The 70,748-nt window shown below is 45.0% G+C and overlaps 3 protein-coding genes and 1 pseudogene across 3 annotated transcripts; 3 read left to right on the forward strand and 1 right to left on the reverse strand.

The window, feature by feature from the left end:
- Window positions 1-19,882: 19,882 nt before the first annotated feature.
- Window positions 19,883-22,649, forward strand: PRAMEF28P (PRAME family member 28, pseudogene; annotated as a pseudogene).
- A 17,345-nt stretch (window positions 22,650-39,994) lies between these two features.
- On the reverse strand, window positions 39,995-47,094 carry PRAMEF27 (PRAME family member 27). The gene is made up of 4 exons (NM_001300891.2): window positions 46,933-47,094; window positions 43,886-44,194; window positions 42,637-43,218; window positions 39,995-40,888 (listed from the first exon to the last, which is right to left on the reverse strand). The coding sequence occupies exons 2-4, from the start codon at window positions 44,176-44,178 to the stop codon at window positions 40,327-40,329; spliced, it is 1,437 nt and encodes a 478-aa protein (NP_001287820.1). The 5' UTR covers window positions 44,179-44,194; window positions 46,933-47,094; the 3' UTR covers window positions 39,995-40,326.
- A 4,193-nt stretch (window positions 47,095-51,287) lies between these two features.
- Window positions 51,288-53,397, forward strand: HNRNPCL3 (heterogeneous nuclear ribonucleoprotein C like 3). The gene is made up of 2 exons (NM_001382358.1): window positions 51,288-51,449; window positions 51,663-53,397. The coding sequence occupies exon 2, from the start codon at window positions 51,844-51,846 to the stop codon at window positions 52,723-52,725; it is 882 nt and encodes a 293-aa protein (NP_001369287.1). The 5' UTR covers window positions 51,288-51,449; window positions 51,663-51,843; the 3' UTR covers window positions 52,726-53,397.
- A 7,895-nt stretch (window positions 53,398-61,292) lies between these two features.
- Window positions 61,293-68,403, forward strand: PRAMEF25 (PRAME family member 25). The gene is made up of 4 exons (NM_001310134.3): window positions 61,293-61,426; window positions 64,197-64,505; window positions 65,178-65,759; window positions 67,510-68,403. The coding sequence occupies exons 2-4, from the start codon at window positions 64,213-64,215 to the stop codon at window positions 68,069-68,071; spliced, it is 1,437 nt and encodes a 478-aa protein (NP_001297063.1). The 5' UTR covers window positions 61,293-61,426; window positions 64,197-64,212; the 3' UTR covers window positions 68,072-68,403.
- Window positions 68,404-70,748: the final 2,345 nt, after the last annotated feature.

The raw sequence follows: 70,748 nt of genomic DNA on the forward strand, positions 1-70,748 counted from the left end.
ATTTCCAGGGAGGAAGTGATGAGGCAGGAATTTATGCTGAGTGGGTTGGCCAAGTATACACACTCAACAGGTCATGAAATGGGCTATGAGTATTCTTGAAGGGGGCCTAACACATGCATACTGAATAAACATTCATGTGGCTTATGTCCCATGTTCACTTTGGGGTGGAGACTTCACATTTCTTTTTCTTTTTGAGACAGAGTCTTGCTATGTCACCCAGGCTGGACTGCAATGGCACCGTATCAGCTCACTGCATCCTCCACCTCCCAGGTTCAAGCGATTCTCCTGTGTCAGCCAAGTAGCTGAGACTACAGGTACATGCCACCACACCTGGCTACTTTTTTTTTTTTTTTTTTTTTTTGAGATGGAGTCTTGCTCTGTCACCCAGGCTGGAGTGCAGTGGTGCAATCTCTGCTCACTGCAAGCTCCACTTCCCGGGTTCACGCCATTCTCCTGCCTCAGCCTCCCCAGCAGCTCGGACTACAGGCACACGCCGCCACGCCCAGCTAATTTTTGTATTTTTAGTAGAGACGGGGTTTCTCTGTGTTAACCAGGATTGTCTCGATCTCCTGACCTTGTGATCCGCCCTCCTAGGCCTCCCAAAGTGCTGGGATTACAGGCGTGAGCCACCGCGCCTGGCCCACTTTTTCTATTTTTAGTAGCGATAGGGTTTCACTATGTTGGCCAGGCTGGTCTGGAACGCCTGACCTCAGGTGATCTGCCGCCTCGGTCTCCCAGAGTGTTCCAAAGTGCTGGGATTACAGGCGTGAGCCACCGTGCTGCGCCGAGACTTCATGTTTCAATGCATTGCAGCTAGACCCCCCCATATCAAATGGTTCATCAGGGACATGAAGACGCTCGCGTGCTAAGTCTCTTTCAAGTGGCCAGAAGCAGTCAATGCTCAGAGGCCTCTCATCAGCAGAAAGTTACTGGAATCAATCTCTTGTCCAATCAAAGCTGGAGTCATGGCTTGTGGAACAGGGGGTCAGTTAGTCAGAATCTGGGATGGATGAGCTGCAATCATTTCAATATTGCTTATCTTAGGGCCAGTGCTTGTTCAGCTGCTAGAGAGAGAAAAACCCTGTGGCAGTTAGAATATAGTTCATTCAGCTGGGCACAGTGGCTCTTGCCTGTAATCCCAGCACTTTGGGAGGCTGAGGCGGGTGGATAATGAGGTCAGCAGGTCAAGACCAGCCTGGCCAACATGGTGAAACCCTGTCTGTACTAAAAATACAAAAAATTAGCCAGGTGTGGTGGCATGCACCTGTAATCCCAGCTACTCGGGAGGCTGAGGCAGGAGAATTGCTTGAACCTGGGAGGCAGAGGTTGCAGTGAGCCAAGATCATGCCACTGCACTTCAGCCTGGGCTACAAAGCGAGACGCTGCCTCAAAAAAAAAAAAAAAAAAAAGTATATAGTTCATTTTTTAAGGGTAGGGGCCCTTGACTTAACCCTTGCCTGGTAAGACCTTAGGTCCTGTATATAACTTGGTATCTTATTACCCTAAATAGTCAATTCAGTCAGCCTTATAATCTCTATTTTAACATGAATGCTGGTCAGTTTTTGTGTCTCAACCATGAAAGGAAGGAAGTAAAATGAGACGTGTCTATCCTCCCATCCTGCCATGGCCAGGAACTCAGTTTTAAAGATTTCTCTGGGTACACTTGGCCGAGAGGGAATCTGTTCAGTTCATAGGGGGAGCTTAGGATTTTATTTTTAGTTTTCAGAACGAGGGATGAATAATCATGGAGGCTTCTGCTGGGAGGGAAAAAGTAGAAAAAATGCATTAATTTCACTCTTCCTGTATGCCAGGCCCTATGCCAAGCCCTTAAGTTGCCCCATCTCATTCGATTCTACCAGGGTCACACAGGTGGTGGACATCATCATCCTCATTTTTCAGGAAAACTGAGGCTCTCGCCCAAGGTTCCTGCCCAACAACACCAGGCCCTGAGTTCTCAGCATGGTCCTCACTCAGATACTCTTTGTGTAGGGTTTCTTACCTGAGTCCTCAGCAGGGTCCTCACCTGGATGCCGTTTGTGTAGGGTTTCTCATCTGAATCCTCTGCAGGGTCCTCACTCGGATGTCCTTTGTGTAGGGTTTCTCACCTGAGTCCTCAGCAGGGTCCTCACTTGGATGCCCTTTGTGTAGGGTTTCTCATCTGAGTCCTGAGCAGGGTCCTCACTCAGATGTCCTTTGTGTAGGGTTTCTCATCTGAGTCCTGAGCAGGGTCCTCACTCGGATGTCCTTTGTGTAGGGTTTCTCACCTGAGTCCTCAGCAGGGTCCTCACTTGGATGCCCTTTGTGTAGGGTTTCTCATCTGAGTCCTGAGCAGGGTCCTCACTCGGATGCCCTTTTTGTAGGGTTTCTCATCTGAGTCCTGAGCAGGGTCCTCACTCGGATGTCCTTCGTGTAGGATTTCTCACCTGAGTCCCCAGCAGGGTCCTCACTCAGATGCCCTTTGTGTAGGGTTTCTCACCATAGGGAAAGTCACTCATCACCCACAGGCACTTGACTATTATCTGCCCTCGAAGGATGTGCGATTCCAAAACACGCTTGCTCTGAGAAAAACCAGGGCCGTATCATTTTCCCCGCCAAACCGGAAAGGAGCCAAGAGATCAAAGGATGACTCAGATGAGCCCAGCTTGGCAAATAATGAGTTGATTAGGATTCACATGCAGGGCACTCCAGGGCAGCAGCAGCACAGCCCCAAAGATCTGTGCCACCTCCTGTCTCTAAACTGCTTTTAAGTGAATTTTCTGGCTCTTTGTCCACTGATTTTGAGCAATCAGCCTCTTCTGCCTGGTAGGTTCTCAGATACTGTCTGGGATGTTTGGGTTCTCGGGGACACCTGCTTCTTGGCTGGGCACAAGAGACTTGGCTTCCCACCTGGCCTTCAGGGTTCAGGCAGGGGACATGCACCCTTAAGTAACCTGATGGGACATGCCACACCAGAATTCTATACACTTGAAGTGGGGCCAGCCTCTCCACACCTGTGGTTACTTCTCATCAGGTGGGATGAGAGACTGAGGAAAGAAATAAGACACAGAGACAAAGTATAGAGAAAGAAATTGGGCCCAGGGGACCGGCGCTCAGCATACGGAGGACCTGCACTAGCACTGGTCTCTGAGTTCTCTCAGTTTTTATTGATTACTGTTTTCACTATCTCATCAAGGGGAACGTGGCAGGAGAGCAGGGTGATAGAGGGGAGAAGGTCAGCAAGAAAACATGTGAGCAAAGGAATCTGTGTCACAAATAAGTTCAAGGGAAGGTTCTATGCCTGGATGTGCACATAGGCCAGATTTATGCTTTTCTCCACCCAAACATCTCAATGGAGTAAAGAGTAACAAAGCAGCATTGCTCCCAACATGTCCCACCTCCTGCCACAAGGCGGTTTTTCTCCTATCTCAGAATGGAACAAATGTACAGTCGGGTTTTATACCAAGACATTGCATTCCCAGGGGCAGGCAGGAGACAGAGGTCTTCCTCTTATCTCAGCTGCAAGAAGCCTTCCTCTTTTACTAATCCTCCTCAGCACAGACCCTTCACGGGTGTCGGGCTTGGGGACGGTCAGGTCTTTCCCATCCCATGAGGTCATATTTCAGACTATCACATGGGGAGAAACCTTGGACAATACCTGGCTTTCCAGGGCAGAGGTCCCTGCAGCTTTCCACAGTGCATTGTGCCCCTGGTTACTTGAGAATGAAGAACGGCGATGACTTTTATCAAGCACACTGCCTGTAAATATTTTGTAAACAAGGCACATCCTGCACAGCCCTAGATCCCTTAAACCTCGATTCCATACAACACATGTTTCTGTGAGCTCAAGGTTGGGGCTAAAGTTACAAATTAACAGCATCTCAGGGCAAAGCAATTGTTCAGGGTACAGATAAAAATGAAATTTCTTATGTCTTCCTTTTCTACATAGACACAGTAACCGTCTGATCTCTCTTTCTTTTCCCTACATATCCCCCTTTTCTTTTTGAGAAAACCGCCATCATCATCATGGCCCGTTCTCACTGGTCGCTCTCTCTTTGGAGCTGCTGGATACACCTGTAGACTAACAACAGACAAAACAGATATACCAGGATTAATATGAAATTACAACAGTTGAATTTCTGATGGTTTTAACCCAAGTGACAGGGTTAAGATTTGTGAGGCCATCAGCAACTTTCATGATTGCCTCAGTTTCTGGCACCAAATTTAAATGGGCTTTTGATGCCTCAAAAACTTGTTCTTTTAATTTTAAAATATCTAAAGTAAGATTATCTTCTCTTCCTTGTAGTTGGCGTCATGTCCCAGTGATGCTCAGACTCATTATACGCTTGGGGTTTAATACAAAAATCTGACATATTCCAGTCATACTGTAACTGAAAAAGATATTCCAAGCTCATGAGCCTATCTCCCATCCAAATGACAGTTTGTCTAAGATCATTAATTTGGTTTGCCAATTTTTGATCTATTTGGGTCTGAGAATTCCACAATTTTGAGGAATTCTTTTGCCAATTATTTACATATTCTGCAGTTTGAACAGAGAAGTGTAAAGCAATTCCAGCAGCCACAGCAGTAGCTGTGACTGCAATAAGACCCAAAATCACTGCAATCAAAGTAAAAAAGAATCTTTTGGATCTAGTTAGAACTCCTTTCAATACTTCTGTTAAAATATGGACAGATGGGGAAGCCTCCCACTGTCAGTCCATGGACACAGGGATCCCCATGCCCTCTCTTGCCCTCACCAGCAGAATACGGTGCTGCCAATCAAAAGTCGAATCAATGCAAGTAAACAATCTACTGTTTTCACAGGTTATAGTTTGGGAATCTGGTTTAATAACTATGTTTCCTACAACTAGCATATAAGGGGGTTTTACACAACTTTGCAAAGGAATTGTCGGATTGGAATTTAAGTTAATAGTATAATATGGCTTACGATCTCTTGTTCCTATAGCTTGATTTTCAGACCAAATTCTAATGTGGTGTGAGGCCACAGTAAGCTTTCATAATTCTGGATGTTCAGGACCAGTAACAGGACTAACTAACTTTGGTCGAGGTGATGAAATTCGCTTTTCACCCCATTTCCATGGATAGGGTGATTGTAACTTTCTATAAACCTGATCCAGCCTTTCAGTTAAATCACTCTCATAGGCCAGATTAATGGGCCAGATGGATGGGGCTGTGAACATGAGAGAGTCTGGCCTGTACAATTATAATAAAATTGGCCTCGAGGGGCCCGGTCTATAATAGTTCTAAATTCATTGTTTTGTAATACCACCGCAGTATCAGCCACACATTCTTCCCAAACTGAAACTTTTGGACCTTTTGATTCTTTGGGAATTTTCTTGGGGCAAGGCTTCCCCTTAGGCCTAAATTTTAATGATCTTTGATAAGAAGAGTCCTGTAAATTATTTTATCTGTGGCCCGAGTGACATCCCACTTACTATGTGATAAGTAAATCTACTGGTGGCACTGACAGTAGGTACTTCTACCAACCAATTTGGGGTTGTAGGCATTAAATATCCTGGCACCTTCCCTTGGCAAATAGGAGGATAATGATACCCAGTGGAAATATTTATCATCAATTCTTTTTTAGGTTGGGCAGGGCAACGATCATCTGTGAGGCCTGGTACCCATGCACTATTATTAACATATACTTCAATAGGATTATCCATCCATGTGACTGCCTGAATTAAGGGCGGGAAAGGCACACAGTCCCGGTAAGTATGATTAGTTGTGGCTGCTCCTGCAGTCACAGGGAGACTTACCACCGTTGATACAATCATCAAAGCTGCAGGCAGCATGTTCTCTGGAGTTTGTGTTACCCTTTTTGTTCTTCAGGCTTTTTTCAGCTAACTGTGTCAGCTTCTTTAATTGGGCCCAGGTCAGTGGCCCCACTTTCTTGGTGGATGGCAGCTTCATCTGTTCTTCTGATATCACCATTTTGTTCACCCGGTGAGTCGATGATGCTCGATTGCGGGTTTTCCATCTCCGTGGTGGCGCTTCTCTTTGCATCTCCGATGGGTTCATTGTAGAACTTTAAATGTCTAGTGGGTATCCAAACAGGAAGCTGATTTTCTCCTGGTGAAACACAAGCAAAACCTCTCCCCCATGTTATCATTTTCCCTATTTCCCTTGTCTTATTTTTGTTGTCTTTCCACCAAATCAGTTTTCCTTCATGTGGGCTGTTCTTTTTACCAGTAAAATGTTGCTCTGCAGAAGTAGTGGTCTGATTTCTATAAATGTTTAAAAAATTTAAAGTATAGAGTGCTAAATTAAGTTGCATCTGGGGAGTGTTATACTGCTTAATGTCTTTTTCCTTTTTTTGTTTCACCAATTCAGCTTTGAGTGTTCTATTAGTTCTTTCAATTATGGCCTGTCCTTGGGAATTATAGGGGATTCCTGTTGTATGTGTAATTTGTCACTGATTTCACAATTTTTAAAATGTTTTACTACAGTATCCTGGCCCATTACGTGTTTTAATTTTTTTTTGGAACTCCCATGACAGCAAAACAAGATAATAAATGTCTTTTAACATGGGAAGTACTTTCTCCTGTCTGGCAGGTTGCCCATACAACATGCAGATAAGAATCAACTGTCACATGGACAAACGACGATTTTCCAAATGAAGGTACATGTGTGACATCCATTTGCCATAATGCATTAGGACATAGACCTCTGGGATTAACTCCTGCCTCCTGAGTGGGCAGGTGTAGGACTTGACACTGGGTGCAATGTTGTACAATATTTTTTGCCTGTTTCCATGTGATATCAAATTTATTTTTTAGTCCTGTTGCATTTACATGAGTCAAAGCATGAAGTTCTTGTGCTTCTATGAATGCAGATGATACTAGCAAGTCAGCTTGTTCATTTGCTTTAGTTAAAGGCCTTGGTAAATTAGTATGTGCTCATATATGAGTAATATAAAATGGGAGATTTCTTTTTCTTACAATTTGTTGTAACAAATAAAAGGACTGGTTTAACTGATCATCCATACTATATTTGGTTAGGGCTGTCTCAACATCCTTTGTAGCTGTACTACATATGCAGAATCTGATTTTCAATGACTCATTCTTTCGGCCTGGTGTAAACCACTTTTCCATTGCTGGAACCATCAGTAAACACAGTCAGAGCATTTTCTAAAGGTTTATGTCTGGTAATTTTAGGTAAAATTCAAGTAGTCAATTTTAAAAACTGGAAGATTTTTGTTTTTGGGTAATGGTTATCAATAATTCCCACAAAATCAGCAAGAGCAATCTGCCATGCAGCAGAATTGATAAAGCCTTGTCTAAACTCTTCCTTGTTTAAAGGAACAATGATTTTATCTGGGTCACTTCCACACAATTTTATTATTTGTAATCTTGCCTGACCAATTAATGTAGCCATTTGATCCAAGTACAATGTAAAAGTCTTAATCGTACTGTCAGGAAGGAAAGATCACTCCACAAGATCTGTATTTTGAACAATAATGCCTGTTGAGAATATGCAGTAGCAAAAATCAAAAGTTGGAGTGGGGCGAAGTGATCTATTCTATTTACTTGTGCTGACCGAATTTTTTCTTCAATTAATTCAATTTCTTTAGTTGCCTCTGGAGTTAATGTTCTTTTACTATTCAATTCTGGATCCCCACTCAAGATAGAGAACAAATTTGACATGGCATAAGTAAGGATGCCTAGAATTGACCAAATCCAATTAATATCTCCTAGCAATTTATGAAAGTCGTTTAATGTTTTTAATGTCTTTTCTTATTTCTATTTTTTGTTGTTTAAATTTTCTTTCCTCTACCTGCATTCCCAAGTAATGGACAGGAGTAGAGGTTTGAATCTTATCAGATGCTATTGTCAGTCCTGAGTTTGCAACCTCTGTCTGCAGAAATGTGTGACAGTCAATTAATGTGTCTCTCGTTTCTGCAGCACACAAAAGATCATCAACATAATGAAAGACGTAGTCTGAAAACTTGTCTCTAACTGGTTGAAGAGCTTCAGCTACAAAAATCTGACAAATAGTTGGACAATTAAGCATTCCCTGAGGCAACACTTTCCACTGAAACCTGGTGGCTGGTTCTTTATTATTTATGGCTGGTATAGTAAAAGCAAATTTTTCAAAATCCTGTTTTGCTAGAGGAATGGTAAAAAAGCAATCCTTCAGATCAATTATAATTAAAGGCCAATCTTTGGGGATCATGGCCAGAGAGGGCAACCCAGGTTGGAGAGCCCCCATAGGTTGAATTACAGCATTGACGGCTCTTAAGTCGGTTAACATGTGCCATCTGCTGGATTTTTTCTGAGTTACAAACACAGGAGAATTCAAGGCGAAAATGAAGGCTCAATATGTCCCTTTGCTAATTGTTCTTTTGCCCGTAAGTGTAAAGCCTCCAGCTTTTGTTTTGGTAGCAGCCACTGATTTACCCATACAGGTTTTTCTGTTTTCCAAGTTAATGGAATGGGTTTTGGGGGCTCTACAGTGGCCACTCCTAAAAAGGATATCCTATTCCTTTTCTTTCTTGATTTCCCTCAGCCTCAATTGGGATTTTAATGCCATCTCCATTTTTCCCTAGTCCTTTGCCAGGGAGATACCCCATTTTAGTCTGATTTTTTGACTCGTGGGGCTGTATAAGGAGGCTGGGATAGTCATCTCTGCATGCCATTGTTGTAACAAGTCTCGGCCCCATAAATTAATTGGAATAGCAGTAATCATAGGTTGAACTGTACTTTCTTGATTATCAGGTCCTAGACAATGTAAAATCATGGTGCTTTGATACACTTTTGAGGCGCTGCCCACACCGACAAGTCCTGTAACAGGCTTTTGTTTAGGCCAATTTTTTGGCCATTGATTTAAGGCGATAATGGAAACATCAGCATCGGTATCCAATAATCCTATAAACTGCTTTCCCTGAATAGTGACTGTACACACAGGTCTATTCTCTGAGACCTGACGAGCCCAATGAGTGGCTTTTCCGGCAGAGTTGGTACTTCCAAACCCTCCTGTCCTTTCCGTTTTATTTTCCCCAATTTTAATATAAGGCAAAAGCAATAATTGAGCAATTCTATTACCTGGATTGGCACTCCAGGGAACAGTGGAGCTGATCACTAACTGAATTTCCCCTTTATAATCTGAATCAATTACCCCAGTATGAATTTGGACTCCCTTCAAATTTAGACTTCATCTCCCTAAAATGAGGCCTACTGTCCCTCCTGGCAGTGGGCCATATACCCCTGTAGGAATCTTTTGCGGGGTCTCTCCAGGGAGTAAAGAAACCTTTTGAGTGGAACATAAATCTACTGCTGTGCTGCCTGCTGTGGCGGGGGACAGCTGTTGTATTGTTGTAATTGGCTGATTCCCTGAAGTGGTGGTATTTGCTGTGGTGGTTGCTGTCCCTGAAAACCCTGAAGAACAAACGGCTGAATCGGGAATGCCCCAGTTTGTTGTTGGGACTGAGGCTGGCCCCTCACCCCTTTTTCTGACAATAGTTGCCCATTTTTATCATATTTAGAACGACATTGATTAGCCCAATGTTTTCCTTTTCCATGTCTTGGACACAGGCCAGGTGGCTCTTTATTTTTACTCTGTTTATTTAAGACTGGGCAGTTCTTTTTTAGATGACCGATTTGACCACAATTATAACATTTCCCCCCAAATGCTCTAACTATCCTCCTAAAGTGACTCCGGTCATTGCTTGAGCCATTAGCATTGCCTTACGCATAGCTCCTCCAATCCCATCACAAGCTTTCACATATTCCGTAATTACATCAACTCCTGCTGGACCTTTTCCTTTTAATGGCTTTATGGCTGGTTGAAATTCTGGATTTGACTTTTGATAAGCCATTATTTCTACAATAACTTTTTGAGCATTATCATCCGAAACAGATTTTTCAGAGGCATCTTGCAACCTTGCCACGGAGTCTGCATATGGCTCTTTGCAGCCTTGTCTAATTGAATTAGAAGAAGGGCAAGCGGTGCCTGGGCAAGTGATGCCTGGGCAAGTGGTGTGTGGGGCACCCAGGTGCCTGGGTCCTGAATTTTTTCCCAGTCCCTGAGGCAAAGAGCCCTTAGATATTCAATACCCTCATTCTGCATTACTGACTGTTGGCCAATTGTACTCCAATTTGGACCTGTTCCTAGCAATCGATCTGCATCTATATTAACAGCGGGATAAATAGCCTGACTTTTCGTGCCTGTTCTTGTACTCCATCAATCCACCAGGTTTTAAATTGTAGGAACTGAGAGGGTGAAAGGGAAGATTTAGCCAACATTTCCCAATCATAGGGAATAAGTCTATTTCCATGAGCAATGGGATCTAATAAAGTTCTCATATAAGGGGAGTTGGGTCCATATTGTTTAACTCCTTCCTTCATATCTTTTAACATTTTCATGGTGAAAGATTCATATCTAGCCTCAGTTTGGACAGACGCTCCAGCTTGCCCCCCTTTCCCAGCTGGTATTGGTTGTAAAATTACAAGGAACTGCCATGCCTCAAGATCTCCCTGTTTTCTGGCTTTATCAATGATTTCATGCAGTGTACTACCTTGTCCACTAGGTGGTGATGTAGGACTAAACACCGCTGGGTTGCTGGTGAGGTGCCGTGCTATGTGGCACGGGACACACAGCTTGAGGTCTGTATTGAACCTCCGGAGACGGCCCATACTGAAGCTTAGCTGGCGGCCAGTATTGATAAACTACCGGTGGTTGGGTCTTATTTTCTACCAGCTGATATTGTGGATACTGTATCTGAATTGGCATGGCCGGGATAGAGACTCTATCCTTTTCTACATGATATTCTCTTGGGGTTTGCACTTGTCTAACCTGCATTTGAGGTTGTAATGTTACAGGCATCTGAACCACTGGAGGAGGAGTTGATGGCCATTGTGGTTTAGGCTCTGGTAGCCCCAATAATTCTGGACCTCCTTCCACCAGTTTTGATGATTCAGGATATATTACCTCCTGTAACTGATTGTAGTCAACATTTTGCGTTGACTGAGCCATTACAGACTCTGTTACATTTTACAATGTGAACTTTCCATTAATTTCCGGGATTTTGTCTCTGCCTCTTCTTCACAATCTACTACACAGCTTTCAGGGGCATCAGAAATTGAAAGGCTATCTTTTTCTATTTGAAACGGTTCTAAAGTTGTTTTAATAATGGGCCAATCATTCCATACTGTAAGTGGGATGATTTTATCTTCCCTACTTGCTTGTTTTAATTCTTTGCCAATTTTCCCCCAATCTTTTAGATCTAAAGTCCTTGTTTTGGAAACCATGGGCAGAATTGTTCTATTGTTTGAAATAGCATAATTAGATTTTCTGTAGAAGCTCTAACTCCCCATCTTCTTAGAAGAATTTTAATGAAGCTGAGATAAGAGGCATATTTACTTTCAGTTTGTCCCATTGTTACCCTGGGTTCCTCTGAGCACACAAGCTTACCGCATGGCTGACCGTGGAAGTACTTGGGAATCTCTCGTTGACTGTCTTCAATGCTCACGTTTTTAGCGTACCTTCACCCTAGAGAAAGGCCCACGTTGGGCGCCAGGTGAAGGGGGTCAGCCACTCCACACCTGTGGGTATTTCTCATCAGGCAGGACAAGAGACTGAGAAAAGAAATAAGACACAGAGACAAAGTATAGAGAAAGAAAAATGGGCCCAGGGGACTGCTGCTCAGCATACGGAGGACCCACACCGGCACTGGTCTCTGAGTTCCCTCAGTATTTATTGATTACTATTTTCACTAACTCAGTAAGGGAAAAGTGGCAGGAGAGCAGGGTGATAGTGGGGAGAAAGTCAGCAAGAAAACATGTGAGCAGAGGAATCTGTGTCACAAATAAGTTCAAGGGATGGTACTATGCCTGGATGTGCACATAGGCCAGATTTATGCTTTTCTCCACCCAAACATCTCAATGGAGTAAAGAGTAACAAAGCAGCATTGCTGCCAACATGTCTCGCCTCCCACCACAGGCAGTTTTTCTCCTATCTCAGAATAGAACAAATGTATAATCAGGTTTTATACTGAGGCATTCAGTTCCCAGGGGCAGGCAGGAGACAGAAGCCTTCCTCTTATCTCAACTGCAAGAGGCCTTCCTCTTTTACTAATCCTCCTCAGCACAGACCCTTAATGGATGTCAAGCTGGGTGGAAGGTCAGGTCTTTCCCATCCAATGAGGTCATATTTCAGACTATCACATGGGGAGAAACCTTGGACAATACCTGGCTTTCCAGGGCAGGGGTCCCTGAGGTTTTTCACAGTGTATTGCACCCCTGGTTACTTGAGAATGGAGAATGGTGATGACTTTTATCAAGCATACTGCCTGTAAACCTTTTGCTAGCAAAGCACATCCTGCACAGCCCTGGATCCCTTAAACCTTGATTCTATACAACACATGCTGCTGTGAGCTCAAAGTTGGGGCTAAAGTTACAGATTAACAGCATCTCAGGGCAAAGTCAGGGTACAGATCAAAATGAAGTTTCTTATGTCTTCCTTTTCTACATAGACACAGTAACCGTCTGATCTCTCTTTCTTTTCCCTGCATACGCTAGTCTTCTTCTTTAGTCTGCTAGGTATGGGAAGGGTGTTAAGAAAGGATCTCTCATCAATATGACCTGGCCCCCAAAAAGCATGCTTGATTTTTGAATGTGGTAAAGAAATATTTAAACCATGTTTTATGTCTATATGATTATTAGTATTTATATGTTATTTTCTTTTGTTTTGTTTTGTTTTTGAGATGGAGTCTCACTCTGTCATGAGGCTGAAGTGTGGTGGCACAATCTCAGCTCACAGCAACCTACGCCTCCTGGGTTCAAGCAATTCTCCTGCCTCAGCCTCTCTAGTAGCTGGGAGTACAGGCATGTGACAACATGTCCAGCTAATTTTTGTAGTTTTAGTAGAGATGGGGTTTCACCATGTTGGCCAGGATGGTCTCGATCTCTTGATCTTGTGATTCTCCTGCCTCAGCCTCCCAAAGTGCTACTATTATAGGTATGAGCCAACAAACCCAGCCATATTTATATATTGTAGGCAGTATTTTGCTAAAAGGGAATTTTGATATCTTTATAAGACACAACTAGTTTAATTAAGGAAGGAGCACTGCCCACCATGACGACAGGTATGGGTTGGTGATGCCCTGAAGCTCCAGGTAATCAATGATGTGAATGTCCCCTTCCAAAGCAGGGGCCATGCCTTGTGCAGTGAATCTCTGTCCCAGCACAGCTAATGGTCAGAAATGGATTCTTCTCAATCTGCCCATTAGGACTGAACAGGGTCTCAGCATCTGGTTAGCAGGGAGGGACCTGAGAAGGGGCTTTACTTGAGTGACTCACACTCTTTGCCCACATAGAATGTTCCTGGCCCTGTGTGTGCATCTTGTGGGTATTCACCCACTGATCAGCCACAGAACAAAGTCAGGAGGTAACAGATTTGTAAAGAGAAGTAAAGAACAGGAGGGAATTGATAAAAATGAGGAAATTTCATTTGGATGCCTGACTTCCTGGGGCAGGACCTCATTAAAAACACAGCTCGGTGCTTCTGATTTTCTCTTTTTCTTGTCTCTTTTTCCTGAGACGGAGTCTTGCTCTATTTCCCAGGCTGCAGTGTAGTGGCTCTATCTCAGCTCACTTAAACCTCTGCCTCCTGGCTTCAAGTGATTCTCCTACCTCAGCCTCCCAAATAGCTCGGACTACAAGTGCCTGCCACCATGCTCAGCTAATTTTTTTTTTGGCCCCGAGTCTCGCCCTGTCGTCCAGGTTGGAGTGAAGTGGCACGATCTGGAGATCTCAAGTACATGGACCGGGGAGGCTGCAGGAATTTGTTTATCTTGGGCTGGGGGTGCATGGGAAGTAGGTAGGGCTCCTGTGACCACAAACCCAAGGCCTCTGGGATCAGAAGGCAACAACAAGGGCCAGGACCTACCCCGGGGCCTGTGCTTGCAGGGACCCTGGCTCTCATTTGTATGTGGGGTGCCTGAGTGATTTCAGATTCCTCACCCATCCCCATTGGCTCTTCTAGGGGAGATGCAACCATAACACCTGTAGGTGACCCTGTGTAGGAAAAGACTGCAGAACCCACACGGGCCCATGCTGAGTGAGGCTTTCTCCAGGTGGGCACAAAAACCCCTAGCTCCCCAGCCACTGCCAGAGCTTGGGGTTGGGGGCCTTACATGGAGGCAAATGCAGGGAGCATTGGCAGAGGCAGGGCTGAGTGAAAGGAGAAGAAGAGCACATGGAAAAGACACAGGGGTCTCTGACAGTTCCAGGGCCAGAGGCACTTGGGAGTGGGAGAGGCATGACTGGGAGATAGGTCCAGAGCTTTTTCTGAGCCCTGAGGCCCCAGCAGGTTTACTTCCCTTCGAAGATCTCTCTGGGCTATTGTGCCTGGGAGTCAGGGCTGGCTCTGCTGCAGCCCTGTGGGAAGGGCATAGATCCCTCAGGGTCTAAGGTTCAACTTTACTCTTATCCTCAAATGAGGGCTTTTACCCAGGGACCTCTTGTCCGCAGATTCCACGTCTTCTTGCTGGACTCCCAGAGGAAGTTGTCCTACCAGGGACATGGGATGTTATACTTTTCTCTTCCATGGAACCAGCTCTGTCAGGTAGAGTTGTGCCTTTCTAGGTGGCCACACACACACACACATACTTACCATGTGGACATTGCAGTGATGCCCACTGGGCTTCGGGTTCTTCCATAGCACCCAGCTGAAAAAAGCCTCACCTAAGGCTAAGAAGAGACCTGGCTTGGACAAAAAAATACTTAGTGCATTCCAGGTGCATCCTTATCAGCTCTAAGGCTGGGCCAGGGGAACCTGGGAAGGGATGGCCCCTGCGCTGGGACCTGTCCAAGGCTCTGTCATCATCCTGGCAGCCTTGGAAGACCAGAGGGGTCAGGTCTTCCTCTGCAAGCCAGGCAGTGTCACCACCCAGAAGTCCAGGGTGCCTCTTTAGGTCCAGAGCAGCAGCTGTGGAGTTTCCTGCTTTGTGCCTTGCCATGTTCACCAACATCACTCAATATAAACTGGGGAAAATTTCTTAATTACTGCTGGGTCTCTCTGCATTGTGGCCATGTTCTGAAGTCCAGGAGAGATGGGCTGATGGCCTTGGGATGCATAAAGTGACGCCGGCCCCATCAGCTCAGGCTGAGGGAGAAAACAGAGGCTCAGGAATATTCTAGAGAGCCTAAGCAAGGGCCTCATAGGAGCTTTGGAATCCCAGTGTGGATTCTGGGAGTGGAGAATAGGTCAGGTCGTTTCCTGAGATGGGTTTCGAAGGTTGCTCTGAGCTTGGCAGCAGATGAGCACCTCGAGAAGAACTGGTGACAGAACATGGTAGAAAAGACCCCAAGTGCAGGATTCTCACTGGGGTCCTGGGGGTGCTACTGCACCCCTTGAAATGGGCAGGAAGAGGGAGTCAGTTAGCCAGTTCTTTCCAATATTTAGCTTATTGAACACCTTGGGGGTTCCACTGAGCCCCTCACCTGAGGGGTTTGCCAATCATTTGCTGCCAGAACATGGGAAGATTTTTCTCTGGCCAAATCTCAGGTTTATCAGGTTAGAAATGGGGAAAATAGCAACGTGCCTTAGATTCTCCATGAAGAAGAGCTGAGGTCCGGGATGATCAGTACCAGCCGTCTGTTGTGCCTCGTGGATGCTCAGTGAACACAGATTCTCACAACCATTATTGGTGTTGAGCTCACCCTCAGCCTCAGGTTTACAAAGTGGGGCGTGGGAAGTAGAAGCCTCACTGGGCTCAGGTGATCCTCCCACCTCAACTTCTTGGGCAGCTTGGCCTACAGGTGCACACTGCCTCCCCCCAGCTAATATCTTGTATTTTTATTAGAGACAGGGTTTCATCACATTGCCCATATTCCTCACAAACTCCTGAGCTCTAGCACTCTGCCTTTCTTGGCTTCCCAAAGGGCTGGGATTAGAGGCCTGAGGTCTTTCTTTCTTTTCCTTCCTTCCTTCCTTTCTTTCTTTCTTTCTTTCTTTTTTCTTTCTTTCTTTCTTTCTTTCTTTCTTTCTTTCTTTCTTTCTTTCTCTTTCTTTCTTCTTTCTTTCCTTCCTTCCTTCCTTCCTTCCTTCCTTCCTTCCTTCCTTCCTTCCTTCCTTCCTTCTTTCTTTCTTTCTTTCTTTCTTTCTTTCTTTCTTTCTTTCTTTCTTTCTTTCTTTCTTGCATGCTTGCTTGCTTTTTCTTTTGTTCTTTTTTGACAGTGTCATGCCATCACCCAGGATGGAGGGCAGTGGCGCCATCTCAGCTCACTGCAACTTCACATCCTGGGTTTAAGCGATTCTCCTGCCTCAGCCTTCTGAGTAGCTGGGAGTGCAGACATCTGCCACTATGCTCGGCTAATTTTTTGTATTTTTAGTAGAGACGGAGTTTCACCGTGTTAGCTAGAATGGTCTTGATATACTGACCTCATGATCAGCCCACCTTGGCCTCTCAAAGTGCTGATGTTACAGGCATGAGCCACTGTGCCTGGGTCTGAGCTTTCTTTGTAGGCCTAATGTTGATGCTCTGATAAGAATCTCTATGTTCAATATTAGCGACAGGAAAGGACTCTAAGAAGGAGGAAACATGAATTATCAAATTAGAGTAGGAAGGGAGTGGGTGAGATTAAGATTTGGATGAAGGGTCCTGGAAAATGACTGGGGCCAATGGTTGCTGGGAAATGTTCCACTGTGGGAAGATCCCAGAGTCTAAAGGAAAGGTTTCCAGATGATAGAACAATGATGGACATATGGACCCTCGTTCATTTCTCTCTCACATCCTGTAGAGCCCACAGTTTCTACCTGGGTGGCTTCCAGCTTGGGAGAGCCTCCCTTCCCAGGTCTGGCCCCAATCTTCTCTCTGGCCTCTGCTCCAGTTCACATTCTTAGATTCCATCTTTGCAAGCTGGTTTTCTGAGAGGAGCCCATCAGTTTTGTGAGTAAACACCCTTTACCTTCTAGTAGGGCCAAGACTATACCTGCCCCCTGTGTTTTCAAAGTGAATGTTATGGTTTAAGTCTGCCCTATCTCTTTTGATGATTCTCCTTTTAATTTCTGAACTCAATCTAGGGTGGGTGAGATGGCTGATGCATGTTATCCCAGCCTTTTGGGAGGCCAAGGTGAGGAGATCACTTGAGGTCAGGAGTTTGAGACCAGCCGGGCCAACATGGTGAAACCCCATCTCGACTAAAATACAAAAATTAGTAGGGCTTGTTGGAGTGCACCCGTAATTCCCAGCTACTTGGGAGGCAGAAATGAGAGAATCACTTGAACCAGAAGGTTGAGGCTGCAGTGAGCTGAAATCGTGCCACTGCACTCCAGCCTGAGTGACAGATGTAGGCCCAGTCTGAAAATCAAACAAACAATCAATAAATAAACTCAATCTTGACAAAAGACTTTGAGTCCTGACATCTAGATGCCCACAAGATAACCGCCATGTTTTACATTGTCTTGTTTCCTTTGCAGGTTCCCATTAGAACACCTAGTCTCATTCCGCTCAGTCCCCACCTCACTTGGTCACTTTGTCCTGATTTCCTTCAGTGAAGCCTTGACTTAGTCTTGAGATAGATCACACTCTCAGTGGTTCCTTTCTTCTACCTGAATGTGCATATGATCTGCTATGTTAGATAGCATAAAACACAGGTGACCATTCGATATACACAGCTTTTTATTCTGTTTTCTTGGGAATGACATCACTATCTTCTTCAGGCTATTGTAGCTCTGAAACATTTTGACAATTTTGATGTGGCCAAACATCCTCCAATAAGGACACCTTAAGGTTTTTTTTTTTTTGGTCTAATATCAGGAACAGATTAATCCCTTCCCTACATCACTACGAAAGTCGTGTATTAGCCAAACTTCATCAGTATTTGGGGAATAAATGAACGAATGAGTTTTAGACTTTCACCCTATTATTTATTCTTTTACTTCCATAAATGTGTATCTAATTCAATCGATTAGTCAGAAGAAAGCTGAAAACTCAATCAGGATTAACTGGGTGTGACTGCAAGATCTAATCAGGTATCACTTTCTGATTGGAAGCTGGTGATTGAGAAGGGAAGGGTGGGGTTAGAAAGGTCTATAAAAGCTCCTGAGGGTACCCAGAAGAGACCCACAGCACTCATTCCTGGAGCTACTGCTTGGTTCCCTGAGAGGTCCCAGAACTCTGCAAAGTGAGTCCAGCGCTGGTAAGTCACCACCTGCTTAGGGTCATGCCCATCTGATCAGCAGCCAGCCAGTCAGGGACGGTGACACACATCCCAAAGTGGCACACAATATTTTTCTGTCTGTTTCGTGAGATGAACAGATTTAGGCTTTCATTTTTCCTCTAAATGTAGTTTTGTCTTCATCCATCAAATTGTGATTTGTGCTTGGTTTTTGTCATTTTAAAATTCTTATCGAAGCAGGTTTTTAAAAAATATATTAAAAATTTACAGTGACATGAATTTTTATTTCTTGACATTTGAAGTTATCTGTTTTTGTGCCCTTCAATTACAGTTCATAGACTTGGTGTTATTGTGATTCTCCAAGTATGCTTTCATTTTCATAAAATCCTTAAAGGTATCCCACACACCAATCTCAAGAGTGCAGTTTTGCTCAGATCATGGGATTTATCTTTGCCCCTAGGATCCATCAAAAAGTGGGTAATTGTGAGTATGTGGAAGTGATGTCTATAGGAACCTTCATCTCAGAGTTACAGTGCTCTAGAATAGCATGGTAGCACTTTTACAGTTTTTGAGATGGAGTTTCCCTATTGTTGCCCAGGCTGGAGTGCCATGGTGTGGTTTGGTTCACTGAAATTTCTGCCTCCTAGTTACATGCGATTCTCCTGCTTCAGCCTCCTGAGTAGCTTGGATTACAGGCACTCACCACCATGCCCAGCTAATTTTTGTATTTTTAGTAGACACAGGGTTTTGCCATGTTGGCCATGCTGGCCTCAAACTCCTGACCTCAGGAGATCTGCCCCCCTCAGACTCCCAAAGTGCTGGGATTACAGGAGTGAGCCACCGCGCCCAGGTACAGTTAGCATTTCTATACATACCTTCCAAATGCTGTGGAATACCATCACACCACTTTTACAGTTCCAGTGAATTATTTTGTTTTTTTTCTGCGATGTACTCTGAGTGTGTCACCCAGACTGGAGTGCAGGGCCCTGAGCTGGGCTCCCTGGAAACTCTGCCTCTGGGCTTCAAGTGATTCTCCTTCCTCTGCCTCCAGAGTAGCTAGGATTACAGTCATGCATGACCACACCTGGCTAACATTTTAATTAATTAATTTATCAATTTGTTTTTGTTTGAGTCGGAGTCCAACTCTGTCACCCAGGCTGGAGAGCAGTGGTGAGATCTTGGCTCTCTGCAACCTCTGCCTTCTGGAGTCAAATGATTCTTAATTTTTTTGTATTTAGTAGAGACATCGTTTCATTATGTAGGCCAGGCTGTTCTCGAACTCCTGACCTCAAGTGAACTGCCTGCCTTGGTGTCCAGCAGTGTTGGGATTACAGACATGAGCCACAGCACCTGGTCCATTTCTGGTAGAAAATTTTCAAAATAAAAAATAATGGCATCGATTTTAGGGAGTCCCTTTAGTGTTCCCCCAGCATGTTTATGGTGTAAACTGAGAATGGAGGCTGTCTGGGGCCACAGGACACTCTCATTCTCATTGCTTTAGGGTGGTAAGTGACAAGAAATTTTTCCTCAAAGAGGTAGAGCTTGGCTTTCAGGATCCTCAGTGGCACTGTCCGGTGGTTCTGGGATTCAGTGGAGCAATGGATGAAAATTAATAAACCAGTGGTCTCCTTGACCCCTCCCTCCTTGGTGTTTGGAAGACATTCTTCCTGGTACCAGTAGAAGCAGATGATTGTGTTTGCCATGAGAGTGATACATTTTCCCTGGATTTGTCTTCTAGAGATTTTCCTTGCAGATCTATCAGGATGAGCATCCAGGCCCCACCCAGACTCCTGGAGCTGGCGGGGCAGAGCCTGCTGAGAGACCAGGCCTTGTCCATCTCTGCCATGGAGGAGCTGCCCAGGGTGCTCTATCTCCCACTCTTCATGGAGGCCTTCCGCAGGAGACACTTCCAGACTGTGACGGTGATGGTGCAGGCCTGGCCCTTCACCTGCCTCCCTCTGGGATCACTGATGAAGACGCTTCATTTGGAGACCTTAAAAGCATTGCTGGAAGGGCTTCATATGCTGCTTACACAGAAGGATCGCCCCAGGTGAGGTGACCCAGGAGGGCTGGTAGATAGGGCTCAGGTGTCCAGGGAAAGAACAGCAGGGTCAGGCAGAGAAGTAGCCCAAGTGTAGCCCAGAGTCTTCTGATGGTGTTGGCGAGGAAGATCAGGGAGGCTTTGGCCATTGTCCAGATCCTCAGAGAAAGGACTGCTCACCATACAGGGTCCACTGTGGGAACAGAAACCTGCCTTTTCTCAGTGGAAGGTAAAGGGAATAGAAGTGGGGACCACTCAGAATCCAAAGGGAAAAGGGATCAAGAAAAGACAAAGAGAACAGGGAGCACTGAGGACATGAGCAGCTGATTTATGGGATGACAATGAAAGCAAAGGTCAGGGATTTGTCCTTCTAAATTCTGAGCCTCTCCCTTATTTTACCCACAGGAGGTGGAAACTTCAAGTGCTGGATTAGCGGGACGTTGACGGGAATTTCTGGGCCAGATGGCCTGGAGCCTGGGCCCTGTCCTGCTTCCCAGAGACCATGAGTAAGAGGCAGACAGCAGAGGACCGTCCAAGGATGGGAGAGCACCAGCCCTTAAAGGTGTTCATAGACATCTGCCTCAAGGAAATACCCCAGGATGAATGCCTGAGATACCTCTTCCAGTGGGTTTACCAAAGGAGAGGTTTAGTACACCTGTGCTGTAGTAAGCTGGTCAATTATCTAACGCCGATTAAACATCTCAGAAAGTCGTTGAAAATAATATACCTGAATAGTATTCAATAGCTGGAAATTCACAACATGTCCTGGCCACGTCTGATAAGAAAGCTTCGTTGTTACCTGAAGGAGATGAAGACTCTTGGCAAACTCGTTTTCTCCAGGTGCCATCATTCCACGTCAGATAATGAACTCGAAGGACGGTTAGTCACCAAATTCAGCTCTGTGTTCCTCGGGCTGGAACACCTCCAGTTGCTTAAAATAAAATTGATCACCTTCTTCAGTGGGCACCTGGAACAGCTGATCAGGTGAGGAAGGATCATGCATTTTTTATGCAGACCACAGCATAGCCTTGTTCTCTTACAGCAAACATTAGAAGGCGTGTACTGTGTGCCAGCCAGTGGCAACGTCACAGTGAAGGGGACACCAGAATGTCAACACATTGTCCCATTCAGTGTTCCATGTCCTGGAGTGGCTATCACAGGATCGCTCCAATAAGGGCAGAGGGGTCACCTGGGGTAGAAGCTAGAGAGGGACATCATGTACAAGCTAGTTAGTGGGGGTTTCAGCTCTATTGGGGGTGCACGTGTGAATTTCCTGTTACAAAGTGTGTTTCAAGTTGATATGATGTCAAAGAGATAATAGAGGAGGGTATGAAAGGAGGGAAAGTGCATCAAACCTGTCCATTTCACAATAGAACGTCTGTCCTCACCGGCTTAGTGATCACGAATGATCCTGTCTCTGATTCCCTGTTTGTAAAAGGTTGTTTTGAACTCCAGGAAAGGTAACTGACATGGGAAATGCGTGCTTCTGGGATGGAGGTGAGGGAGTAGGCGTGAGAGTGGTAAAAAGTGACAGTTGGTTTGCAGATGCAGGCATGTCAGGTAGCCCCTGCCGACATGTAGCCCTAGCTGATGTCCCTAGACCTTGCTGAGTTGAGTTCTTTGTTCACATCTCCCACCGGGTACCTGTGGCCCAGAGATAAAGTTTTCTGCTAAAAGATGAAAAAAAAAAAAGGCTTTAGAGATTTTATGGCCTTGACCCAATCACACAAGCAATGGTGAAAGGGCTGATTCTAAAATGGGACAGCCCCTGAGCGATCAGGGTCCTCATCATGCAGCAACTTCCATGAGGACCATCATCAGATGGTGGGAACAAACTTGTGTTTGTTTGACGCAGGCATTTTCCTAGATGAAGGCACTACCTTCATCTAACTGGTACCATTGCCCAGAACTAACTTCTTGATCTCCACAGGTGCCTCCAGAACCCCTTGGAGAACTTGGAATTAACTTATGGCTACCTATTGGAAGAGGATGTGAAGTGTCTCTCCCAGTACCCAAGCCTCGGTTACCTAAAGCATCTGAATCTCAGCTACGTGCTGCTGTTCCGCATCAGTCTTGAACCCCTCGGAGCTCTGCTAGAGAAAATTGCTGCCTCTCTCGAAACCCTCATCTTGGAGGGCTGTCAGATCCACTACTCCCAACTCAGTGCCATCCTGCCTGGCCTGAGCCGCTGCTCCCAGCTCACCACCTTCTACTTTGGCAGAAATTGTATGTCTATGGGTGCCCTGAAGGACCTGCTGCGCCACACCAGTGGGCTGAGCAAGTTAAGCCTGGAGACGTATCCTGCCCCTGAGGAGAGTTTGAATTCCTTGGTTCGTGTCAATTGGGAGATCTTGACCCCACTTCGGGCTGAGCTGATGTGTACACTGAGGGAAGTCAGGCAGCCCAAGAGGATCTTCATTGGCCCCACCCCCTGCCCTTCCTGTGGCTCATCACTGTCTGAGGAACTGGAGCTCCATCTTTGCTGCTAGGGAAGGCATGCCCAGTGGGGTAGAGAAATCCAAAGTTCTCTTCCAGGCACTTGGACACTAAAATCTACTATGTAGGTGCAAGCTATTTTTCTCTTTTCTTATTTATTTCATTTTTTAATAATTCCAAAATTTTTATTAAAGACAATTTGAGACAGGGTTTCTCTGTGTTGCTCTGGGATCCTCCTGCCTCAGCTGGGCTTATGGGATCCTCCTGCCTCAGCTTCCTAAAGTGCTGGGATTACTGGCATGAGTGACTGTGTCCAGGCCACATGCAACTTAAAGGAAGCACAGGGAAGTGCTCAGTGTGAGGGAGAAAACATAACAGCAGGGGGCAAGGCTGGAGGAAAATGTTGAGGTGACATCAATGAGAACTTCAGGGACCCGTGTCCTACAGAGTCGGAAAGAGAAGCTAAAGTTCTACAGTGATGAGAATGTTATCCCTGCAAGGATGGTTACCAAGGAATATCAGAAATAAAGAGCACCTGAATGAAAACTTTTAACGTGTTGTAGCAATTTATCCACCAGAAATATCTAGTTATTGAGTTACTGATGGAAAAATAATGAAATACTACTTTGTCTGTGATTGAGTTTCAGCTGTAGAACATCAAAGCAACCAAATAAAATTTGATCATTTTAAGTATTTCCCACCCATTCTTGTTCTTTGTTTTGTTTTGGAGACAAAATCTCAGTTTGTCATTTAGGCTGGAGTGCAGTGGTGCAATCTGGGCTCATTGCAATCCTTTCCTTCAGGGCTCAAGTGATTCTTGTGCCTCAACCACTCAAATAGCTGGGACTGCAGGCACGTTCCACCAAGACTGGCTGATTTTTGTATTTTTAATAGAGATGAGGTTTTTCCGTGTTGATCAGCCTGGTCTCAAGATCCTGGCTTCAAGTGATCCACTGACCTTGGCCTCCCAAAGCGCTAGGAAAACAGGCATACAGATGATCTCCACCCATTCTTTACTTCTCTTCAGTCATCAGTTTTTTTCTTACTTTTTTGCCCACGGGGAGCAGCTCGGTCAGGCGCGAAGGGACGGGCAGAGAGGGGCCCCAAGGAGAAGATAGGAATGGGGTGGTGCCACGCTCGCACAAGATGTGCGGATGCCAGGCCCAGAAGGCATAGCTGGGGCCATCCATCAGGGGGCCAGGGTGAGAAGCAGAAATGGCACCTGCTTCAAGGACCTGGCCAGCTATCTGGTCACTGTGCCCATCCTGCTAACGGTGTCAAGCTCCCAGGTCTTGAAGGGAGGTTCTATGCGGATCCACCCCAGGCTGTGTTTCCGAGATCCGCCCCCCATAGGGGTGACCAGCCCGATTGCTGGGCCTGGAACCATGAACCACTCCTGGAGGCACTCCCCTTGACTGGGTCATGAGCCAGGCCTGTGCTCCATTTCCCTGAGGCAGCCAACTGTGCCACCCACACCCTCTCATCGCAAAATGGAACCTTGTCCCAGGTCTGGAGTCTCCACCACAGCCTCTACTTCACTGCTCACTGCCTGCTGTTAGCCTGCAAGCTCCTGGATGATAGTGCAGTTGGGGCTGGTTAAACCACACCCAGGAGCATTGGGTTTGTTTGTGCGGGGTTGGTCAGAGCTGCTGTGTATCTGCTTCTCAACTGTCACTTCTGCAGGGAAACACAGAGAAAGGGCACATCCAAGGCTGCGTACACTTCAGAGCTGATGGGAGCCTGGGACAAGAGGGAGTCCTGGTCCTCCTGAGTTGGCAGGGCAGTAGCTCCAAAGACGCAACTGAAGTTGTCCAGGTCACAGTTACCAAATGAGGTCCCCCAGTACTCTCGAGGGTCCAGGAGATCCCCCCTTCTCCTGCAGCTTGGGGGTGTCCGCTCTCACTGCCTCATCTCTCATGGCACCTGCTCTAATTTTGGAGTGTGGTTGTGGTCAAGCCCAGATGCTGTCGCAGCCCAGGTGGGTCTGTGCACACTCGGGTCAGTGCTGATGCACCATCCCACTGCTGTCTTGAACCCTCTGGACTTTGGGCCTTGATGAGTGTAGGAGGGAGGCTGAGGGGTGTTGCGGACTGATCAGCACTGGTCTTTGGATGCTCCTTGGTACAAGTGACCTGGGCTCCATGGTTGGTGGTGGGAGGCAGACAGAATCCTGGACAGGAAGGTGAGGGTCACTGGTGAAGCTCCACCTTCTGATCAAGGAGGGCCTGAAGCCCATGGGCTGGGCCACCAGTCCTATGGACCAGAGTGGGAACATGTGTTGCCTTTTCTGTGCCTGCTCATGGCCACCTATGACCCAATGAGTGCATACTTTCTCCTGTCTGATGTCAAAAAAACCCCAGACTCAGGGAGAACATTAGGAAGACCAGTGGCAGAGAGGAACTACCCACTGTGGGGATGATTTTCCTGTAGAGACAAGCAACCCCCTCCGGGTCCTTTTCTCTGCTGAGAGCTGTAGAGATGATGAGATGACTTTCCTGCAGAGAGCAGCAACCCACTCCAGGGCCTTCTCTCTACTGAGAGCAGTGGTGATGATGGAATAACCTGCCAGGAGGGAGGGGTCACCCACCCAGGGCCTCCTCTCTGCTCAGTACTAAACACTCATCAGGACGCCCTGGCTGCAGAAAGAAGTTACCCACTGTGGGTCTCTGAGCTGTTCTATTGCTCAATAAAGCTCCTCTTTATCTCACTCACCCTCCACTTGTCTGCATATTTCACTCTTCCTGGTCACAGGACAAAAACTTGAGACCCGCCTAATGGTGGGGTAAAAGAGCAATAACACAAATAAAGCTGAAACATGCCCCTTGCTCACCAAATTGTAGGTGAAGAGAAAAAGAGAAGAGCGACTACTCTTCCAGGAGCCCAGATGTGGGAGCTTCCTGAGCCAGGGCTGTGACTCCCTTTTGGGGGTTCTGCAGTTCCTGGCATTTCCAAGCTTTCAGTGTTGGTGTCACTGTGTATTCCAGTGACAACCATGGAAGCTGTTTGTGCTGTGCCTGATTCATTTGCAGCCTTGCAGAAATCTGGCACACATGCTGACACCTGGAGCTGCCCAACCCACTGCTGCAGCAGCAGCAGCCGGTGACCGTCCAAAGTGGCCAGACCCCCTGCTCACTCACACACCCCTCACCACTCCAGCCCTGACCCGCCCTTAATAGGCATGTGCTCCAGGCTTGAAACATGAGCCAAGCATAGTCTACCAGGCTGCATGGGCAGAACGAACCCAGTGAACCCCATCAAAACTCTGGCAAAGGTGCCCCCAGCCACAGAGGTTTCTGGCCAGAAGAGTCACATTCTAAGTATTCCAGAAGAGAAAATTACTTAAACACAAAGAAAGACAATAAGAAAAGGATGGAAGAGAGAAGTCTCTAAACAACCAAAAAACAAGAAATGAAATGGGAGCACTAAGCCTTTATCAATAAAAACAATGAATATAATTTATCTCAATTCTGCAAGTGAAAGGCATAGGGTCTTTGAATGAGTAAAAACATAAAACCCTACTATATGCTGTTTTCCAGAAACTTAATTCACCTATAAACATACATGTAGATGGAAAGTGAATGGGTAGAATAAGATATTCCATGCAACTGGAAACCAAAAACAGCAAGAGTAGCTGTACTTATATCAGGTAAAATAGATGCCAAATCTCACAATGCACTCAGATAAAACAGAATACAAATCTGAGCTTGTAAAATAATAGACTACGCTTACACAAACTATGCCTAGAAAGAACATACATCAAAATAATAGAAGCCAAAAATGACAAATCCACATGCAACATCATATTGAATGAAGAAACGTTGAAAGTATTCCTGCTAGGAACTACAAGCAGACAAAAATCCTCACTTTATCCACTTGTAATCAACATAGGACTGAAAATTTTTGTCAGAGCAATCTGGTAAGCAAAAGGAATAAAGTATAATTAAATTGGAAAGAAGGAAGTGAAACTACCTGTGTTTGCCAATGATGTGATCATATGTGCTTAGAAAACTGGAAAGATTCCACCAAGACTCATAGATGCGATAAGTGAATTCACTTAAATCTCAGGTACAAAATCAATATGTACAAATAAGTACCACTGTTTGATACCAACAACAAGCAAGCTGAGAATCAATTCAAGAACTCCATCCCTTCACAATAGTTGCAAAACAACAACAAAAACAGTGACAATAACAAAAACAACCTAGGAATACACTTAACCATTAGGTAAAGGATCTCTATGAGATGAACTACAAGACACTGCTGAAAAAAATCATAGACAACAAAAAAGTAGAAAAACAGCCCATGCTCACGGATTGACAGACACAATATTGTGAAAATGACCACACTGCCCAAAGCAATCTAAAAACTGCAAACATCAAACATCAATCTAAAAACGTCAGTCTAAAAATTTCATACACCAAAATACAAACACCATTTTCACAAGATTAAAAAAAGAATCCTAAGATTCATATGGAGATGAAGAAGAGCCTGAAGAGCCAAAGCAATCCGAAGCAAAATGAACAAATATGGAGACATCACATTACCTGACTTCAATTTATACAGTAAGGCAATAGTAAGCAAAACTGCGTGGTGCCAGTATGAAGGTCGAGACATAGACCAATGGAATGGAATAGAGAACCCCGGAATAAAGCCGCATACTTACAACCCAGCGGTAGGACTGCTGCTTCTCAGTTTGTGCTGAGTGATGCCCCTTGGGGATATGGGGCCAAAGTTACTGGATTTTTCCCCCAAGAAAACCAGAGAGTGAATTGTGATATCCTGTGTGATTTTTAGACTGACTATTGCCATAGTGCTTAGGTCGTCTCCAGGTGCCCAGAGACTCAATCACCAACCAGTGTCCACATTCTTGTCACCGCTGCAAGAAAGAGTTTAGGAAGTAGGCAGAATGAAGCAAAAGGCAAGAAGTGTCTATTGCAAAGCAAAGGAACACACTCAAGAGAGGGCTTATTCAGGAGAGCGAGTCAGGTACAAGAGAGTTTGGGTTTCTAATTTTATAGGATCTGTAAGGAGAGGTTGAAATAATCATTAGGATTTTAAGAAAAAATGGTGAAGTTTTCTTAGAACTGAGGTGTCATTTATTTATTTATTTATTTATTTATTTATTTATTTATTTATGTTTTGAGATGGAGTTTCGCTCTTGTTGCCCAGGCTGGAGTGCAATGGCGCGATCTTGGCTCACTGCAATCTCCGCCTCCCGTGTTCAAGCAATACTCCTGCCTCAGCCTCTGGAGTAGCTGGGGTTACAGACATGCACCACCACACTCGGCTAATTTTGTATTTTTAGGAGAGACGAGATTTCTCCATGTTGGTCAGGGTGGTCTCAAACTCCCGACACCAGGTTATCCGCCTGCCTCAGTTTCCCAAAATGTTGGGATTACAGGCATGAGCCACTGCACGTGGCTAGGTGTTAACTATTTTTATACTAAATATGGGCATTCTCAGAACCGTCCTGGCGCTGGTGTGTGACTTACTGTCATAATAGGTGTATAATTAGGCCTGGGGTAGGGCAAGGGTCAAACCCAGTGCCATGTCTGACCAATTCAGTGTCAGCCAGCTTAGCCCCTTCCTGCTTGTTTGGATCTTATGGGTCAAGGCTTATCCTTATTCTTGCAGCTAATTTTACAAGCTCTTTTCTTGCTGCTATATGAAATCACTGCTTGATATTTTCATGCTTCTCCTGTGACCAGCCAGCTTTCCTATTTTATGGGTATTTCTTTTCTTCTCCCTTCCCTTCCCTTCCCTTCCCTTCACCTCCTCTCCCATCCCCTCCCCTCCACTGTCTTTTCTTTTCCTTTCTTTCTTTCTTTCTTTCTTTCTTTCTTTCTTTCTTTCTCTCTCTCTCTCTCTCTCTTTCCTTCCTTCCTTCCTTCCTTCCTTCCTTCCTTCCTTCCATCTTTCTTGCTTCATCTCTTTCTTTCTTTCTTTCTTTCTTTCTTTCTTTCTTTCTCTTTCTTTCTTTCTTTCTTTCTTTCTTTCTTTCTTTCTTTCTTTCTTTTTTTCTTTCTTTCTTTCTTTCTTTCTTTCTTTCTTTCCACTTTAAGTTCTGGGATACATGTGCAGAACGTGCAGTTTTGTTACATACGTATACACATGCCATGGTGGTTTGCTGTACCCATCAACCCGTCATCTACATTAGGTATTTCTCCTAATGCTACCCCTCTCCTAGCCCTCCACACCCCGAGAGGCCCTGATGTGTAGTGTTCCCCTACCTGTGACCATGAGTTCTCATTGTTCAACTCCCACTTATGTGGTGTTTTGGTTTACTGTTCCTGTGTTAGTTTGCTGAGAATGATGGTTTCTAGCTTCATCCATGTCCCTGCAAAGGAAATGAACTTATTTTTTATGACTGCATAGTATTCCATGATGTATATGTGCCACATTTGCTTTATCCAGTCTATCATTGATGGGCATTTGGGTTGGTTCCAAGTCTTTGCTGTTGTGAATAGTGCTGCAATAAACATACTTGTGCATGTGTCTTTATAGTAGAAGGATTTATAATCCTTTGGATATATACCCAGTAATGAGATTGCTGGATCAAATGGTATTTCTGGTTCTAGATCCTTGAGGAATTGCCACACTGTCTTCCACAATGGTTGAACTAATTTACACTCCCACCAACAGTGTCAAAGCATTCCTATTTCTCCACATCCTTTCCAGCATCTGTTGTTTCCTGACTTTTTAATGATCACCATTCTAACTGGCATGAGATGGTATCTCACTGTGGTTTTGATTTGCATTAGAGAAATGCAAATCAAATGACCAGTGGTGATGAACATTTTTTCATATGTTTGTTGGCTGGATAAATGGTTTTTTTGGAGAGTTGTCTGTTAGTATCCTTCACCCACTTTTTGACAGGGTTGTTTGTTTTTTTCTTGTAAATTTGCTTAAGTTCCTTGTAGATTCTGGATATTAGCCATTTGTCTGATGGATAGATTGCAAAAAATTTTCCCATTCTATAGGTTGCCTGTTGACTCTGATGATAGTTTCTTTTGCTGTGCAAAAGCTCTTTATTTTAATTAGATCCCATTTGTCAATTTTGGCTTTTGTTGCCATTGGTTTTAGTGTTTTAGCCATGAAGTCTTTGCCCATGCCTATGTCCTGAATGGTATCACCTAGGTTTTCTTCTAGGGTTTTTATGGCTTTAGGTCTTACATTTAAGTCTTTAATCCATCTTGAGTTAATTTTTGCATAAGGTGAAAGGAAGGGGTTCATTTGCAGTTTTCTGCATATGGCTAGCCAGTTTTCCCAACACCGTTTATTAAATAGGGAATCCTTTCCCCATTGGCTGTTTTTGTCAGGTTTGTCAAGGTTCAGATGGTTGTAGATGTGTGGCATTATTTCTGAGTCCTCTGTTCTGTTCCATTGGTCTACATATCTGTTTTGATAACTGTACCATGTTGTTTTGGTTACTGTAGCCTTGTCGTATAGTTTGAAGTCAGGTAGCGTGATGCCTCCAGCTTTGTTCTTTTTGCTTAGGATTGTGTTGTGTATACAGGTTCTTTTTTGCTTCCATATGAAGTTTTAAGTAGTTTTTTCTAATTCTGTGAAGAAACTCCATTACAGCTTGATGGGGATAGCATTGAATCTATAAATCACTTTGGGCAGTATGGCCATTTTCATGATATTGATTCTTCAGACCCATGAGCGTGGAATGTTTTTCCATGTGTTAGTGTCCTCTCTTATTTCCTTAAGCAGTGGTTTGTAGTTCTCCTTGAAGAGGTCCTTCACATCCCTTGTAAGTTGTATTCCTATGTATTTTATTTTCTTTTAGCAATTGTGAATGGGAGTTCACTCATGATTGGCTCTCCGTTTGTCTATTGTTGATGTATAGGAATGATTTTGATTTTTGCACATTGATTTTGTATCCTGAGACTTTGTTGAAGTTGCTTATCAGCTTTAGGAGATGTTGGGCTGAGATGATGGGGTTTTCTAAATATACAATCATGTCATCTGCAAACAGAGACAATTTGACTTCCTCTCTTCCTATTTGAATACTCTTTATTTCTTTCTCTTGCCTGATTGCCCTGGCCAGAACTTCCAATACTATGTTGAATAGGAGTGGTGAGAGGGGGCATCCATGCATTGTGCTGGTTTTCAGAGGGAGTGCTTCTAGCTTTTGCCCATTCAGTATGATATTGGCTGTGGTTTTGTCATAAATGGCTCTTATTATTTTTACATACGTTCCATCAATACCTAGTTTATCTAGAGTTTTTAGCCTGAAAGGGTGTTGAATTTTATCGAAGGCCATTTCTGCACATATTGAAACAATCATGTGGTTTTTGTCATTGGTTCTGTTTATGTGATGGATTACGTTTATTGATTTGCGTAAGTGGAACCAGCCTTGCGGATCAGGGATGAAGCCGACTTGATATTGGTGGATAAGCTTTTTGACGTGCTGCTGGATTCGGTTTGCCAGTATTTTATTGAGGATTTTTGCATCGATGTTAATCAGGGATATTGGTCTCAAATTCCCTTTTTTTGTTGTGTCTCTGCGAGGCTTTGGTGTCAGGATGATGCTGGCCTCATAAAATGAGTTAGGGAGGATTCCCTCTTTTTCTATTAAGTGGAATAGTTTCAGAAGGAATGGTACCAGCTCCTCCTTGTACCTCTGATAGAATTCGACTGTGAATCCATCTGGTCCTGGACTTTTTTTGGTTGGTAAGCTATTAATTATTTCCTCAATTTCAGAGCCTGTTATTGGTCTATTCAGAGATTCACCTTCTTCCTGGTTTATTCTGGGGAGGGTGTATGTGTTGAGGAATTTATCCATTTCTTCTAGATTTTCTAGTTTATTTGCATAGAGGTGTTTATAGTATTCTCTGATGGTAGTTTGTCTTTCTGTGGGATCCGTGGTGATATGCCCTTTATCATTTTTTATTGCATCTATTTGATTCTTCTATCTTTTCTTTATTAGTCTTGCTAGCAGTCTATCTATTTTGTTGATCTTTTCAAAAAACCAGCTACCGGATTCATTGATTTTTTGAAGGGGTTTTTGTGTCTCTATTTCCTTCGGGTCTGCTCTGATCTTAGCTATTTCTTGCTTTCTGCTGGCTTTTGAATATGTTTGCTCTTGCTTCTCTAGTTCTTTTAATTGTGATGTTCGGTTGTCAATTTTAGATCTTTCCTGCTTTCTCTTGTGGGCATTTAGTGCTATAAATTTCCCTCTACACACTGCTTTGAATGTGTCCCAGAGATTCTGGTATGTTGTGTCTTTTTTCTCATTGGTTTCAAAGAATGTCTTTATTTCTGTCTTCATTTCGTTATGTACCCAGTAGTCATTCAGGAGCAGGTTGTTCAATTTCCATGTAGTTGAGCGGTTTTGAGTGAGTTTCTTTTATTATTATTATTATGCTTTAAGTTTTAGGGTACATGTGAACAACGTGCAGGTTTGTTACATATGTATACGTGTGCCATGTTGGTGTGCCGCACACATTAACTCGTCTTTTAGCCTTAGGTATACCTCCTAATGCTATCCTATGCAGCCATAAAAAATGATGAGTTCATGTCCTTTGTAGGGACATGGATGAAGCTGGAAACCATCATTCTCAGCAAACTATCACAAGCACAAAAAACCAAACACTGCATGTTCTCGCTCATAGGTGGGAATTGAACAATGAGAACACATGGACACAGGAAAGGGAACATCACACACTGAGTGAGTTTCTTAATCCTGAGTTCTAGTTTGATTGCACTGTGGCCTGAGAGACAGTTTGTTATAATTTCTGTTCTCTTACATTTGCTGAGGTGTGCTTTACTTCCAACTATGTGGTCAATTTTTGGAATAAGTGCAGTGTGGTGCTGAGAAGAATGTATATTCTGTTGATTTTGGATGGTGAGTTCTGTAGATGTCTATTAGGTCCGCTTGGCGCAGAGCTGAGTTCAATTCCTGTATATCCTTGTTAACTTTCTGTCTCATTGATGTGTCTAATGTTGACAGTGGGGTGTTGAAGTCTCCCATTATTATTGTGTGGGAGTCTAAGTCTCTTTGTAGGTCTCTAAGGACTTGCTTTATGAATCTGGGTGCTCCTGTATTGGGTGCATCTATATTTAGGATAGTTAGCTCTTCTTGTTGAATGGATCCCTTTACCATGATGTAATGGCCTTCTTTGTCTCTTTTGATCTTTGTTGGTTTAAAGTCTGTTTTATCCGAGACTAGGATGGCAACTCCTGCCTTTTTGTGTTTTCCATTTGCTTGGAAGATCTTCCTCCATCCCTTTATTTTGAGCCTATGTGTGTCTCTGCATGTGAGATGGGTTTCCTGAATACAGCACACTGATGGGTCTTGACTCTTTATGAAATTTGCCAGTCTGTGTTTTTTAATTGGAGCATTTAGCCCATTTACATTTAAGGTTAATATTGTTATGTGTGAATTTGATCCTGTCATTATGATGTTAGCTGGTTATTTTGCTCTTTAGTTGATGCAGTTTCTTCCTAGTATCGATGGTCCTTCCAATTTGGCATGTTTTTGAAGTGGCTGGTACCAGTTGTTCCTTTCCATGTTTAGTGCTTCCTTCAGGAGCTCTTTTAGGGCAGGCCTGGTGGTGACAAAATCTCTCAGCATTTGCTTGTCTGTAAAGGAATTTATTTCTCCTTCACTTATGAAGCTTAGTTTGGTTGCATATGAAATTCTGGGTCAAAAATTCTTTTCTTAAGAATGTTGAATATAGGCCCCCACTCTCTTCTAGCTTGTAGAGTTTCTGCTGAGAGCTCCGCTGTCAGTCTGATGGGCTTCCCTTTGTGGGTAACCCGACCTTTCTCTCTGGTTGCCCTTAACATTTTTTCCTTCATTTCAACTTTGGCGAATCTGACAATTATGTGTCTTGGAGTCGCTCTTCTCAAGGAGTATCTTTGTGGCATTCTGTGTATTTCCTGAATTTGAATGTTTGCCTGCCTTGCTAGATTGGGGAAGTTCTGCTGGATAATATCCTGAAGAGTGTTTTCCAGCTTGGTTCCATTCTCCCCATCACTTTCAGGTACACCTGTCAGACATAGACTTGGTCTTTTCACATAGTCCCATATTTCTTGGAGGCTTTGTTCATTTCCTCTTATTCTTTTATCTCTGAACTTCTCTTCTCGCTTCATTTCATTCGTTTGATCTTCCCTCACTGATACCCTTTCTTCCAGTTGATGGAATCAGCTACTGAGGCTTGTACATTTGTCACGTGGTTCTCGTGCCATGGTTTTCAGCTCCATCAGGTCCTTCAAGGACTTCTCTGCATTGGTTATTTTAGTTAGCCATTCATCTAATTTTTTTTCAATGTTTTTGACTTCTTTGCCATGGGTTCGAACTTCCTCTTTTAGCTCAGAGTCGTTTGATCATCTGAAGCCTTCATCTCTCAACTCATCAAAGTCCTTCTCCCTCTAGCTTTGTTCCATTGCTGGTGAGGAGCTGCGTTCCTTTGGAGGAGGAGAGGAACTCTGATTTTTAGAGTTTCCCGTTTTTCTGCTCTGTTTTTTCCCCATCTTTGTGGTTTTATCTACCTTTGGTCTTTGATGATGCTGATGTACAGACTGGGTTTTGGTGTGGATGTCCTTTCTGTTTGTTAGTTTTCCTTCTAACAGTCAGGACCCTCAGCTGCAGGTCTGTTGGAGTTTGCTGGAGGTCCACTCCAGAAGCTGTTTGCCTGGGTATCAGCAGCAGAGGCTGCAGAACAGTGGATATTGGTGAACAACAAATGTTGCTGCCCGATCGTTCCTGTGGAAGTTTTGTCTCAGAGGAGTACCTGGCCATGTGAGGTGTCAGTCTGCCCCTGCTGGTGGGTGCCTCCCAGTTAGGCTACTTAGGGGTCACAGACCCACTTGAGGAGTCAGTCTGTCCATTCTCAGATCTCCAGCTGCGTGCTGGGAGAACCACTACTCTCTTCAAAGCTGTCAGACAGGGACATTTAAGTCTACAGAGGATTCTGCTGCCTTTTGTTTGGCAATGCCCTGCCCCCAGAAATGGAGTCTGTGGAGGCAGGCAGGCCTCCTTGAGCTGCAGTGGGCTCCACCCAGTTCCAGCTTCCTGGCTGCTTTGTTTACCTACTCAAGCCTCAACAATGGCAGGCTCCCCTCCCCCAGCCTTGCTGCCGCCTTGCAGTTTGATCTCAGACTGCTGTGCTAGCAATGAGTGAGGCTCCGTGGGCATAGGACCTTTTGAGCCAGACACGGGATATAATCTCCTGGTGTGCCATTTGCTAAGACTGTTGGAAAAGCGCAGTATTAGGGTGGGAGTGACCGGATTTTACAGGTGCCATCTGTCACCCCTTTCTTTGACTAGGAAAGGGAATTCCCTGACTCCTTGCACTTCCCAGGAGAGGCAATGCCTCATGCTGCTTTGGCTCATGCTCGGTGCACTGCACCCACTGTCCTACACCCACTTTCTGACACTCCCCAGTGAGAAGAACCTGGTACCTCAGTTGGAAGTGCAGAAATCACCCGTCTTCTGCACCGCTCAGGCTGGGAGCTGTAGACTGGAGCTGTTCCTATTTGGCCATCTTGGCTCAACCCCCTAGTTAATTTTTGTGTCTTTAATAGAGACAGGGTTTCATCATATTGGCCAGAGTCGTCTTGAACTCCTGACTGAAGTGATCCACCCACCTCAGTCTCTGCAAGTGCTGGGATTACAGATGTGAGCCACTGTGCCTGGTCAATTGCTGGACGTTCATGATACACCTGGAGTATCCACAGTATCACAAGGGCCATTTTTTTCCATAATCCAATTTATTTATATTATTGGTAGTGAGCTAATGTTGATGTCCCCAAGGTAGCAATTTAGTGACTATACCCATGATAAACGTTTCCATGCATCACGTGGTCAACAGCATTTGCTACCAAGTGCCACGTTCCATGCTCAGCAGTGGGAACACAGGATGATGGAGACAAAGTTCCTGACCTTTAGCAGCAATATCGAACAAGTGAGATTGTCAAGAAAGAAGAAATAATTGTAAAACATACCATACCCCTACAATTCCGTAATCATGCTCCTGGATATTTAATGAAGTGAGTAAACCCACACCTGGATGTTTACAGCAACTTACTCATAATCGCCAAAACTTGGAAGCTAGCAAGTTGCCCTTCGGTCAGTGACTGGATAAGCAAACTGATCCATCCAGTCAGTGAACTATTATAAAGCTGTAAAAAGACATGAAAAATTCCTAAATGCACGTTATTGTACAAGTGAAAGAAGGCAATCTGAAAAGACTCATCCTGTTAGACATTCCAGAAAAAGCTTTTGCATTTTTCTAAGGAGACAGTAGAAAGCCCAGTGGATGCAAGGGGTTGGGAGCACAATGGGATGAATGGGAAGAGGACAGAGGAATTTTAGGGAAAGAAAACTACTGTCCATGATGCTCTAATGGTGGATACATGTCATTATCCCTTTGTTAAAATCCATAGAATGTACAAAACCAGCAATGATCCCTCATGTGAACTATGGACATTGGGTGATAATGATGTGTCCCTGTGGCTCATTGGTTGTGATGAATGCTCTGTGCTGGTGTGGGTGCTGATCCTGTGGGGGTGCTGTGTATTGAAGGGGGAAGAAGGTAGATGAGAACTCTGCAGTTTCTGCTTAGTTTTTCTGTGAATCTAAAACTGCTGTAAAGGAAAAAATAGGCTGGGTGTGGTGGCTCACGCCTATAGTCGTAGCATTTTGGGAAGCCGAGGCAGGTGGATCACCTGAGGTCAGGGGTTCCAGACCAGCCTAGCTAAAATGACAAAACCCTGTCTCTACTAAAAAAAATAATAATAATAATACAAAAATTAATCAGGTGTGGTGTTGCATGCCTGTAATCCCAGCTACTCTGGAGGCTGAGACAGGAACATTGCTGGGACCCTGGAGGCAGAAGTTGCAGTGAACAGAGATCGTACCTCTGCACTCCAGCACGGATGACAGAAGGAGACTCCATCTCCAAAATAAATAAATAAATAAACTCAAGGCTGGGTGCGGTGGCTCATGCCTATAAGAGCTCACTCCCAGCAATTTAGGAGGCCGAGGCAGGTGGATCGCTTGAGCCCAGAATTTCAAGACCAGTCTGGGCAACATGTTGAAGCCTGGTCTTCACTAAGAATACAAAAATAAGTCAGGCATGATGGTGCATGCCTGTTGTTCCAGCTACTAGGGGGACTGAGGCAGGGAGATCACCTGAGCCTAGGAGGTCAAGGCTGCAGTAAGCCGTGATCATGCCACTGCACTCCAATCTGGACAACAGAGTGAGACTTTGTCTCCAAATAAAATAAAATAAAATAAAATAAAATAAAATAAAATAAACTCAATATTTTTTAAAACTGTAATGTTTCCTTTCAAAGCTAAAATTGTATTATTCTAAATATATTTTAAAGAAGAAATGATTATTGTTCAGTGTCTTTAAAATTAGTTTTTAAAATCTCATTTGTTTTGACATTTCAAACCAAGTTAAGTATTCTTTTTCTCACCCTCCTTGAGACGGAGTCTTCCTCTTTCACCCAGGCTGGAGTGCAGTGGTGCATTCTTGGCTCACTGCAACCTTTGCCTCGCAGGTTCAAGCGATTCTCTTGCCTCAGCCTCCTGACTATCTGGGATTACAGGCACCTGTCACCACGCCAGGCTAATTTTTTGTATTTTTCGTAGAGACCGGGTTTCATCATGTTGGCCAGGCTGGTCTGGAACTCCTGACCTCGTGATCTGCCCACCTCGGCCTCCCAAAGTGCCAGGAATACAGGCATGAACCACCACACCTGGCCATTAACCATTCTTGAAATATCACGTTGCATTCTTTAAAAGTTCTAATCTTTCATATACATAAATTACAACACAAATATTTATACTCTAATAGTATTCACATTATAGTAAATTTTTTTTCATGCTCTGTCGCCCAGGCTGGAGTGAAGTGGTGCAATCTCGTCTCATTGCAACCCTCACCTCCCGGGTTCAAGTGATTGTCCTGCCTCAGCCTCCTGAATACCTGGGATTACAGGCGAATGCCACCACTCCCAGCAAATTTTGTGTATTTTTAGTAGAGATGGGGTTTCACCATGTTGGCCAGGCTGGTCTCAAAATCCTGAGGCTGCCTTGGCCTCCCAAAGTGGTGGGATTAGAAGTGTGAGACACCATGCCCGGCCATAATAATAAATTTTATTTTATCTTTTTTTTTGAGATGGAGTTTTGCTAGGGTTGCCCAGGCTGGAGTGCAATGGCTCAGTCTGAGCTCACCACAACCTCCACCTCCAGATTCAAATGATTCTCCCGCCTCAGCCTATCGAGTAGCTGCAATTACAGACGTGCGCCACCACGCCTGGCTAATTTTTTGTATTTTAAGTAGAGAAGGGGTTTCTTCATGTTGCTCAGGCTGGTCTCAAACTCCCAACCTCAGGTGATCCACCTGCCTCAGCCTCCCAAAGTGCTGGAATTACAGGCGTGAGCCACTGCACCTGGCTCATAATAGTACATTTTTGAAAACACCATAAAATATAATCCTTGCAACACTCAATTATACCATCTGGTCGGATCTATCAGCAGATGGCACCCGAGACATACGGATTGGAAATTTTGATCTTATTATGAATGAATCCAGTCCAGAAATGCCCACCCTGCCCCCTGCTGGCTCCTGGGGCTCTGCTCTTTGGGGGAATCATGATGAAATTGTGGCAGAGAGTAGAAGTTGAGCCCCATTGCATGCCCTGAGTTCTTGTTGCCTCTCTATTATCAGGAAAAGGAGGTGAGATTGAAAGATGAAAAGTGCTGGGACTTCTGCTGAGAAGAGAAAAAAGAACAAGATGTATTGATCTTACTGTATGCCAGACCCCATGCCAAGCCCTAAACATGAACCATCTCATTGGATCCTACCAAGGTCCCATAAGCTGTTGGACATCATCATCCTCATTTTACAGGAAGCTGAGGCTCTAGGCTAACATCCCTGACAGCAACACCAGCCCCTGAGTACTCAGCAGGATCCTTCACTTGGGTGCCCATTATGCAGAATTCCTCAGCACAGGGAAGGTCACTCATCACCCACAGGCCCTTGATCGTTATCCACCCTTTGATGCTGTCAGATTCCAGAACACGCTGCACTAGTACTAGTCTCTTCCTTCATAGGGAGAGAGGGGAGGTGTTATGAGAAAATCTCTCATCAATCTGACCTAGCTCCCCAAAAAGATGTAACTTTTAAAATGTCAGATGGAAATATTTAAAAAGTGTTACATGCCTGTATAGTTTTAGTATTTTACTTAAAGGGAATGTGGCTGTCTTTACTGGCTACAACCAGTTTAATTCAAGAAGGGCTGCTGGTCATCAGGAGAACAAGCAAGGGTTGATGCTGCCCAGAGTCTCCAGCTAATACACAATATGGACATCCCCTTCCAGGGCAGTGGGAAGAGAGTGGGTCCTTGTGCAGTGAAGCTGACATCCACCAAATAAGGCTTCTGGAAGCATGTGGAGACTCACAGGGAGTGGGCAGGGTCTCAGCATCTGGCTAGCGGTGAAAGACCCTGAGAAGAAGGTGCTGTCCGTGTGGATTGGCTCACTGTTCTTGCCCAGTAATGTTCCAGGCCTTTGGTGTCCACCTAGTGTGTATTAACCCACTGAACAGCCACAGAAACTAACAAGGAGTTAACAGACATCTAAAGAAGTGAAGAACTAGAGGAGGCCAACCCAAGCGTGGTGGTCCACGCCTATACTCCCTGCATTTTGGGAGGCCAAGGCAGGAGAATCACAAGCTCAGGAGTTCCAGATCAGCCTGGGGAAGACAGCGAGGCCTTGTCTCTACTAAAAAGAAGTATCCAGGTGTGGTGGCTCACACAGCTGTAGTCCTAGCTACTCAGGAGGCTGAGGTGGGAGGATCACTTGAACCCAGGAAATTTAGGTTGCAGTGAGGTATGATTGTGCCACTGCACTCTAGCCTGAGTGACAGGAGACCTTTAAAAAACAAAAACAAAAAAAAGCCTGACACAGTGGCTCACACCTGTAACCCCAGCACTTTGGTAGGCCTACTTGCTTGAATCACCCAAAGTCAGGAGTTTGAGACCAGCCTGACCAACATAGTGAGGAAACCCTGTCTCTACTAAACATACACAAATTAGCTGGGCATGGTGGTGCATGCTTGTAATCCCAGCTACTTGGGAGGCTGAGGCAGAAGAATCATTTAAACCCCAGGTGGAGGTTGCAGTCAGCTCAGATGGCACCATTGCACTCTAAACTCCAGCCTGGGCAACAAGAGTGAAACTCTGTCTCCAATAAAAGAATGGGAGGAAACTGATTACAATAACCAAATTTCATTTAAATGCCTTGATTTTCTTGGGCTGCATCTTATTGATTGGACAACTCAGTCAGTGCCTTTTGTTTTTTCCATCAATAACTGAAGATTCCTGAGGCTTAAACTGGAAAACAGGTTACTTAATAATAGAGGGCACCAGACAGATTCTGCTCAGTTTTCCTTTATTTCTGATTGTTTCTTTACAACCATCCATGCAAGAGTAACTCCCTCATGTATTCTCAAGCCTGAACTCCACTCTAGACATTCAGATTCCCATTTTCGACTCTACAGGATACAGGTCCCCAAAGTCCCATCGAATCCATGGCAACATTTCCCCCAAGTCCTGCCCCTGCTTGATCAGCTTTCCTTTCCCACTTTCAGAGCCTATGTGTGAAATGATGGGTTCTGTGCTCCCTTTAGGATGTACCTAAGACCTAGGTTTTAGTTTCCAAGTGTCCAGAAGAAAGCGTTTGACATACCCATCCAAATAGGCAGGCATTCAACAGCAGTATTGATCTGCCTCCAGGTCATAAAATGACCTGTTGCCACAGTCAGGGCAGTTATCAATACAGAAAAAGATCCTCTTGGGGTGCCTTAAGTCCCTCACTCTGTTCATCAGCTCAGCCCTAATTTGAGCAAATCTGTTCCAGCAGAGAGTACCATCAGCACCATAACTCTCCCGCGGGGCAGGATACACCTCCACGCATAAGTTTTTGAGTATGATTGTGTGGCTCAGCAGGTTCTCCAGGGTGGCCATGGAGATGGGATTTCCACAGAAGCTGAAGGCATTGAGCTCAAAGCAGCGGCTCAGGGCAGGCAGGATGGCGTTGACTTGGGAGTCTATGATGCCACAGTCATCTAAATCCAAGTACTCAAGGGTGGCTGCAACTTTTTCTAGGAGAATTTGGAGAGGCACAAGACTGTAATTGGTCAGTCTGATGCCACTCAGGTCCAGGGTCTTTAGTTGACTGATACTCGGGCACTGGGATAGATGCTTCAAGTCTGATTCCAAAAGCACACAGTTAGTTATTGTGAGGACCTTTAACGAGGTCTTCAGACAGCTGGGGAGAGAGAGCAAGAAGTTAATTCTGGGGAATCATAGGGGTGAGTGGAGGGTGGTGGGGAATGGCTTCAAGGTAATGGATGGAGACCATTTTGCCCAAGTCCAGGGTCATTCTGATGGCCTGATGGTCAACACTTAGAATGATGTGTGATGAAGAGCTTTGCCACCGAGGTCAATTCCACCTTAGAGCCGGCCCAGTAACTCACACCTGTAATCCCAGAACTTTGGGAGGCTGAGACTGGTGGATTCCTTGAGATCAGGAGTTTGAGACCAGCCTGCTGAACATGGCAAAACCTCCTCTCTACTAAAAATCCAAAAATTAGCCAGGTGTGGTGGGGGGAGCCTGCAATTCCAGCTACTTGGGAAGCTGAGGCAGAAGAATCGTTTGAACCCAGGAGGTGTAGGTTGCAGTGAGCAGAGATCATGCCACTACACTCCAGCCTGGGTGACAGAGAGAGACTCTGTATTAAAAAAAAAGAAGGAAAAAAAATAATTCCATTTGAGGCTGAGTCATTTCACCATCATTTATAGGAATGGATCAAGTTCACAGAATCCCTAAAGCTCCCTTTCCTCATCTGTCAGGCAGAAAACCACATCCCTGGGCCACAGAAGCCCAGTGGAGATTCAGGCATAAAGGACAAACCCAGACAGGATCCTGCAACATCAGCTGGGGTGGGCGGGCTGTAGGCGTCCCTGCCATGCCTGTATCATCAGCAAACCATCTATCACTTTCACCATTCTTTGTGCCTGCTCCCTGACCCTCTGTTTCAGAATCATGCATTGCCTAGGTAATTAATTTACCTGGAGCTCAAAACACTTTTACAACAGGGAATTAGAGATGGGATCATTCATGTTCACCAAACTATGGGGCACAAAGCTGATTTTCTGACATGTGCAGGTTTGCTGAGCATTCCCCTCTTCAGTGCCCACTTCACTTCCCTACTTTACATCATCTGCTTAAAAATTATCTTGTTGGCTGGGCGTGGTAGCTCTCGCCTATAATCCCAGCACTTTGGGAGTCCAAGGTGGGCGGATCACCTGAAGTCAGGAGTTGGAGAATATCCTGGCCAACATGGTGAAACCCTGTCTCTACTTAAAATATAAAAATTAGCCAGGTGTGCTGACTCATGCCTGTAATCCCAGGCACTCAAGAGGCTGAGGCAGGAGAATCGCTTGAACCTGGGAGGCAGAAGTTGCTGCGAGCTGAGATGTCACAAGTGCACTTTACCCTGGATGATCAAAGTGAAAATTCATCTCAGAAAAAAAAAAAGTTATCTTGTTTGTTTTTACTTTTATTTCTTCACTTCTGACAGGGGTCTTGGGATGTTACCCAGACTGGTCTTAAACTCCTAGGCTCAAGCTATCCTCTTGCCTCAGACTCCCAAAGTGATAGGATTACAGGCATGAGCCACCGCCCCTGGCCTATTTTTCATCATCTTAACTTAGACACACGTCCTCAGGAAGAATTCAGAAAGGCACCCTCACTAGATCTGAACCCCCCAGTAGCTAGCTTCCTAGTATGACAACCTCTCTATAGCATCTCCCCTAGCTGATCCCTCTGCCTCTATTGGGATGGTTGCATGATACCCATTTCAGGACAGGGCCGCCAACAGGACAATGTATGGACATTCTAGTGTCCCCTTCACTGTTACATCCTCATAGGCTGGCTCACAGTAGATGCCCACTAGCGTTTAGTGAAACAGGCTCTGCTGTGGTCTGCAGAGAAAGCTCACCACCCTCCCTCACCTGAGCAGCTGGTCCAGGTGGCCTTCGAGGAAAGAAACAGAGTTCATATAAAGCTTTTGGAGGCAGTGCAGCTTGAGGAACTGAGTGGTGAACTGGGTAACAATCTCCTTCTTCTGCTCTGGGGAAACGTAGCGAGAGACATCCATGTGAGAGAGAACGAGCTTCTGAAGATTCCTCATGTGGCCCAGGTATGGGGTAAACTGTGTCAGGATGGGCAGTACCCACTTGCAATTCACTTCCACCTCCTGGATACAGTCTAGGTTCACCATTTTCAGGATGCTTCTGATATTGCGGAAGGGCATTCCCAAAATTTTCAGCTTCTTACAGCACAGGTGTAGTAAATCTTTCCTCTGCTTGACCCATAGAAGGAGGTAGGTGAGGTATTCATCCAGAGTCCTGTTCTTGAGCCAAAGTTCTACGAACACAGTCAAGGGCTGCTGTCCTCTCATCCTTGGACAGTCCTGCACTGGTGTTTTGTTCCTCTTGGCATTGAGGAAGGACCCACGGGCCATAGCTTCAGACCAAACCATCCAGAAGTTCTCACAGACATCCTGTAAATCCAGCACTTGAAGTTTCCACCTCCTGTGGGAAAATAGAGGTGAGACTGAGAATTTAAGAACTCATTTCTGAATTTAAACTCCACATCCTGGATAGCAGCTCCTCCCCTCCCTGCTTCTTGTCCCTCTCTCTGACTTTTCTTCACTCTGTTCTCCCCTTGGATCCTACCCACTTCCACATTTTTTTGTTTTTTTTTTTGAGACCAAGTCTCCCTCTGTCGCCCAGGCTAGAGTGCAGTGGTGTGATGTCACCTCACTGCAACCTCTGCTTCCTGGGTTCAAATGATTCTCCTGCCTCAACCTCACAAGTAGCTGGGATTACAGGAGCCCACCACCATGCCCAGCTAATTTTAGTATTTTTAGTAGAGTTGGGGTTTACCATGTTGGACAGGCTGGCCTCCAACTCTTGACCTCAGCCTCCCAATGTGCTGGGATTACATTGTGAGCCACCGTGCCCGGCCCAGTTCTCACTTTTCATGGTGCCTTTCAGTGCCATTAGAGGAGAGGTTCCTGTTACCTCCATGGACCTTGCGTGGTGAGCAGTGCTTTCCCTGAGGAGCTGGTGAATGGCCAAGTCCTCTCGGCTTCCTCACCACCACCATCCCCCTTGGGCCTCCTCACTTCACATGACCCAGCTGTTCCTTCAGTTGGACACCTGGGCCCTCCCCACCAGCCCACCTGGGCCACCTCACCTGGGACAAACCCCTTGGGTAAGCAGTGCATCAAGCCCATCGAGCACAGCTTGGAAGGCCTCCAGACAAGGCATCTTTATCAGAGGCCTCAGAGGGAGGCGGCGGAAGGGCCAGGCCTGCACCATCAGCTTCAGGGCCTCACAGCATCTCCTGCTGAAGGCCTCCATGAACAGTGGGGGGAAAAGTTCTGTGGGCAGCTCCTCCAGGGTGGACATGGCCAAGGCTTGGTCCCTCAGCAGGCTCCGCCCCGCAAGCTCCAGGAGTCTGGGTGGAGTCCGGATGCTCATCTTCATGAATCTGCAGGGAAAACTTCCAGAGGACAAACCCAGAGAAAAGGCATCACTCTCAGGCCAAGCCCATGCAATCTCATCTTCTCCTATGGCCAAACTCACTGCTCTGGCAATGGTGAAACAGCCCTCAGTTTACTCCAATTCTGCCCTGTACTCAGTGGCCATTAAGCCAGCATTGTGCCTCTGCTGCATCAGCATGAGCGTCTCCGAAGCAGTGAGGAAGCAGGGTCACCACGAGCCCTTCCTTTCTATCCAGTGCTCCATCCAGTGACTAGTGAGTGTGGAGGAACCTGAAAGTGAACCCCTCCTACCATTGGGGGAAATTACTGATTACTCAAGGTTCTAAAACAATGGGAATGGGAGTGTCACAAGCCTACATGCCCACATTTTCAGTTCCTACAAATAAGTTTGTTGGGAACATTCATGGGACATCCCTAGAACAGGTTCTATTTGTTTTCTTTTCATTATTTAAGCTTGCTTTCTCTTTCTCTCTCTTTCTTCTTTCCTTCTTTCCCTCTCTCCCTCCCTTCTTTCTTTCTTTCCCCCTCTCTCTCCCTTCTTTCTTTCTTGTCTTCTTTCCCTGCATCCCTTCTCTCATTCTCTCTCTCTTTCTCTCTCTCCCTCTCTCACTCTTTCTGACAGGGTCTTGCTCTGTCACCCAGCCTGGAGTGTAGTGGTGGGATCTCAGCTCAGTGCAGCCTTGACCTCCCAGCTCAAAGGATTCTTCCCCCTCAGCCTCCCAAGTAGCTGGGACCACAGTTATGCATCACCACACCCAGCTCATCTTTTATGTTTTGACTTTTTGTAAAGACAGTGGATTTCGCTATGTTGTCCAAGCTGGTCTTGAACTCCTAGTCTCAAGCAATCTACCCCTCTTGGCCTCCCAACATACTGGGATTATAGGTGTGAGCCTCTGCCCCAGCCTCGTTATTGAAAATTTCAGTGAGAAGCTTTGAAAGCTATGTGACACTGTTATGCATCATTCTCAAGATAGATGTTTCCAATGCACACCTCTTACACATATTCAAACTGAACCACTTTGGCTGGGTGCAGTGACTCACACCTGTAATCTGAGCATTTTGTGAGGCCGAGGCAGGTGGATCATCTGAGATCAGGAGTTCAAGACGAGCCTGGCCAACATGGTAAAACCCTGCCTCTACTAAGACAGCAAAAATTAGCCAGGTGCAGTGGTCTGCGCCTGTAGTCCAAGCTACTAGGGAGGCTGAGGTAGGAGGATCACTTGAACCCAGGAGGCAGAAGTTGCAGTGAGCTGACATTATACTACTCCACTCCAGCCTGGGGAATAGGCTAGATTGAACTGAGAGACAGAGAGAGCTACATTTGACTAGACTTCTTAATCTCTACCCAGTTAATCCTTATTGGATTTTTGGCTTTCTTAAAGAATAACTGATCGAATTAGATATTAATCCATCAAAATGAAAGATTTAGGGATAGGGTGAAAGTCCAGGACTCATTCACCGATTCCCTTCACAAACATGGACTTCCACTAATATGTGTCCTTCAAAGTCCTGAGTGTGAGACAGGGAAGGGTTGAATCTCTTCCTGATATTAGACAGAAAGAAAGAAAACTTGAAAGTATCTTTGTTGAGGGATCCTTGGCCACATCAAATTTATCAAAATATTTCAGAGTTAAAACAGTTTTCAAAGACAGAGATGACAGTCCCTAAGAAAACACAATAGAAATCTTCATGTATCCGATGATCACCTGGGTCATATAATTTTTTTTGGTGCTGAGGGAGCTGAGTCTCACTTCGTCGCCCAGGCTGGAGTGCAGTGGCACCATCTTGGCTCACTGTTACCTCCAAGATTGCCTCCAAGATTCAAGCAATTCGCATGCTTCAGCCTTCCACGTAGCTGGGACTACAGGCAGGCACCCCCCACAGCCATGTCTCCATTTGGGTGGAAGAGGATGTGATTGGTTTAAAATTAAGGTCAAAGATCCTTTTTGATTGATTTTGTTTTTGTTTTTGGACAGAGTGTCTCTCTTTTGCCCAGGCTGGAGTACAGCAGTGGTGTGAGCATAGCTCACTGCAGCCTCAATCTTCTGGACTCAAGTGATTCTCCCACACCAGCCACCCAAATAGCTGGGACTACAGATGCATGGTGACTCACAGCTGTAATCCCAGCACTTTGGGAGGCCAAGGCAGGTGGATCACTTGAGGTCAGGTGTTCGAGACCAACCTGGCCAGCGTGGTGAAACCCCACCTCTACTAAAAATACAAAAATTAGCCAGGCATGGTTTCAGATGTCTGTGACACCAGCTTCTGAGGATGGAGACTGAGGCATGAGAATTGCTTGAACCCAGGAGTTAAAGGTTGCAGGGAGTTGAGATCGTGCCACTGCACTCCAGTCTGGGCAACACAGTGAGACTCCATCTCCACCCTCAAAAAAAACGTTGTGTAGAGGAGGGTTTTTGTCATGTTGCCCAGGTTGGTCTCAAACCCCTGGGCTGAAATGATCCTCCCACTTTGGCCTCCCAAAGTGTTGGGGTTAAAGGCGTGAGTCACTGCTCCCTTCAAGAATTTTAAAATGGCATCAACCAAAGCACAATCAACTTTTTTGAAATAAAGACAGAACTGCATTTAGAGGAAAAAATTCAAAGCTTCAAATTGTTCATATATATATATAAAAAAGGACAGGATATAGCTCTGTGCCATCGTAGGCTGCACTGTCACCATCCCAGACTGACTGACTCTAGGTCAGATGGGAGTGTCCTTACAGAAATTAGTGACTTACCAGATCTGGATGTAGTTTAGAAGGTGCTCAGACCTCAGGAAGAACCAGGCAGGAACTCCAGGCTTGAAGACTTTGGGTCTCTCCTGTGGGTCTTTAGAAGCTTTTATTGACCTTTCTAATCACAACTCCCACCCACGCCCTTCCACGTGTGCACTGCTAGCTTCCAATCAAAAAGCCATATCTGATTGCATTTCTGAAGCTCCACCCAGTTAATCCTGATTGGGTTTTTGGCTCTCCCCAGATTAATGGATTGAGTCAGATATCCATTCATATCACATATCTATATTCAGTTCGTGAAGCAAGAAATTGACAGTGTTAGGGATAAGGTAGAAGTCAAGAATACATTGATTCACTGGTGGGCAAGGTGGCTCATACCTGTAATTCCAGCACTTTGGAAGGACAAGGTGAGTAGATCACCTGATGTCAGGGGTTCAAGACCAGTCAGGTCAAAAAGGTGAAACCCCGTCTCCACAAAAATACAAAAATACAAAAATTAGCCCGGCATGATGGCAGGTGCCTGAAACACAGCGACTCAGGAGGCTGAGGCAGGAGAATTGCTTGAACCCAGGAGGCAATGGTTGCAGTGAGCCAGAATTGTGCCACTGCACTCCAGTCTGGGTGACAGAGGGAGATTCTGTCAAAAAATAAAAAAATCATTCATTCATGAACTCCACAAACACTGATTTTTTTTTATTAATATGTGAACTTCATAGTCTTGAGTGTGAGGCAGGGAAGGATTTGATCTGTTTACGACATTAGACAGAAAAATAAAATCTGAAAGTAGTGTTGTTAGGAGATCTTTGGCCACATCAAAATATAAAAATGCTTTCTACTTTAAAACTTTTTAAAAACAGAGGAGTCGTCCCTACGAAATCAGAATAAAAATCTCAATGTACTGAATGGTCTTTGGGATTTTGTATAACCTAAGGTAGCAGATTACATGCTCGTTCTGGTGGAGGAGAGGTGCCACTGAGGGCGTGAGTGGTCTCAGGGCTTAGGTTAAGGCTTCTTTGGAAGAAATTGAAACCACATCTCTAAAATTTATAAATTTAATCAGTGAAGAAGGGAGGGAGAGAAACAAAAATAAACCAAGCTTGCAACACATTCAGCATTCATCAGGAGGTCTTCTTGCTCTCTGACCTGGTTCCTCATGGTTGCCGCAACCTACTGTTCCAAAATCATATAGACCTTAGATTACAGTTCCCCTTAACTTCCCTGCAGACAACCATTTAAGCATTGTAAAACATTAACTTTTTCATCTGAGATATTCTTTCAGGTTCTGCATGTCAGTGAAACTGCTGATGCCAGCTGATCTGAAGGGCCATGCAATGCACCAACTCACCAAAGAATGCAGTTTCTACATCCTGTTGACTTCTTCCCTCTTACCGCTACCCCAACTTTCTGGCCCCTTGCTATCCAGGATCCACTGGAAACCTTCAGTACTCCTTGGGGAGATGAATTTGAGGATCTCCTCCTAGCTTCTCATTCAGCCACCTTGTGATCATTAAACTCTCTGCTGCAAACCCTGCTGTCTCAGAATATTGCTAAACTACTGTGCAGCAGGCATAGGAACCTGATGGTCCTTTAATAAAGTCATGTCAAAATTACAAATGGAAGTGAGGGTGGAGCTGGTCAGGGTTGAGCTGGGTTTTTAATGGGAACCTGGGAGTGAAGCAAGACTTGCAGGTCACATTGGGCAGGCTTCCAAATTCACCACCTATGGAAGGTCTTTCGCTTGGCTTACATCCTGTCCCTGAGTAAAGAGTCTGATCATGAGTTCATGAGTGCTTCAAACTCTACAAGTATTGATGAAGGCTTCCACCCACTGACAGTGAGAAGGCACTGATTTGATGCTGATCATGAAGTTCTGCTGGTTGTCTTGCAAGGAATATGTTTTATTCTTTTATCTTGTCATCTAAAGCCAATGATTGTAACCTCTGTTTGTCCCTTCCAATGGAAAAAACAAAAACAAAAAGTCAACTCTATTTGAGCCTTGTCAGGTCTATAAAACAAAAGAAAATTTAAAAAAATAATTGATAGGAGGAGTCCCATTCCCAGCCTGGGCAATAGAGTGAGACTCCATCTCAAAAGGAAAAAAAAAAAAAAAGGCCGGGCACGGTGGTGGCTCACACCTCTAATCCCAGCACTTCAGGAGGCCAAGGCAGGTAGATCACGATGCCAAAAAATTGAGACCATCCTAGCCGACATGGTGAAACCCTGTCTCTGCTAAAAATACAAAAATTAGCTGAGCATGGTGGCGCCCACCCATAGTACTAGCTACTCGAGAGACTGAGGCATGAGAGTCGCTTGAACTCAGGAGGAGGAGGTTGCAGTCAGCCAAGATTTCACCACTGCACTCCAACTTGGTGACAGAGCGAGACTCCGTCTCAAAACAAACAAACACAAACGAACAAACAAACAAAGAAAAAAGCTGGAAAAATAAATTCTGAAAGAATTTCCATCTCTATGAATTCATCTTCAGAAGTGATAGCATTTCCTGCTTGGCATTTTTTGCCTACATTTTTGGCATAAGATCTAACAACAAAAAGTATGAGCCCAGGTTTGTGTAATGGAATATCTTAAACATCAATAGGAGGAGTCAATAGTTCTGATGCCACACACACACACGTATGGTCTTCTCCATCATCAGAAAATGGCAACAAAGTGGTAGAGTTATGCAGAGTGTAGCATTTGAAATGGAGATTTGAAGGTGACAAGGAAAGGATTTTGTAAGACATTAGTGTACAAGTTGAGCAATGTTGGTTCCTGTCACAATATTTTTATTGATTTATTTATTTTATTCATTTATTTTTTGAGATGGAGTCTCGCTCCGTCACCAGGCTGGAATGCAGTGGCACGATCTCAGCTCACTTCGACCTCTGCCTCCCCGGTTCAAGCAATTTTCCTGCCTTAGCCTCCTAAATAGCCGGGACTACAGGTGCATGCCACTACACCTGGCTAATTTTTTGTATTTTTAGTAAAGACGGGGTTTCACCATGTTAACTAGGATGGTCTCAATCTCCTGACTTCGTGGTCTGCCCGCCTCGGCCTCCCAAAGTGCTGGGATTACAGGCCTCAGCCACCATGCCTGGTCGGTTCACATCAAAATTTAAGAGGTATTCAATTGCATATGAAATTTGTAGGCAAAGTTTATTTCTTTTTTCTTTAAAGCATTAATTAATTTATTTATTTATAATGTATTTATTTATTAATTTTTTTTTGAGATGGAGTTTCACTCTTGCTTTCCAGGCTGGAGTGCAATGGTGCGATCTCGCCTCACTGCAACCTCTGCCTCCCGGTTCAAGTGATTCTCCTGCCTCAGTCTCCCAGTTAGCTGGAATTACAGGCACAGGCCACCACACACAACTAGTTTTTGTATTTTTAGTAGAGACAGAGTTTCACCATGTTGCCCAGGCTGGTCTGGAACTCCTGACCACAGGTGATGCACCCACCTCGGCCTCTGAAAGTGCTGAGATTACAGGCGTGAACCACCGTGCCCGGCCTAAACTCATCACTTTTAATACTTTCTACATCACATGAGGAAGAAGAGCAGAAACACTTGAGTACTTCATGAAGGTCAAGGTTGGTATGAGTTTGGGTTCTAATATGATCAATTTCTGCTTCTAGGGAACCAAGCAGTTCAGGTTAAGGAAGGTCAGGAAGCTATTTTAACTATAAAGCATTTTTAAAATATTGATGTGGCCAAAGATCTCCCAACAACACTATTCTCAGGTTTTATTTTTCTGTCTAATGTCCAGAACAGATCAACCCCTTCCCTGCCTCACACCCAGGGCTATGAAGGTGACATATCAGTAAAATTCCATCAGTGCTTGTGGAGTTCGTGAATGAAGGCATTCTGTTGTTGTTGTTGTTGTTGTTGTTGTTGTTGACAGAGTCTCCCTCTGTCACCCAGTCTGGAGGGCAGTGTGCAATCTCGGTTCACTGCAACCTCAGCCTCCTGGGTTCAAGCAATTCTCCCACCTCAGCCTCCCAAGTATCCGGATTACAGGCAGCCGCCATCATGCCCGGCTAATTTTGTATTTTTGTAGAGACAGGGTTTCACCATATTGGTCAAGCTTGTCTTGAACTCCTGACCTCAGGTGATCCGCCTGTCTTGGCCTCCCAAAGTGCTGGGATTACAGGCATGAGCCAACTCAGCTGGCCTTAAATGAATGAATTCTTGATTTCCACTCTATCCCTAATGCTGTCAATTTCTTGATTCATGAAATGAATATGGGTATGTGATATGAATGGATATTTGGTTCAATCCATTAATCTGGGGAAAGCCAAAAACCCAATCAGGATTAGCTGGGTGGAACTTCAGAAATGCAATGAGATATTGCTTTTTGATTGGAAGCTAGCAGTGCATACATGGAAGGGCGTGGGTGGGAGTTGTGATTAGAAAGGTCAATAAAAGCTTCTAAAGACCCACAGGAGAGACCCAAAGTCTTCAAGCCTGGAGTTCCTGCTTGGTTCTTCCTGAGGTCTGAACACCCTGCAAACTGAGCCCAGATCTGGTAAGTCACTAATTTCTGTAAGGACACTCCCATGGGACCTACAGTCAGCCGATGTAGCATGGTGACAGTGCAGCCTACGACAGAGCAGAGCTATATCCTGTCTTTTTTTTCTTTTTTTCATATGAACACTTTGAAGCTTTGATTTTTTTTTCTAAATGCAGTTTTGTCTTTATTTCAAAAATGTTGATTGTGCTTTTCTTTACGTCATTTCAGAATTCTTGTTGGGAGCCATTTTGTGAAGAGACGAAGACTGAGCTGGTTTGGCTGCATTTCTGGCCTCGAGCCGCAGTCAGCTTCTCCACGTAGAACCCGGCAGTAGGAGACTTAGAATCGAATCTCTTCTCCCTCCCGCCTCCTGTTTTTGGCTTTTTGAGAAACCTTATCATCCAACACAATGGCCAGCAACGTTACCAACAAGATGGATCCTCACTCCATGAACTCCCGTGTGTTCATTGGGAATCTCAACACTCTTGTTGTCAAGAAATCGGATGTGGAGGCGATCTTTTCCAAGTATGGCAAAATTGCGGGCTGCTCTGTTCATAAGGGCTTTGCCTTCGTTCAATATGATAAGGAGAAAAATGCCCGGGCTGCTGTAGCAGGAGAGGATGGCAGAATGATTGCTAGCCAGGTTGTAGATATTAACCTGGCTGCAGAGCCAAAAGTGAACCGAGGAAACGCAGGTGTGAAACGATCAGCAGCAGAGATGTACGGCTCCTCTTTTGACTTGGACTATAACTTGCAACGGGATTATTATGGTGGGATGTACAGTTTCCCAGCACGTGTACCTCCTCCTCCTCCCATTGCTCTGGCTGTAGTGCCCTCGAAACGCCAGCGCATATCAGGAAACACCTCACGAAGGGGCAAAAGTGGCTTCAATTCTAAGAGTGGAAAGCGGGGATCTTCCAAGTCTGGAAAGCTGAAAGGAGATGACCTTCAGGCCATTAAGCAGGAGTTGACCCAGATAAAACAGAAAGTGGATTCTCTCCTGGAAAACCTGGAAAAAATTGAAAAGGAACATTGCAAGCAAGGAGTAGAGGTAAAGAATGCTAAGTCTGAAGAGGAGCAGACCAGCAGCTCCTCGAAGAAGGATAAGACTCACGTGAAGATGGAGTCTGAGGGGGGTGCAGATGACTCTGTTGAGGAGGGGGACCTACTGTGTGATGATGATAATGAAGATCAGGGGGACAACCAGCTGGAGTTGATCAAGGATGATGAAAAAGGGGCTGAGGAAGGAGAGGATGACAGAGACAGGGCGAATGGCCAGGATGACTCTTAAGCACATAGTGGGGTTGAGAAATCTTATCCCATTGTTTCTTTACCTAGGTGCTTGTCTAACATCAAATTTTTCACCAGATCCTCTCCCTTAGCATCTTCAGCACATGCTTACTGTTCTCCCCATCCTTGTCCTTCCCACATTCATTAATTCATATTGCCCTGCACCTAGTTCCATTTTCACTTCCCTTGATGCTCCTAGAAGTTTTCTTAAGTCTTACCCTGCAATTTTTGCTTTTAATTTAGATACCTCCTTATGACTTAACAGTAAAAAGGATGTATGGTTTTTATCAACTGTCTCCAAAATAATCTCTTGTTATGCAGGGAATACAGTTCTTTTCATTTATACATAAGTTCAATAGTTGCTTCCCTAACTGCAAAGGCAATCTCATTGAGTTGAGTAGCTCCTGAAAGCAGCTTGGAGTTAGAAGTATGTGTGTTACACCCCATGTCAGTGTGCTGTGTGGGGCAGTTCAACAAAAATCTAACAATGTATTTTTGTGAATGAGAGTTGGCATGTCAAATGCATCCTCAGAAAAATAATTAGTGTTATACTCTTAAAATGTGTTTTCTAAAGTTGATACTGTGGGTTATTTTTGTGAACAGCTCCATGTTTGGGACCTTTTTTCCTCAAAATAAACAAGTCCTTATTAAACCAGGAATTTAAAGAAAAAAATTCTTGGTGGGAGCAGTGACTCATGCCTACAATTCCAACACTTTGGGAGGCCAAGGCAGGAGGATCATTTGAGCCCAGGGGCTCGAGACCAACCTGGGCAACATGGCAAAACCCTATCTCTACAAAACATTTGTTTTGAGGGGTGGGGATGGTATCTGGCTCTGTTACCCAGGCTGGAGTGCAGTGGCATGATCTCAACTCACTCCAACCTCTGCCTCCCAGGCTCAAGCGATTCTCATGCCTCAGCCTCCTGAGTAGCTGCGATTATAGCCACCCGCCACCATGCCTGGCTAATTTTTATATTTTTGGTAGAAACAGGGTTTCACCATGTTGGCCAGGCTGGTCTTGAACTCCTAACCTCAAGTGATCCACCTGCCTTGGCCTCCCAATGTGCTGGGATTACACCAGTGAGCCACCAACGCCCTGCTTCTTTTTTAAAAAATTAGCCGGGCATGGTGGCATGGATCTGTAGTCCCAGCTACTTGGGTGGCTGAGGTGGGAGAATCCCTTGAGCTCAGAAGATTGAGGCTGCAGTGAGCCATGTTCACACCACTGCTGTACTCCAGCCTGGGCAACAGAGTGAGACCTTGTCAAAAAAAAAAATCTTAACCAAACAGTTTTTTAAGAAAACCAATTAATTGTAATCAGTAGGCAGATCCCAAATTCCCCAAAAAAAGAAGAGAAAGAGAGTTTAGAAGGCTCTACGTGCTAGCATCCCATTCAGACTGTTTAATCCTACAATTGTGGTTTTGTAAGAAAAACAGTCTTAAAGATTTCCAATAATTCCCACAATGGCCATAAATTATCCTGGGTGTCATTTTCCCATCAATTTAAAAAGGCACATGAGAGGCCGAGTGCAGTGGCTCAGGCCTGTATTCCCAGCACTTTGGGAGGCTGAGGCGGGTGGATCAGCTGAGGTCAGGAGTTCAAGACAAGCCTGGCCAACATGGAGAAACTCCATTCCTACTAAAAATACAAAAAAGAGCCAGGCGTGGTGGCGGGCACCTGTAATCCCAGGTACTCAGGAGGCCGAGGCAGGAGAGGCACTTGAACCCAAGAGGTAGAGGTTGCAGTGAGCCGAGATCATGCCATTGCACTCCAGCCTGGCCACAGAGCCAGACACTATCTCCAAAAATAATAATAATTATTATAACAGCATGTCTATTCTCTCCAAAGTGTCTGGGACTGGACAATTAATTGTGAGGTCCTCTTCTGTAGCACCATACGCTATAACATATATGTGGATTTAAATAAATACACATACAAAATGCAAGTATATAGTCTATATGCTTTCCATATACTTATGTTCCATGAGGTCACAAGCAAATTCAAGGCTAGGTCAAAGAGTAGAGTGGCTGTCTATGGAAAGGAGAGTGGAAGTGAATCATGGTAATAAATGGAAATAGATACAGATATGAATAGGTAGACATACACACATATAGCTGCAAGAAACGGGGTTGTCGTGGACCAATGATGTCAGTGAGCCATGTAAAAAGGCTACAATTCTTGTGATTGTGTGTCCGTTTTCAGGATGGGTTGTAGATTACCTTTTTAGAAAGGCTGATGCCACAGTCATAGTCAAAAAAAATGATTATAAAATTTGCTTCCTTTCTGGAGCATCTCTGGAGAAATCTCCAATGGGAGGAGAACTCAGTTACTGGGCAGGTTATCACACAGGTAAGATTTTACTGATCCAATGGCACTAATATTAACTTCATTATCCTTCGTATTCTACAAAGGTTGAGTGAACAAACTGTATCTTGAAACTAAAATTAGCTGAACCAATAAAGGAGACTGCATTCTTTTTATTTTTTGTTTAGAGACAGAGTCTCTGTTGCCCAGGCTGGAGTACAATGGTGCTACCTTGGCTCACTGCAACTTCTGCATCCTGGGTTCAAGTGGTTCTCCTGCCTCAGCCTCCTGAGTAGCTGGGATTACAGGCACATGTCACCACACTGAGCTAACTTTTGTATTTTTAGCAGAAAGGGGGTTTCTCCATGTTGGCCAGGTTGGTCTCAAACCTCTGACCTTGGGATCTGCCTGCCTCAGCCTCCTAAAGTGCTGGGATTATAGGCGTGAGCCACCATGCCTGGTTGAATCTTTTTTACTTTTCTCAAGCATGGTGTCATAGTATTGGGTTCTATGCACTTAGAAGAGTGAGCCCATCGTTCAGTAACAATATGAATCAATACTGCAAGACCTTGATGCAGTATTTGAAAGACTATTTCCACTAGGTGAAGGAGGCTTTCAGTGATGCTTAGACCTTCATGCCCTAGCATTTGGAGATTGCATCCTTTAGAAATGACACCAAGGGAAATCTGCCCATGAACAGCATTGGATGGGACTGTACCAGATGACTTAAACTTAAGGATATCTGAGGAAAAGCCTTCCCTAGAAGCACACATCATCACCTGGTAGACAGCTTTTCCAAGACAATGGAACAAGACTCCATTTGATCTTCTTCCATTGACTGAGACTTGGTTTTGTTTTGTATTAACACAAAATTATCAAACCTATATTTTATGTTGTTAGGTACTTTCACCACTCAAACCAAACACTTTCTAAGATCTTCTGTTCAAAATGTAGCCACTCTCACTAACCAAAGCAATTGCTGGCTATGGAGTCATTTAGATGAAAGGGAAGGATCACACTTAATACTACAACCTGCTTTCGTACACAGTTGGGTAGCAATTGAGGATGCTAAATTCATGATAAGATTTGTTATCCTTCCTTTGGTAGGTTGGTTAATATTGATAATTAAATGACTTGGCATTGAGAAGAAGCTATAGGTGCAAATGAGTGGTCTATGACTATTATTGATTTCATTACTGGTAACTTATCTCTATGCATAGAAAACATTAGTGTAACTGGGTCTAATCTAGATGGTGTGCCAGACTCACACTAGAATAAACTCTGGTTTGATGCATATTATGAAGGCTGGAACGCTATAGTTATCGACATAGACACAGAATCAGAACATGACCATGTTACCCTCTGCCATATAATCAGAGAAACTTACTGAAACTAGATATTGGTTCATTGGAGATTCTAGAGGGAAATAGAATGCATCTATAGCTCTAGTATATGAAATAAATATTAGTTTTGTTTATTGGGTGCATCAATACTCAGGACATATTTGGAGAGGAACCTACTCATTCTTCTATGGAGATGACATGCAAGGATTACTTTATAAAAGACATAGAAATATTTTTTCTTCCCACCCCAATTCAAACCATTACCATACAACCTTGTGTCAATAGAAGATAAGGCTGTTGAGGTAGAAATAATTAACGAAAGCTTCACTGGAAGCTAAATGTGAGGATTGACCTGGAAGACACACACTGACAAAGTGGGTGTTTTCCAAAGTCTGTTACAAGTTGGAATGCTTTTGTAAGAAAGGTTAAAAGAAGGGAATGGGACTCCTCCTATCAGTTTGTTTTTAAATTTTCTTTTGTCTTATTGACCTGGCAAGGCTCAAATAGAATTGAGTTTTTGTTTTTGTTTTTTTCCATTGGACGGGACAAGACAGAGGTTACAATCATTGGCTTTAGATGACAACATAACAGGATAAAACGTATTCCTTGCAAGACAACCAGCAAAACTTCATGATCAGAATCAAATCAGCGTCCTTCTCACTGTCAGTGGGTGAAGCCTTCATCAGTAGTTGTGGGGTTTGAGGCACTCATGAACTCATGATCAGACACTTTGCTCAGGGACAGGATGTAAGCCAATCGAAAGACCTTCCCACAGGTGGTTAATTTGGAAGCCTGCCCAATGTGCCCTGCAAGTTTTCACTGGCAATATGCAGGTGCAGATATGACAAGGAATAACCATGGCCTTTACATCACCCCCAGCTGTTGAGGAATGGGATCCTTTTGACCCTTTCTGTCCATAGAACCAGGTTACTCATCTTGTGTGGCAACAAAATATATGGTCTACTTAACAGAGAAGAGGACTCTGTAAAAAAAAAAAAAAAAATGTATTATGAAGTAAGCAAAGAAATGGGAATAGATGTGAGATTATTCGGGGAGATAAAGGAAGTTGAAGGTTTTGAAAGGAAATATAAGGAGGATTATATAAATTGTTTTGAAAGACTCATACTTGGTCATAAGGATCAAAACCAAAGGGGCATCCATGCAATGTTGGATAGATTCATCCTCCACCCACTCAATAACCCCCAACATGTTCAGCAAGTCTTGGTTCACTCCCAGGTTCCCATTAAAAACCCAGCTCAACCCTGACCAGCTCCACCCTCACTTCCATTTGTAATTTTGACATGACTTTATTACAGGACCATCAGGTTCCTATGCCTGCTGCACAGTAGCTTAGCAATATTGTGAGACAGCAGGGTTTGCAGCAGAGAGTTTAATGATCACAGGGTGGCTGAATGAGAAGTTAGGAGGAGATCCTCAAATTCATCACCCCAAGGAGTACTGAGCATTTTCAGTGGATCCTGGATAGCAAGGGACTGGAAAGTTGGGGTAGCGGTAAGAGGGAAGAAGTCAACAGGATCTAGAAACTGCATTCTTTGCGTTAGTGCCTTGCAGGGCCCATTTAGATGAGCTGGCATCAGTAGTTTCACTGACATGCAGAATCTGAAAGAATATGTCAAATGAAAAAAGTTAATGTTTCACAATGCTTAAATTGTTGTCTGCAGGGAAGTTAAGGGGAACTGTAATCTAAGGTCTATATGATTTTGGAACAGTAGGCTGCCAGCAACCATAAGGAACCAGGTCAGAGAGCAAGCTGACCTCCTGATGAATGCTGAATGTGTTGCAAGCTTGGTTTATTTTTGTTTCTCCCCCTCCCTTCTTCACTGATTAAATTGATGAAGTTTATAGTTGTGGTTTCAATTTCTTCCAAAGAAGCCTTAACCTAAGCCCTGAGACCACTCACGCCCTCAGTGGCACCTCTCCTCCACCAGAACGAGCATATAATCTGCTACCTTAGGTTATATAAAATCCCCAAGACCATTCGATAAATTGAGATTTTTATTCTGATTTTGTAGGGATGACTCCTCTGTTTTTATAAAGCTTTTTAAAGTATAAAGCATTTTCATATTTTGATGTGGCCAAAGATCTCCTAACAACACTGCTTTCAGATTTTATTTTTCTGTCTAATGTCGGGAACAGATCAAATCCTTCCCTGCCTCACACTCAAGACTATGAAGTTCACATATTAGTAAAGTTCCATCAGTGTTTGTGGAGTTCATGAATGAATTAATTTTTTTATTGTTTGACAGAATCTCCCTCTGTCACCCAGACTGGAGTGCAGTGGCACAATTTTGGCTCACTGCAACCATTGCCTCCTGGGTTCAAGCAATTCTCCTGCCTCAGCCTCCTGAGTCGCTGTGTTTCAGGCACCTGCCATCATGCCGGGCTAATTTTTGTATTTTTGTATTTTTGTAGAGACAGGGTTTCACCTTTTTGTCCTGGCTGGTCTTGAACCCCTGACATCAGGTGATCTACTCACCTTGTCCTTCCAAAGTGCTGGGATTACAGGTATGAGCCACCTCACCTGGCCTTGAATGAATGTATTCTTGACTTCTACCCTATCCCTAACACTGACAATTTCTTGCTTCATGAACTGAATATAGATATGTGATATGAATGGACATCTGATTCAATCCATTAATCTGGGGAGAGCCAAAAACCCAATCAGGATTAACTGGCTGGAGCTTCAGAAATGCAATCAGATATCACTTTTTGATTGGAAGCTAGCAGCGGATACGTGGAGGGGCGTGGGTGGGAGTTGTGATTAGAAAGGTCAATAAAAGCTTCTAAAGACCCACAGGAGAGACCCAAAGTCTTCAAGCCTGGAGTACCTGCCTGGTTCTTCCTGAGGTCTGAGCACCTTCTAGACTACATCCAGATCTGGTAAGTCACTAATTTCTGTAAGGACACTCCCATCTGACCTACAGTCAGCTGGTCTGGGATGTTGACACTGCAGCCTACGATGGCACAGAAGTGTATCCTGTCTTTTTTTTTTTATATGAACAATTTAAAGCTTGAATGTTTTCTTCTAAATACAGCTCTGTCTTTATTTCAAAAAAGTTGATCGTTCTTTGGTTGATGTCGTTTCAAAATTCTTGAAGGGAGCAGTGACTCATGCCTTTAACCCCAACACTTTGGGAGGCCAAAGTGGGAGGATCATTTCAGCCCAGGGGTTTGAGACCAACCTGGGCAACATGACAGAAACCCTCCTCTACACAACGTTATTTTTTTTGTGAGGACGGGGATGGAGTCTCACTGTGTTGCCCAGACTGGAGTGCAGTGGCACGATCTCAACTCACTGCAACCTTTACCTTCCAGGTTCAAGCAATTCTCATGCCTCAGTCTCCATCCTCAGAAGCTGGTGTCAGCCATCTGCCACCATGCCTGGCTAATTTTTGCATTTTTAGTAGAGCGGGTGTTTCACCATGCTGGCCAGGTTGGTCTCCAACACCTGACCTCAAGTGATCCACCTGCCTTGGCCTCCCAAACTGCTGGGATTAGAGCCGTGAGCCACTGGTGCTCGGCCTCTACTTTTTTTTTTTTTTAATTAGCCGGGCATGGTGGCATGCATCTGTAGTCCCAGCTATTTGGGTGACTGGTGTGGGAGAATCACTTTAGCCCAGAAGATTGAGGCTGCAGTGAGCCATGCTCACACCACTGCTGTACTCCAGCCTGGGCAAAAGAGAGAGACCCTGTCCAAAAAACAAAAACAAAATCTTAACAAAAAAGGATCTTCGACCTTAATTTTAAACCAATCACATCCTCTCGGTAATTCTTCCACCTGAATGGAGACATGGGTGTGGGGTGCATGCCTGTAATCCCAGCTACGTGGAAGCCTGAAGCATGAGAATTGCTTGAATCTCAGAGGCGGAGGTTACAATGAGCTGAGATGGCGCCGCTGCACTCCAGCATGGGGCAAAAAGTTAGACTCAGCTTCCCCCACACCAAAAAAATTAGATTATACCACCCAGGTGATCACTGGATACATGAAGATTTCTATTGTGTTTTCTTGGGGACTGTCATCTCTGTCTTTGTAAAACGTTTTAACTCTGAAATATTTCGATAAATTTGATGTGGCCAAGGATCCCTCAACAAAGGTACTTTCAAGTTTTTTCTTTTCTCTAATGTCAGGAAGAGATTCAACCCTTCCCTCTCTCACACTCAGGACTTTGAAGGACACATATTAGTAAAACTCCATGTTTATGGAGTGAATCACTGAATGAGTCCTGGACTTTCACCCTATCCCTAATTCTTTCACTTCGATGGATGAATATCTAACTCAATCAGTAAATCTGGAAGAAAGCCAAAAATCCAATCAGGATTAACTGGGTAGAGTTTAAGAAGTCAAATCAAATGTACAAATGTAGTTCTCTCTCTCTCTTTTTTCTTTTTTTTTTTTTTTTTTTTTGAATCTTGCCTATTTCCCAGGCTGGAGTGCAGTGGTGTATTGTCAATTCACTGCAACCTCTGCCTCCTGGGTTCAAGCGATCCTCCTGCCTCAACCTCCCTGGTAGCTTGGACTATAGGCACAGACCACCGCACCTGGCTAATTTTTGTAATTTTGGTAGAGGTAGGGTTTTACCATGTCGGCCAGGCTTTTCTCAAACTCCTGACCTCAGATAATCCACCTGCCTCTGCCTCCCAAAGTGCTGGGATTACAGGAGTGAGCCACCTCACCTGGCCTTGAATGAATGTATTCTTGACTTCTACCCTATCCCTAACACTGTCAATTTCTTGCTTCATGAAGTGAATATAGATATGTGATATGAATGGACATCTGATTCAATCCATTAATCTGGGGAGAGCCAAAAACCCAATCAGGATTAACTGGCTGGAGCTTCAGAAATGCAATCAGATATCACTTTTTGATTGGAAGCTAGCAGCGGATACGTGGAGGGGCGTGGGTGGGAGTTGTGACTAGAAACGTCAATAAAAGCTTCTAAAGACCCACAGGAGAGACCCAAAGTCTTCAAGCCTGGAGTTCCTGCCTGGTTCTTCCTGAGGTCTGAGCACCTTCTAAACTACATCCAGATCTGGTAAGTCATTAATTTCTGTAAGGACACTCCCATCTGACCTACAGTCAGCTGGTCTGGGATGGTGACAGTGCAGCCTACGATGGCACAGAGCTATATCCTGTCCTTTTTTTTTTTCATATGAACAATTTGAAGCTTTGAATGTTTTCCTCTAAATACAGTTCTGTCTTTATTTCAAAAAAGTTGATTGTGCTTTGGTTTAGGTCATTTCAAAATTCTTGAAGGGAGCAGTGACTCATGCCTTTAACCCCAACACTTTGGGAGGCCAAAGTGGGAGGATCATTTCAGCCCAGGGGTTTGATACCAACCTGGGCAACATGACAAAAACCCTCCTCTACACAACGTTTTTTTTTTTTTGAGGATGGGGATGGAGTCTCGCTGTGTTGCCCAGACTGGAGTGCAGTGGCACGATCTCAACTCACTGTAACCTTTACCTCCCAGGTTCAAGCAATTCTCATGCATCAGTCTCCATACAGAGAAGCTGGTATAACAGTCATCTGAAACCATGCCTGGCTAATTTTTGTATTTTTAGTAGGGGCGGGGGTTTCACCATGCTGGCCAGTTTGGTCTCAAACGCCTGACCTCAAGTGATCCACCTGCCTTGGCCTCCCAAAATGCTGGGATTAGAGCCATGAGCCACTGGTGCTCGGCCTCTACTTTTTTTTTTTTAATTAGCTAGGCATGGTGGCATGCATCTGTAGCCCCAGCTATTTGGGTGGCTGGTGTGGGAGAATCACTTTAGCCCAGAAGATTGAGGATGCAGTGAGCCATGCTCACACCACTGCTGTACTCCAGCCTGGGCAAAAGAGAGAGACCCTGTCCAAAAAACAAAAGCAACATCTTAACAAAAAAGGATCTTTGACCTTAATTTTAAAGCAATCACATCCTCTTCCACCCAAATGGAGACATGAGTGTGGGGGTGCATGCCTGTAATCCCAGCTACGTGGAAGACTGAAGCATGAGAATTGCTTGAATCTTGGAGGCTGAGGTAACAGTGAGCCGAGATGGCACCACTGCACTCCAGCCTGGGCAACGAAGTGAGACTCAGCTCCCTCAACACCAAGAAGAATTATGCCACCCAGGTAATCACTGGATATATGAAGATTACTATTGTGTTTTCTTAGGAACTGTCATCTCTGTCTTTGTAAAACTGTTTTAACTCTGAAATATTTTGAGAAATTTGATGTGGCCAAGGATCCCTCTACAGATACTTTCAAGTTTTCTTTCTTTCTGTCTAATATCAGGAAGAGATTCAACCCTTCCCTGTCTCACACTCAGGACTGTGAAGGACACATATTAGTAAAACTCCACGTTTGTGGAGTGAATCAGTGAATGAGTCTTGGACTTTCACCCTATCCCTAAATCTTTCATTTTGATGGATGAATATCTAATTCAATCAGTTAATCTGGAAGAAAGCCAAAAATCCAATCAGGATTAACTGGGTAGAGATTAAGAAGTCTAATCAAATGTAGCTCTCTCTGTCTCTCTTTTGAATCTAGCCTATTTCCCAGGCTGGAGTGGAGTGGTATAATGTCAGCTCACCGCAACTTCTGCCTCCTGGGTTCAAGTGATCCTCCTGCCTCAGCCTCCCTAGTAGCTTGGACTACAGGCGCAGACCACTGCACCTGGCTAATTTTTGCTGGCTTAGTAGAGGTAGGGTTTTACCATGTTGGCCAGGCTCGTCTTGAACTCCTGATCTCAGATGATCCACCTGCCTTGGCCTCACAAAATGCTCAGATTACGGGTGAGTCACTGCACCCAGCCAAAGTGGTTGATTTTGAATATGTGCGAGAGGTGTGTATTGGAATCATCTATCTTGCGAATGATGCATAACAGTGTCACATAGCTTTCAAAGCTTCTCACTGAAATATTCGATAATAAGGCTGGAGTGGAGGCTCACAACTATAATCCCGGTACTTTGGGAGGCCAAGGGGGGTGGATTGCTTGAGACTAGGAGTTCAAGACCAGCTTGGACAACATAGTGAAATCCACTGTCTTTACAAAAAGTCAAAACATAAAAGATGAGCTGGGTGTGGTGATGCATAACTGTGGTCCCAGCTACTTGGGAGGCTGAGGAGGCTTGGGAGGCTGGGAAGTCAAGGCTGCAGTGAGCCAAGATCCCACCACTGCACTCCAGGCTGGGTAACAGAGCAAGACCCTGTCAGAAAGAGTGAGGGAGAGAGGGAGGGAGAGAGAGAATGAGAGAAGGGATGCAGGGAAAGAAGACAAGAAAGAAAGAAGGGAGAGAGAGGGGGGAAGAAAGAAAGAAGGGAGGGAGAGAGGGAAAGAAGGAAAGAAGAGAGAGAAAGAGAAGGAAACCTTAAATAAAGAAAAGAAAACAAATAGAACCTGTTCTAGGGATGCCCCATGAATGTTCCCAACAAGCTTATTTGTAGGAACTGAAATTGTGGGCATGTAGGCTTGTGACACTCCCTTTCCCATTGTTTTAGAACCTTGAGTAATTAGTAATTTCCCCCAATGGTCGGAGGGGTTTGCTTTCAGGTTCCTCCACACTCACTAGTCACTGGATGGAGCACTGGATAGAAAGGAAGGGCTAGTTGTGGCCCTGCCTCCTCACTGCTTCGGAGACGCTCATGCTGATGCAGCAGAGGCAGAATGCTGGCTTAATGGCCACTGAGTACTGAGTAGAATTGGAGTAAACTGAGGGCTGTTTCACCATTGCCAAAGCAGTGACTTTGGCCCTGGGAGAAGATGAGATTGCATGGGCTTGTCCTGAGAGTGATGCCTTTTCTCTGGGTTTGTCCTCTGGAAGTTTTCCCTGCAGATTCATGAAGATGAGCATCCGGACTCCACCCAGACTCCTGGAGCTGGCGGGGCGGAGCGTGCTGAGGGACCAAGCCTTGGCCATGTCCACCCTGGAGGAGCTGCCCACAGAACTTTTCCCCCCACTGTTCATGGAGGCCTTCAGCAGGAGACGCTGTGAGGCCCTGAAGCTGATGGTACAGGCCTGGCCCTTCCGCCGCCTCCCTCTGAGGCCTCTGATAAAGATGCCTTGTCTGGAGACCTTCCAAGCTGTGCTCAATGGGCTTGATGCACTGCTTACCCACGGGGTTCGTCCCAGGTGAGGTGGGCCAGGTGGGCTGGTGGGGAGGGCCCAGGTGTCCAACCGAAGGAACAGCTGGGTCATGAGAAGTGAGGAGGCCCAAGGGGCGATGGTGGTGGTGAGGAAGCTGAGAGGCCTTGGCCATTCACCAGCTCCTCAGGGAAAGCACTGCTGACCATGCCAGGTCCATGGAGGTAACAGGAACCTCTCCCCTAATGGCACTGAAAGCCAGCATGAAAAGTGAGAACTGGGCCGGGCACGGTGGCTCACAATGTATTCCCAGCACATTGGGAGGCCGAGGTCAAGAGTTGGAGGCCAGCCTGTCCAACATGGTAAACCCCAACTCTACTAAAAATACTAAAATTAGCTGGGCATGGTGCTGGGCTCCTGTAATCCCAGCTACTTGCAAGGTTGAGGCAGGAGAATCCTTTGAACCGGGGAAGCAGAGGTTGCAGTGAGGTGACATCACACCACTGCACTCCAGCCTGGGTGACAGAAGGAGACTTGGTCTCAAAAAAAAAAAAAAAAAAAAAAATGTGAAAGTGGGCAGGATCCAAGGGGAAAACAGGGTGGAGAAATGTCAGAGACAGGGACAAGAAGCAGGGAGGGGAGGAGCTGCTATCCAGGATGTGGAGTTTAAGTTCAGAAATGAGTTCTGAAATTCTCAGTCTCACCTCTATTTTCCCACAGGAGGTGGAAACTTCAAGTGCTGGATTTACAGGATGTCTGTGAGAACTTCTGGATGGTTTGGTCTGAAGCTATGGCCCGTGGGTGCTTCCTCAATGCCAAGAGGAACAAAAAACCAGTGCAGGACTGTCCAAGGATGAGAGGACGGCAGCCCTTGACTGTGTTCGTAGAACTTTGGCTCAAGAACAGGACTCTGGATGAACACCTCACCTGCCTCCTTCTATGGGTCAAGCAGAGGAAAGATTTACTACACCTGTGCTGTAAGAAGCTGAAAATTTTGGGAATGCCCTTCCGCAATATCAGAAGCATCCTGAAAATGGTGAACCTAGACTGTATCCAGGAGGTGGAAGTGAATTGCAAGTGGGTACTGCCCATCCTGACACAGTTTACCCCATACCTGGGCCACATGAGGAATCTTCAGAAGCTCGTTCTCTCCCACATGGATGTCTCTCGCTACGTTTCCCCAGAGCAGAAGAAGGAGATTGTTACCCAGTTCACCACTCAGTTCCTCAAGCTGCACTGCCTCCAAAAGCTTTATATGAACTCTGTTTCTTTCCTCGAAGGCCACCTGGACCAGCTGCTCAGGTGAGGGAGGGTGGTGAGCTTTCTCTGCAGACCACAGCAGAGCCTGTTTCACTAAACGCTAGTGGGCATCTACTGTGAGCCAGCCTATGAGGATGAAACAGTGAAGGGGACACTAGAATGTCCATACATTGTCCTGTTGGCGGCCCTGTCCTGAAATGGGTATCATGCAACCATCCCAATAGAGGCAGAGGGATCAGCTAGGGGAGATGCTATAGAGAGGTTGCCATACTAGGAAGCTAGCTACTGGGGGGTTCAGATCTAGTGAGGGTGCCTTTCTGAATTCTTCCTGAGGACGTGTGTCTAAGTTAAGATGATGAAAAATAGGCCAGGGACGGTGGCTCATGCCTGTAATCCTATCACTTTGGGAGTCTGAGGCAAGAGGATAGCTTGAGCCTAGGAGTTTAAGACCAGTCTGGGTAACATCCCAAGACCCCTGTCAGAAATGAAGAAATAAAAGTAAAAACAAACAAGATAACTTTTTTTTTTTCTGAGATGGATTTTCACTATGATCGTCCAGGCTAGAGTGCAGTTGTGACATCTCAGCTCGCAGCAACTTCTGCCTCCCAGGTTCAAGCGATTCTCCTGCCTCAGCCTCCTCAGTGCCTGGGATTACAGGCGTGGGCCACCACACCTGGCTAATTTTTATATTTTAAGTAGAGACAGGGTTTCACCATGTTGGCCAGGATATTCTCCAACTCCTGACTTCAGGTGATCCGCCCACCTTGGACTCCCAAAGTGCTGGGATTATAGGCGAGAGCTACCACGCCCAGCCAACAAGATAATTTTTAAGAAGATGATGGGAAGTAGGGAAGTGAAGTGGTCACTGAAGAGGGGAATGCTCAGCAAATCTGCACATGTCAGAAAATCAGCTTTGTGCCCCACAGTTCCGTGAACATGAATGATCCCATCTCTAATTCCCTGTTGTAAAAGTTTCTTTTGAGCTCCAGGTAAATTAATTACCTAGGAAATGTATGATTCTGAAACAGAGGGTCAGGGAGCAGGCACAAAGAATGGTGAAAGTGATAGATGGTTTGCTGATGATACAGGCGTGTCAGGGACGCCTGCAGCCCGCCCACCCCAGCTGATGTTGCAGGATCCTGTCTGGGTTTGTCCTTTATGCCTGCATCTCCACTGGGCTTCTGTGGCCCAGGGATGTGGTTTTCTGCCTGACAGATGAGGAAAGGGAGCTTTAGGGATTCTGTGAACTTGATCCATTCCTATAAATGATGGTGAAATGACTCAGCCTCAAATGGAATTATTTTTTCTCCTTTTTTTTTTTTAATGCGGAGTCTCTCTCTGTCACCCAGGCTGGAGTGTAGTGGCATGATCTCTGCTCACTGCAACCTACACCTCCTGGGTTCAAGCGATTCTTCTGCCTCAGCTTCCCAAGTAGCTGGAATTGCAGGCTCCCGCCACCACAGCTGGCTAATTTTTGGATTTTTAGTAGAGAGGAGGTTTTGCCATGTTCAGCAGGCTGGTCTCAAACTCCTGATCTCAAGGAATCCACCAGTCTCAGCCTCCCAAAGTTCTGGGATTACAGGTGTGAGTTACTGGGCCGGGCCTAAAGTGGAATTGACCTCGGTGGCAAAGCTCTTCATCACACATCATCCGAAGTGTTGACCATCCGGCCATGAGAATGATCCTGGACTTGGGCAAAATGGTCTCCATCCATTACCTTGAAGCCATTCCCCACCACCCTCCACTCACCCCTATGATTCCCCAGAATTAACTTCTTGCTCTCTCTCCCCAGCTGTCTGAAGACCTCGTTAAAGGTCCTCACAATAACTAACTGTGTGCTTTTGGAATCAGACTTGAAGCATCTATCCCAGTGCCCGAGTATCAGTCAACTAAAGACCCTGGACCTGAGTGGCATCAGACTGACCAATTACAGTCTTGTGCCTCTCCAAATTCTCCTAGAAAAAGTTGCAGCCACCCTTGAGTACCTGGATTTAGATGACTGTGGCATCATAGACTCCCAAGTCAACGCCATCCTGCCTGCCCTGAGCCGCTGCTTTGAGCTCAACACCTTCAGCTTCTGTGGAAATCCCATCTCCATGGCCACCCTGGAGAACCTGCTGAGCCACACAATCATACTCAAAAACTTATGCCTGGAGCTGTATCCTGCCCCACGGGAGAGTTATGGTGCTGATGGTACTCTCTGCTGGAGCAGATTTACTCAGATTAGGGCTGAGCTGATGAAGAGAGTTAGGGACTTAAGGCACCCCAAGAGGATCTTGTTCGGTACTGACTACTGCCCTGACTGTGGCAACAGGTCATTTTATGACCTGGAGGCAGATCAATACTGCTGTTGAATGCCTGCCTATTTGGATGGGTATGTCAAACGCTTTCTTCTGGACACTTGGAAACTAAAACCTAGGTCTTAGGTACATCCTAAAGGGAGCACAGAACCCATCGTTTCACACATGGGCTCTGAAAGTGGGAAAGGAATGCTGATCAAGCAGGGGCAGGACTTGGGGGAAATGTTGCCATGGATTCGATGGGACTTTGGGAACGTGTATCCTGTAGAGTCGAAAATGGGAATCTGAATGTCTAGAGTGGAATTCAGGCTTGAGAATACATGAGGGAGTTACTCTTGCATGGATGGTTGTAAAGAAACAATCAGAAATAAAGGAAAACTGAGCAGAATCTGTCTGGTGCCCTCTATTATTAAGTAACCTGTTTTCCAGTTTAAGCCTCAGGAATCTTCAGTTATTGATGGAAAAAACAAAAGGCACTGACTGAGTTGTCCAATCAATAAGATGCAGCCCAAGAAAATCAAGGCATTTAAATGAAATTTGGTTATTGTAATCAGTTTCCTCCCATTCTTTTATTGGAGACAGAGTTTCACTCTTGTTGCCCAGGCTGGAGTTTAGAGTGCAATGGTGCCATCTCAGCTGACTGCAACCTCCACCTGGGGTTTAAATGATTCTCCTGCCTCAGCCTCCCAAGTAGCTGGGATTACTGGCATGCACCACCGTGCCCAGCTAATTTGTGTATGTTTAGTAGAGACAGGGTTTCCTCACTATGTTGGTCAGGCTGGTCTCAAACTCCTGACTTTGGGTGATTCATGCAAGTAGGCCTACCAAAATGCTGGGATTACAGGTGTGAGCCACTGTGTCAGGCTTTTGCTTTTGTTTTTGTTTTTTAAAGGTCTTCTGTCACTCAGGCTACAGTGCAGTGGCACAATCATACCTCACTGCAGCCTCAATTTCCTGGGTTCAGGCGATCTTCCCACCTCAGCCTCCTGAGTAGCTAGGACTACAGCTGTGTGAGCCACCACACCTGGATACTTTTTTTTAGTAGAAACAAGGCCTCGCTGTCTTCCCCAGGCTGATCTGGAACTCCTGAGCTTGTGATTCTCCTGCCTTGGCCTCCCAAAATGCAGGGAGTATAGGCGTGGACCACCACGCTTGGCTTGGCCTCCTCCAGTTCTTCACTTCTTTAGATGTCTGTTAAATCCTTGTTAGTTTCTGTGGCTGTTCAGTGGGTTAATACACACCAGGTGGACACCAAAGGCCTGGAACATTACTGGGCAAGAACAGTGAGCCAATCCACACGGAAAGCACCTTCTTCTCAGGGTCTTTCACCGCTAGCCAGATGCTGAGACCCTGCCCACTCCCTGTGAGTCTCCACATGCTTCCAGAAGCCTTAGTTGGTGGATGTCAGCTGCACTGCACAAGGACCCACTCTCTTCTCGCTGCCCTGGAAGGGTATGTCCATATTGTGTATTAGCTGGAGACTCTGGGCAGCACCAAACCTTGCTTGTTCCCCTGATGACCAGCAGCCCTTCTTGAATTAAACTGGTTGTAGCCAGTAAAGACAGCCACATTCCCTTTAAGTAAAATACTAAAACTATACAGGCATGTAACACTTTTTAAATATTTCCATCTGACATTTTAAAAGTTACATCTTTTTGGGGAGCTAGGTCAGATTGATGAGAGATTTTCTCATAACACTTTCCCTCTCTCCCTATGAAGGAAGAGACTAGTGCAGCGTGTTCTGGAATCTGACAGCATCAAAGGGTGGATAACGATCAAGGGCCTGTGGGTGATGAGTGACCTTCCCTGTGCTGAGGAAGCCTGCATAGCGGGCATCCAAGTGAAGGATCCTGCTGAGTACTCAGGGGCTGGTGTTGCTGTCAGGGATGTTAGCCAAGAGCCTCAGCTTCCTGTAAAATGAGGATGATGATGTCCAACAGCTTATGGGACCTAGGTAGGATCCAATGAGATGGTTCATGTTTAGGGCTTGGCATGGGGTCTGGCATACAGTAAGATCAATACATCTTGTTCTTTTTTCTCTTCTCAGCAGAAGTCCCAGCATTTTTCATCTTTCAATCTCACCTCCTTTTCCTGATAATAGAGAGGCAACAAGAACTCAGGGCATGCAATGGGGCTCAACTTCTACTCTCTGCCACAATTTCATCATGATTCCCCCAAAGAGCAGAGCCCCAGGAGCCAGCAGGGGGCAGGGTGGGCATTTCTGGACTGGATTCATTCATAATAAGATCAAAATTTCCAATCCGTATGTCTCGGGTGCCATCTGCTGATAGATCCGACCAGATGGTATAATTGAGTGTTGCAAGGATTATATTTTATGGTGTTTTTAAAAATGTACTATTATGAGCCAGGTGCAGTGGCTCACGCCTGTAATTCCAGCACTTTGGGAGGCTGAGGCAGGTGGATCACCTGAGGTTGGGAGTTTGAGACCAGCCTGAGCAACATGAAGAAACCCCTTCTCTACTTAAAATACAAAAAATTAGCCAGGCGTGGTGGCGCACGTCTGTAATTGCAGCTACTCGATAGGCTGAGGCGGGAGAATCGTTTGAACCTGGGAGGTGGAGGTTGCGGTGAGCTCAGACTGAGCCATTGCACTCCAGCCTGGGCAACAGTAGCAAAAGTCCGTCTCAAAAAAAAAAAGATAAAATAAAATTTATTATTATGGCCGGGCATGGTGTCTCACACTTCTAATCCCAGCACTTTGGGAGGCCAA

This window comes from Homo sapiens, chromosome 1, assembly GCF_000001405.40.
Source record: "Homo sapiens chromosome 1, GRCh38.p14 Primary Assembly".
Lineage (NCBI taxonomy): Eukaryota > Metazoa > Chordata > Mammalia > Primates > Hominidae > Homo > Homo sapiens.

What these genes read in the sequence shown, in the direction of transcription:
- PRAMEF27 (NM_001300891.2), bottom strand. Translation starts at nt 44,178, where the DNA reads ATGAAGATGAGCATCCGGACTCCACCCAGACTCCTGGAGCTTGCGGGG. An exon ending in ACCCAAGGGGTTTGTCCCAG is followed by an intron (nt 43,219 to 43,885) that starts GTGAGGTGGCCC and finishes ATTTTCCCACAG; the next exon opens with GAGGTGGAAACTTCAAGTGC. An exon ending in CACCTGGACCAGCTGCTCAG is followed by an intron (nt 40,889 to 42,636) that starts GTGAGGGAGGGT and finishes CTCTCTCCCCAG; the next exon opens with CTGTCTGAAGACCTCGTTAA.
- HNRNPCL3 (NM_001382358.1), top strand. Translation starts at nt 51,844, where the DNA reads ATGGCCAGCAACGTTACCAACAAGATGGATCCTCACTCCATGAACTCC.
- PRAMEF25 (NM_001310134.3), top strand. Translation starts at nt 64,213, where the DNA reads ATGAAGATGAGCATCCGGACTCCACCCAGACTCCTGGAGCTGGCGGGG. An exon ending in ACCCACGGGGTTCGTCCCAG is followed by an intron (nt 64,506 to 65,177) that starts GTGAGGTGGGCC and finishes ATTTTCCCACAG; the next exon opens with GAGGTGGAAACTTCAAGTGC. An exon ending in CACCTGGACCAGCTGCTCAG is followed by an intron (nt 65,760 to 67,509) that starts GTGAGGGAGGGT and finishes CTCTCTCCCCAG; the next exon opens with CTGTCTGAAGACCTCGTTAA.